The sequence below is a fragment of the Trachurus japonicus genome, chromosome 9, assembly GCF_045865225.1.
Source record: "Trachurus japonicus isolate A0001 chromosome 9, Traja_1.0".
NCBI lineage: Eukaryota > Metazoa > Chordata > Actinopteri > Carangiformes > Carangidae > Trachurus > Trachurus japonicus.
Window position 1 is genome coordinate 37,104,921 of NC_140915.1, and position 72,089 is coordinate 37,177,009.

The 72,089-nt window shown below is 40.8% G+C and overlaps 4 protein-coding genes across 5 annotated transcripts in view; all 4 read left to right on the top strand.

The window, feature by feature from the left end:
• Nucleotides 1-36,776: 36,776 nt before the first annotated feature.
• Nucleotides 36,777-49,130, top strand: ncaph (non-SMC condensin I complex, subunit H). 2 transcript variants are annotated; one of them, XM_085787671.1, is made up of 18 exons: nucleotides 36,777-36,910; nucleotides 37,769-37,988; nucleotides 38,202-38,292; nucleotides 38,506-38,598; nucleotides 38,925-39,042; nucleotides 39,486-39,634; nucleotides 40,686-40,875; nucleotides 41,026-41,108; nucleotides 42,229-42,416; nucleotides 42,797-42,942; nucleotides 44,186-44,292; nucleotides 45,141-45,257; nucleotides 45,502-45,609; nucleotides 46,816-46,950; nucleotides 47,666-47,776; nucleotides 47,951-48,027; nucleotides 48,521-48,596; nucleotides 48,815-49,130. In XM_085787671.1, exons 2-18 carry the CDS (start codon nucleotides 37,774-37,776, stop codon nucleotides 48,881-48,883), a joined length of 2,073 nt encoding a protein of 690 aa, XP_085643797.1. In that variant the 5' UTR covers nucleotides 36,777-36,910; nucleotides 37,769-37,773; the 3' UTR covers nucleotides 48,884-49,130. The 2 variants fall into 2 exon arrangements, with proteins under 2 accessions (XP_085643797.1, XP_085643796.1); XM_085787670.1 differs by having other exon boundaries at nucleotides 36,809-36,967.
• Nucleotides 49,131-50,919: 1,789 nt separating this feature from the next.
• Nucleotides 50,920-55,742, top strand: vamp8 (vesicle-associated membrane protein 8 (endobrevin)). The gene is made up of 3 exons (XM_085787672.1): nucleotides 50,920-51,092; nucleotides 54,853-55,020; nucleotides 55,487-55,742. Exons 1-3 carry the CDS (start codon nucleotides 51,078-51,080, stop codon nucleotides 55,670-55,672), a joined length of 369 nt encoding a protein of 122 aa, XP_085643798.1. The 5' UTR covers nucleotides 50,920-51,077; the 3' UTR covers nucleotides 55,673-55,742.
• Nucleotides 55,743-58,638: 2,896 nt separating this feature from the next.
• Nucleotides 58,639-63,778, top strand: LOC146982144 (vesicle-associated membrane protein 8-like). The gene is made up of 3 exons (XM_085787673.1): nucleotides 58,639-58,663; nucleotides 60,992-61,147; nucleotides 62,010-63,778. The coding sequence occupies exons 1-3, from the start codon at nucleotides 58,652-58,654 to the stop codon at nucleotides 62,175-62,177; spliced, it is 336 nt and encodes a 111-aa protein (XP_085643799.1). The 5' UTR covers nucleotides 58,639-58,651; the 3' UTR covers nucleotides 62,178-63,778.
• A 7,443-nt stretch (nucleotides 63,779-71,221) lies between these two features.
• vamp5 (vesicle-associated membrane protein 5) overlaps nucleotides 71,222-72,089 on the top strand; it is a 6,170-nt gene continuing 5,302 nt past the window's right edge. The window contains exon 1 of the mRNA XM_085787674.1: nucleotides 71,222-71,423. Within this exon, the coding sequence (XP_085643800.1) occupies nucleotides 71,421-71,423 (3 nt within the window). The 5' untranslated portion in view covers nucleotides 71,222-71,420. The remainder of the gene's footprint in view (nucleotides 71,424-72,089) is intronic.

Sequence of the window (72,089 nt, forward strand, 5' to 3'; positions counted from 1 at the left end):
CCTCAGTAACTTGTTTTCTCTTTTTGATTTGATTGACTTTATCATCCCGGTCAGTGGGAATTTGTATGCAAAACATCTGCATTAGGCAAGGCAAGGCAATTTTATTTGTATACCCCGTTTTTACAACAACAACAAAAAAGAAAAACTCTCTCAAAGATCTTCAACATCCTCTGCCCTTAGAGCCTCACATCAACTGAGGAAAAACTCCATAGAAAACCCATTTGACAGGGAAATAGTTGGAGAAACCTCAGGGTGAGCAACAGAGAAGGGATCCCTCACCCAGGATAGAAATGCTATAGATGTTGTATACAGACAGGAAAACAGTTTACAACACGGAACACATCATTAAAAACATACAACATGTATGACATACTGTACATTAGTGTAAATTGGCAGTTAAATAAACACCAAACAGTTCCAACTCTAGTGGGTGTGTTGTATCTGCAATGATCTTCCTGTGAATACAACTGTCAGATTTAAAGCTGTGTTTTTGGTGATTTACCAGTCAGTTTTGCTCCTCACAAGTTTCCATACCCAGCTGTTACATTAAATATTAAGATGCTGTCCTGGTATTCTTTCTTAAAAATGCTCTCTGAGTTTGCATTCAAAGTCTGGGTCTGTGACTTCTTGTTCTGCAGCCTGTGTGTTACATATGACTGGGTGGGTGGTTCTTCTAGGTGTTGTTTATGTTGGAAACTCTTGTTTTGACCGCGTTCAATTCCTGACACCAGTCCTGTGGGAAGACACTGTCCTGCTTCTATAATTAATGTCCTACCCTGTTGCACAACTGAGGTGCAACAAAAATATAACACCTTATACAAATCAAAACTGAGAACATCTGTTCATCTATCACAACAGAGCACTCTGTAACTGTGTTTTGAAAGGTGCTATAGGCCTACAAATAAAGATTATTATTATTATTATTATTATTATCACTTACTTTCTTTTCGTCAATCTACCCAAAAAATCACTGCAGAACTCCTGATAAGTAATACATTGTGTTATTTACTGCATAATTACATTCATAATTGTATTTTCCACAAATTATACTGCAGCATAGTGAGGCTGATTGCTTTGTGAAATGAATTTAGTTCAAGCTGTCTAAAATCAAGATGAATGATCTGGTTGCTAACCGAGTGATTCTTCTCTTTGCATTGCAGAAGTAAAAATGAGACAATCGCATCCGGAGATGGATGTTCTTTCCATAAAGGAGTTTTCCCAAGTCATTGGCACTTTTTAATCAAAACTTGAAAGGGCTGTTTTTGCAGAGGAGCAACACAAAATCTATTCAGTGTTAGGATTTGTGTTAATTTATGGATTTAACCAGCCCCGCTGCCCTCTGCTCCGTATGAGAACGTGCTCTCCTCAACCTGCAAAATCAAATGAGTGTTAATAGTCTTGGAGTCACTGAAATGCCTTTTGTCTGTTTGCCCATTATTAGCATTTTATCATACGCGTATTAAGTGCTGATTTGCTTCAGCACTCACATGTCATCTAATCAGGAAGGGAGCTCAGGGTTTTGTGCATCTCTTAACCCTCAAATGCATGAGTGAGATGGATTAAATGAAAGGGCTGGGATTAATTACATTGATTAAGCATCATAGAAAGGGAGAGGTCGTTCCCCGGTTGTCGATGTTCATTTTACACAGATTAGATATAAACAAAGATAATTCATCATACTTTCCACTTATTGATCACTAAACTCACAATAGGATAACACACCTATGGTATAAAGCCTTCGTCATGTCTCCTTCACACTTTAGATTTGCTCCCAAAAATCTATTCAAATGAGTTGAGAAAGGCAATTACTATTTCAGTGGCTGTTCAGCTGCAATTCATTAAGACGGTAGGTGTTTGTGTGTAAAAATGAGGAGGACCTAGTGGATCAGAATCATAGATGGTAATTGCAATATCATGATAATGAGAAAGTTAGTCATGGTAACTTTTACTGTTTCAAATAAGTGGCAAGAAAACCCCCAAAATGTATCAACACATTAGATTGGACCGTCTGGTTACACTGGCTAAAGGAGTTTGAGTTGGTCCATTGATTCAGTCTGCACACACACAGTGTGAAAGTCATTTTCTGGCTGCAGTGATACATGGACAATTTCAGGGGAGGCTTCTCTGACCTTCTTCTCTGAGACTGAGAGAAGCTTGAAAGCAGCAGTGGTGTCATTAGTCTGGGATCAACAAACTCAAAAGTGCATGAGCAGCGCTGGAATCCAAATGGTATTTTAATGAAGGAAAATATTTACCAAGGTTGCAATGAACAGACTTTTGATAAAAATGGAAATTATATTACATTGAAAATAGGGGGGAAATTGCTCCTGTATCATTAAAGAAAATATACAGCACACCGTCCTTGTAATGAAACAGATGCTATTGTCCTCAGGCTGCTCAGTCAACAAGTTCAAGTTAAATGGCCACACAGCTTTTCTTTGGACCTGCAAACTTTTAATTTCTCTTCATAAAGTACTGAGAGCTCTATTTTCTTTTTCTGTAGAATTTATTTTCACATTTTGCGAACAACTCATTAATGAATGCAGTCTGTAACGTTTTGCCTTCACCATGCTCCTGCTTTACCTTCAGTAATCACCTGCTGCTATTTTTCATCAATCTTACCACTGCATATTGTGTGAACCTCTATTCATAACAGGTGAAATATTCAGTCAAGCACTAATGTCCTCTCTCATCCCGGAACTCATTGATCGTCCCTTTACTAGGCTGAATGTTTTTCGTGGAGCAGAGAGCTGCTCATTACAGCTGAAATCTGGCCCCAAAAAATCTAACCTCTCATGTACATCAGTGGGAAAAACTCTGGGCCTGGTATTGTGATTTACCTCAGTAATGAGTGAGTAAAACCCTGCTTAAGGTTTATATCAATTAGACTAATTATACTATTACTGTAAACCATTAAAAGCTTATTGTTTCCTGATCCATAGGGCACATAATAGAAGCCACCAGCAGCTGAGATTAGTGTTAAACACCAACACTTCTGAAATAACTCTTGATAACAAAGCTACAGTAATTGATTTAGTGGTCAGATGGCAGCAGTGTAATTAAAAAATAACAATGAAATATTGATAGTTAAAAAGTTGTTGAGAGAAATCTTTGTTTGGTGTTTGTGGTGCAGTGAGCACTCCTCTTTCATCTCTGCTCCCCAACAACTGCTACGGAAAACATTTCAATCCATAGGCTTTCATATTGTTCTGTAAAACATTACTTAACTCTATTAAAAACCAATTCACAGTTTTACAATAGATTTAGTATTTCTTTGCTTCACTTTCAATGGTTTTTGGACTTTGAAACCCAACTAGAGCCATTTAATCACATTAACTGCTGGCCACAGACCAGCTGCACTGGATGAGTCAGGGAGGTTGAGCACCAAGCTCAAGGACACATTCACATCATTTCATTCAGTCTTTTTTTTCTTAATCTCTCTCTGGCATATCTACTTTGTCTCCTTCTATTAACTGTGCCTCTAAAATCTACTTTGCATTGGCTTTTACACACCTTCAGATTTTGCCTGACACCTGACATTTGTCTCCTGTCAGACTTCATTAGTTTCTGTCAGTGTCTGGACATAGAAAGTCATCCATGCTTAGTATGTAGTAGTTCACAACCAAAGAACACAAACCCTCCACCTGCTCACCAACCCATTCAACTCAACATTTCAACCTTTCAATCCTCAAAGGCAGTACAATGGCTACGTATTCCAAAAATATGCATATGATATCTTACCCTAGTATTAACAGTATGGAAACAAACATCTGCAGCCAGATTAAACACAGTCTGCTATCAGCATCCTATAATAAGCCCCCATGGTTTAACGCCCTAGCCTATAGTTATTTCTGTTAGCTACTATTTATAATCAAGAACTACGGTCAATTATCCACCCACACATTCATCTCTGTCACTCGGTTGGCATCCAACCAGGGTGTATTAGTATTGAGCCCTGTGTTTTATAGTCATTTCCCTCAATATGAATAATGTTTTTCTTAAATAAAATGCTGTGGGGCAGCCAACTTCAACAGGCTGTCCCCACCAGCACTTTAAGACCACTTATATTATGAATTATAGTGGTGAGAAAAACAATACATATATTTGAGATCTAATCCATAGCATAACAAAATCTTTATTTCACTGCAGTATATAGGCAATAGATCAGTATTACTGGATCACCCAAATAATCCAAATGACTGAAAATAAGGATGAACATCAGATATGTATGAGATCAAATGTGATTATTACCACCTAAAACAAAAAAAGAAAAGAGATATCACATGATCCTCCCCCCTTTTCTGGCCCTCATCCCACCCTACTCATCTTTAAAGATTTCATACTGCATGTGTGTGGTCTACTCTCTGGCAGTAAGACAACCCAGGTGCCATGATATCATCATTAGTGACATTTTTGCATTGTTCGCCAAAAATACCAGAGGATTGTTGTACGTAAATGGGATGGCTGCAATGTCTCATTGATTTATGGGGAGTGGACGCGGTGCCAACCTTATTTCCTGGCAGTAGAGGCCAACAGCTGCACTCTGATGATGAAATTCATGCAAATGTACCGCAGAGCATTTTAACGGCACTCTCATGTTCAACGCAAACACATATGGAAGAGAAGTAGCTGTGTGAGGGATATGGGTCAATCAAACTTGGACTGACCTTGAAAAAAATTAATGAGTGGGCAAAAAGTAAATACAATTCATTTATTGTATTACTCAAATTGGGATTTGGTGTTTTTATTGCATGTGCAGCTGAATAGTTTTTAACCATTTTAAGTGCATGTGATTTTCCTCCCATTACTGGAACACATTTTAAATTGAGCTTGGCTTGTTGCATAAGTACGTAAGCAAGTAAGTATTTACAATACCTTTACTGTAATTCCATGTACCATTACTGCAATTTAGCTTACAGTAACAGTACTGTAATTTAATGCACTATTACTGTAATTTAGTTTACATTTCTAGTAGCTACTGTAATTTAATTTATTGTATTTTAACTGTAAATGTATTTCCAGTACCATCACGAATTTGTTGGACTTGTTCTTCCGTGTTTACATCATACATCCAAAGCTTTACAACAACAACGAACATCTTGCAGCAAATCTCACACATGTGCATCAACAGAGCCACTGGGAGCTGCTGCTACAACAAGGCTAAAAACAGAACAGAACACAAATCAATTTAATTTTTTCCCAACAACTTTTTCATGTCGTGGCTCCAGGACACTTGGGTCAGTACAGACGAGCAGTATGGAGGTATTTGGATGTTTCATAGTGTGTGTGTATGTGTGTGTTTTTTGGATGATTCAAAAGTGAACTCTATCCACCGCCATTATATGAAAATCCGTTGCCAGCCGGACCCCCCCTGGAACTCCAAAAGTGTTTTGATAACTCCCAAAGTTCTCCAAACCCTTCCTTGGCATGACGGTGAGTAGAAAATTGGTGAATTATTGATTTTGGGTGAAGTATCCCTTTAAAATATTATTCAAACCTGTGGATGTTGCTCACACAATGTTTCAACCACTTTTCCATGGGCGTCCTGGCTCTTGTGTTTTTGAGCCCATAGATCATGTGCATTAGTGTCCCTCTCCAGGGCCGTAGCCAGGATTTTTGAAATACCGAGGTCATAGTCGTGGTGCGCGGGGGGGTGGCGTCAGAAATTTGGGGCAATTTTATATTAAAAGGCTTCAATCTGGTGCACTTTGACAGATAAAAACTACACACATCATATTAGATTAATGCCATTTTTTATGATATTATCATCACTAGTGATCATCCAGAGAAGACCCAACTTCACTGAATTCTGATGAGAACACACCACCTATTACAAACAGTAGACTAGCTCCTCACATTCGTAGCAGCCACAGAGTAGCAAAAATATTATATTATAAAGTTTAATTCCAGCTCGAAAAAAAAAAGTCTGAAATGCAATGTGAAGGTCCTGGTTGTTAACATAAAGATGAACAGGTTTCTAGGGTGAAGTATGCACTCTTTTTTTACCATAGCTATAGCCTACTATCTTTGGGTGACTTCCTTCTGGAGCGTCAGCTGTGTTCCTCACTTTGAAACAGGCCCAGGAAGTTTGTTTGCTTTTCCTTATAGTTACCACAAACATACATCTGACTGCTCCTTGTTGCAGCAAATTTTGGTTTGTGTTATAATTGGTTATTCACGTTGTTTAGCTATGTAGTATTTCACATTTCTATGCATATTTTTTATTAGTAAAATATTGGTGTCAAACTTCATTTCGGTTGTATGGTCTTCTTTGAATGGGAAAATATGAAGAGGTCTAGGTGAAATCAAAATGAGCCAAAAACAGTTGTATTTGGATGGAGTGAATATTATGACACAGGCTATTAGTGAAATATAGCCTAATTAGTTTTCCAAAGGTCAAATTCCACCTGGACATACGTATCTCTGATAATAAAACAGCTGCAAAATTGCTCAGGTTCATTTTTTTAGCATCTACTTTTACACAGTTAGCCTACACATTACTTATTCATTTGCCTGATATTCCATGATTTAAAGGTAGATTTTACTCTAATGTGATTTTTGTTAGTATTCTTACTAGGCAGAGATGAAAAATTTACATTTTCTACTGTAGCCTACTCCAGACATGTCTGTAGTAATCTCACCGGTCTTAGCTTTCTTTAAATAAATAAATAAATAAAAAAGACTGAAATAAAACTAATGGTTGCCTAAACTTTACACCGTATGCTCTTTGTTAAATCTGTCCAAAATTTTTTAGAAACAATTTCAGTCTTTGTTTGTGAAATATTTGTGCTCGTGCACCACATATGCTCACATCTTGTGCATCTCCTGGGGGCTAAGCCCCCCCTGTCCTTAAAACTTAGTGACGCCCCTGTCTGTAAACATAACATTTATCATGTCACTGTGCTTTTCACATAAAGTTGATGGAAGAATGGACAGTGCAGTAGATGCCCCCTCAGTATAGTATCTGCAGGAAAGAGGTCTCTGCTCTCCCCCACTTAGCTCAACTAGTGCATAGTGCAGGACACAGACAGTAAACGGTGCTGAATTGACCATATTAAACAGCTGTTTTCTCCGCATACATGAGGTTCCGTCCCGAAATAATACAGCGCTTCAAGTGCACGTATGTACAAAACGTTTACAGTGTAACAACTGGTTGGAAAGAGCAGTTTATCTAGAGCCAACTCACTCAGTAGCCTTCTCCTCCATGCACGCAGGCTCCGCGACGCGCTGTATCACTCGCTTTTTCCGAATGAATCGCCTTTTTTCCCGCGACCAGTAAACAAACACCAGCGTACGTGAGGGCGTCAATAAACAAGAGCATTATAGGCCTACCGGAATTGTTTGGACAAGAGAGGAGTCACTCAGTCACCTTCCATCTGTCCTCCCTAATACTTTGCACTTTTTTTTTTTTTTCCATTCATTAGGCCGAAAAAAATACCGAGGTCATGACCTCGGTGTCCTCAATGGTAGCTACGGCCTTGTCCCTCTCCAGTCAGCTGAGAGCTTCCAACACTGTTGTTAGCCAAACTGGCTGACTTCCTGTTGGCTCACTGTACAAATTAATGGGATAAAATCATTTAATCCTATGGCTTCTCTGGACTTTCTAAATGTTGTTGGGCTGGATAGCTCACATTGTAATAATGAATTAGATATTTCAGGCAGTTGGTGACACAAAGAAAAATGTAATTACCGTTTTACACCCAGTCCTTTTCCAATGATTGTGTAGCCGATGTGAAAAATGCCTTTAGGGCCATTTCATCACATGATGGATGCGAAACTACCGTAAACCAGTTTGGACTCTACATTAGAATTGTTTCATAGCCCAGCTCTGTCAGTGTGGGCTTGGCACAATGAGGATGTTTGGCTGCCAATCTGCTGCAGCAGCCACTAGCTCTACTGCAGCAAAAACCTCTTGTGACCAAAAATCATATAAAAGTCCATCATTATAAACTGCAAAGACTGCAAAAAATATCATCACTGTCTGCATCATCATTTTTCAGACTACAATGGTTGGAGGTGTGTAAGACTTCACAACTTTGTTTATGTGACCATCTCCATGTAAAGACTCAGACGTACTTTTCATTTCCGAAAAATCTGCAGCTGCACATATGGTTTCATTCATACACAACTGAGCAGATCCACATTCTACATGTTATGTGGTAACATCTTATTTACTGACTGCTAAAACTCAACAAGAACAAGAGCAATTGAAAAGATATAACATGTGTAAAACATTAGTGGAAAAACATTTAGTAGAGAATTTGGGGACATCAAGGTTAAGAGTTAACAAAACAGTTAAGATCTGTTGAATATACAGCAGGGAAATAAGTATTGGATGTGTCAATATTTTTCTCAGTGTCATTGTCATTCCACTATATTACACTTAACTAAATTTACAGACTAATGTGTTTGTATGTGTGGATGACCTGTTTTGTAAGTGTGGATTACCTGAGTTTTTACCAACATTTAGTGAAAATGTAATGTCAATAGCCACATTAGAAATATATTTACTGAGAATGAAATGTTGATTAGTTCAATACTTATCTTCCCCTCTGTACAACTTGGCGTTACTAGTGTAAAAGAAAAAAAAGCATGATTCATTTAATCTGGCAGCATGAAAACTGATAAGAGAAGGGAGCTGAGGATAGACCCTTGAGGAACACCCCATCATACCATCAACTAAAGCCACTGAAAAAAATAAGACATGATCCAGGGTTACAGAAGTTCTGTTTGAGCAGTAGTGTAATAGACCAATGATATACGTGCTTCACGCCCACTTGTTAGTCAGTGTATGATATGGTAGATTGGGTCAAATATGGTGCTTCAGGAGTAAGGGATGAACAACAGCAGCATGTGGAGATAAAACTGCTGCAGTAACATTGATAACAATGGGAAGCAGTGTGGTGGCGATGGTCTTTAACAAGCAGGAGGTTGAGATCATAAGAAGGACCATAATAGATGGCTCAAACTGAGTAAAGAGGGAAAATGGACTGCAGAAGTCCAGCTGGATGGTGATGTTGACCTTACTGACAAAATGATGAAGACATTTTATGACTTCCCAACAACACATTTAAGACAAGAAGAGGGAGGGGCGCCAATTATACAATTAATTACCCCGAGCAGAGGGTATGGCACTGTGGTTGTTACTGGAAATCAATGTAAATAAGTAGATCAATCTTTGACAGCAATTCTGATTATACATGTATGTGTTTGTGTTCATGTCATGTAATACAGACCTTTAACAACATCCCATTTTATCTGCAGTTTATTTTCATTTCTAGTTTTATAAGAAGCATTTTGGTAAAAGATGGAGGGTTATAAGATTAAAGATTTATTCAATTTGGGTAAAGTATATGGGAGTCAGTGTGTTGTAGGTATGCACACTTTAACCTTCAACCAACAGCTTTATGATCGATTACAGACAAATCTACCTGGTTAGGACATTCTGATACCAGATGAAAGCCCCAGATCTAAAGCATGGCCTTCAGAGTGTCAGACACCTGTGAGATCTAAGAAGGGACTGTGGAGGAAAGGGCAACATGCATGATTATTAAAATCCCCAAACAGAACCCCCCCCCATAGTCATATCTAGGATGATAAAAACAAATGTGAGACTTGAAAGGAAATGCCAAAAATAACAAAACAACACCTAAAGTCAGATGCATATAAAGAGACTTCTTCTGGTGACCCTGTGAGCATTAGAAATAAAATATGTGGACTTCAATCAAGGCAAAAGCTCCCCTGGGGACAAACTGTAAACTTTCCTTCCATATTTTCAGTTTTGTTGTCACCAATTTTTGATAAGCAGCTTGGATGAGAGGTTCTGTGACTAATAATAGTCTGTGTTCAGAATAACTCTGTAGGATGGTAATAGATGCTGATGGGGAGAGTCAACAGGGGGGCAGTGAGCAGAGATGGAGCGATAGATGATTAAAGGGATAGTTCAACATTTTGGCAAATTGGCCCATTGCCATAATCGCTATAGTCATAGCAGTAGGTTCATTACCTTTAATTGTAGGTGTAAGCTATTTTCAGTACGGCGGAGCGCAGCAGCTGGCTGCTCAGAGCTACGCTATGGAGGCTAACGGAATTTCTTGGTTTCCCTCATTAAACTCATCAAATTCAACATCCCAAAACTCCACAGCGCTTTTGTAGACAAGTTGTGACCTGCACAACCACCACGCTATGAGATAATGACGGAACGATACGAAACGGAGCCGTTTTCGAGGTAAATTCATACAAAACCGCTGATGCGCGTTGCGTTCAGGGACAGTTTTTCAGCAAGCAGTCTCCTTATTTACCCTGTATTTACCTCGAAAACGGCTCCGTTTCGTATCGTTCCGTCATTATCTCATAGCGTGGTGGTTGTGCAGGTCACAACTTGTCTACAAAAGCGCTGTGGAGTTTTGGGATGTTGAATTTGATGAGTTTAATGAGGGAAACCAAGAAATTCCGTTAGCCTCCATAGCGTAGCTCTGAGCAGCCAGCTGCTGCGCTCCGCCGTACTGAAAATAGCTTACACCTACAATTAAAGGTAATGAACCTACTGCTATGACTATAGGGATTATGGCAATGGGCCAATTTGCCAAAATGTTGAACTATCCCTTTAAATGATTTTTAAATCATTCTTGGTCCGCTCAGAGTTTTGATGTGTTGTGTTGTTTGGCTCCAAAAGTAAAACTTCTAGTTTCACAGAGGACAACAGGGAATGCACTGCAGTGTCGCGGAGGAAAATCACCGTAGTTTACAGCAAGATGTCTGATGACTAAGATTCTTTATCAAATGAGCAGATGCAGTTGAAAGCACCCGTGATCTAAAAATGTAATGTCAAAATATAAAACTAGTTAAAAATCAATTTAAAACAACATCTGACATCTACTCTAATGACAGTTTCATGCAAAACAGCTGATTCATCTGTTGGGTGGATGGGTGGATGTTAACATTACATTAAATAAATGAAAGCAGATTTTGTACCAACACTTAAAAACCAATCAGCCACAACCTTGTATATCATTGTGTAAATGTTCAGGTGGATGCATAATTTGACCAAAGCAAACCATGACGGCCCAACTTTTATCGTCTCATATTGTGGATAAGTAACTTTGATTTCAATGAGTACTCATCATCTTGGAGTCCACAGTCCAGATTTCATAATGCATTCATGGTTATGAACAACTTTTGTTATGTGGCAGTGACATGGAACCATGGGTTTTGTTACTGAGAACCATGGGAGATGTTTTATTATCCTTCTGAATTAATAATCTCCGGTTACCGTGTTTCAGCTTTTCAGAAAAACAAATGAAAAAGCTGCGACAGCGCATTGTACCACTGGATCATAAGGTTGTCTGGCACAAGTGTGGCCAACTGGAAAAGGAGATGATGCACTCTCTGTATTGTATCTGTCCACCTCCTGTCCTGACATATGCTGAGCAGGTGGCCCTAACTCCATAAATGAAATGTGAATCTGTGTGTGTTTGCTTTGTAATGACAATAATTGAAATTTGAAAGTGCGCTGGGTCACTGCAGAAGTCCAAATTGCTTGAACGCCTAAAACAGGTCTAGAGCCATTGTTCCCTTGATTTCTCATTAGTGCTGAATGGAAAGCACCAGCAGCAGCATCACCTGCAGTAAGATTATCATGTTTACTCTTCGTGGCATTGACTGCACCAGTGATTCTCTCTATAAGGGTTATTACAAAGAGCATTTCACAGTGAGCACCTCCGCACACACAGCCCCCTCACCCCTAACCCCCTCCCGACTCGCGACGACACCAAAGCACTGCCAGTCATTATCATCAGCAATCTTGAGTTAATTGACACAGCTCTGCAGGCCGGCGCCTAATGAGAAGAGGTTCCCCGGGCCCGTGTGGAGCGTCAGGTCAGCTGACCAGGTGGAGGTATACAGCCTATTAAACACTAATGGAGGAAGCAGGGTGGAGGTTCATGCATTTTTAACAGACACGCTGTAAAAGTGTCAGGACATGGCTGTGATGTGTGTTGCGTGTGTATGGGGGGGAGAGGTGCAACACGAGCTGCACACAGGGAAACAGTCTATGCAGATCCCACAGGAGCAGCTCATTCAAAAATCTATGTTTCTGAATTAGCTGGATCTCTCGAGATTTACAGGAAGGCTCCTGAGGCTCCTCTCCCATCAGTTATGATCACATTACATGACTACCAAGTAATTCAAAGACCTCTGGGAATGAGACAAAGTTGTTAACAAAGTCCCTGTCTACCCATATTATCTTAACCCTTTTTAGTGGGCACATGCCTATGTAGCGAACATATAGAGGAGTGAGTAAGAATGTATCATACCCTCACAATTTCAGTAGTTAGAAAGGTCTGTATGATGGAGCCTCTCTGCATGTTTACAAAATCATTTTCTGTCTCCATTGACATTCTGATTGACATTTCTTCTAGTCTCAGGAGTTAAGCTGATGCTCCACTCCAGCTCATAGAAATTAATCAGAGGAATATGAAGAAAATGCAAAAGAGCCTGTCCTACAGATCAAACTCTGTTTAGCATTAAATGCACATGTAAAGAAATGAATATATCCACCACTTCAGTCCAAACTGCAATATCTCAACTACTGGATGGTTTGCTATAAAATTCATTTCAGACATTCATGTTTGCCTCCGGAAAAAATGTAATAACTTTCATGATCTATTTACTTTACTGCTAGACAGCACACAGTGTGGCTCACTCTGGGTCTTGTTATTATCTGATGTGGTTCCTACAGTTTTTGCAATAATATTTTAGATATATGCATCTAGTGTTCCCAAAAAGATTTTTGGGAGTAAAAAAAAAATTTCAACTTCCAAATAGCTGCCAAAATGATGCAAATTGTGACGTTCAAGAAAGATCTGGGTTTTACCTAAGAGCCAGACATTAAAGCATTTCCAGCCGGCCCCTCTCCCTCCCTCCCTCCACACATCCTCTGTCTGTCAGAGAAACTGTCTGTCTATTTGAAACTGGGTTTGACATTTTTTTGAGGGTGTTCTTTCAGTTCTGTTTGTTTTTTTATTTTTAAGAAGAGGCTGTCTCTACGGATCAGTTCTTTTTTAAAAAATCTCATATATTCCACCAACTTCATCTACTCTGAAGAATCTTTCTGCTGTGTGTGTGTGTGTGTGTGTGTGTGTGTGTGTGTGTGTGTGTGTGTGTGTGTGTGTGTGTGTGTGTGTGTGTGTGTGTGTGTGTGAGAGAGAGAGAGAGAGAGAGAGAGAGAGAGAGAGAGAGAGAGGAGGAAGGATCTGACAGTGATAGTGTCAACTATATGATTTCATTTATTGATATTTTACATTTGTTTATTTGGAAAAAAGGTGAAAATGTACATCGAATTACTTGTGCACTGTGCATTATTTATTTTGCTTGTCTATAATTTAGCGTAATCCATGAAAATTTTAAACAAAAAGACCCACAGAGGTCTGCTGCTGCTTCTTCCCTCTCACTGCAGGTACAAATTAATTCTGTCATTCCATAGAAGCTTGACCAACTTTGTCCTGAATAAAATGAAACATGATAATAATATATATGAATTATATAGTGAAAACAGTATATGTGATAGATACACTGCACTGCACAGTATCAAAGTTTGGTGCTTTGAAGATAGATTTAACATAATTTAAATAAAAATTAAATATGTAATGTAAATCCATTACATGTGCTCATCTAGAAACAATAATTATTCAAAAAGGGAAAACAAGCAAATAAAAAAAAACAAATTCCATTAGAAACCATGTCCACTTCTGGTTTCTGGTTGTACATATGACATTTGAGTTAAACATATGGGTCTATGTGCACCTCTAATGGTCAGTTGGAGACTCTAGTACACACAAAGAAATGATGGGTTGTTTTTTCAACCCAACTGCTAGGTTGAGCCTGTTGGTTAATTTAATTGGGTTATTTTCATTGAATTGGGTATTCTGAGAACACAATTCCAGGTTATTTCTGTTGGGAATGGAGTTATTAGCTGTTGAGTTGTAATTTCTATAATGTTGTGTTGGTTTGTTTTGGACTACCCAACACATTGGGTTGACGTTCGGTGGGGGGAGTTTCCTAGCAGTGAGTTTGTGAATATAAGTTTAGGTTATTTCTGTTAAATATATAATAATTGTTGTATAATATAATTTGTTGGGTTAAATTAACCCAGTGTGTGTTCTGTCCAATATTTAAAGCTATGGTCTACGATTTGGAGCATTGGTAATTATTATTAACATCGTTTATACAGCGATTATGGTCCTGTGGTCCGATATACACAATATAAATAGCAAAAAGAACCAAAAAAATCCATTCAGTCTATCAGCCGTGGGCCTGCATAGAAATTGACCAATGGGCGCCGCGCGCCCCGTCCGGCTCCCACTGGCTCGTACCCTCCATCCTATCCCCTCGTCTCTCCTGCTCCTCCTCGACCCGCCTCGTCCCCACCCCCTCCGCTTAGAAACTACAAGTAGTTGTAACCGCTCTGAGCTGCTCAGCCACAGACACATGAACCCACCAATTCAGCACCTGCTGCCCTCCACCCCCGGTCGGTCTGCCGAAAAAAAGCCCCACTAGGATTCAGAGAAGAACAGTACAGAAGCACAGAATGTGTTGCTGCCCTTATTACTAGTACCGGTGCCGCGTCGAGTCTCCCTGATCCTCTCCCCGACACACAGCCGCTTCCAGCCGCAGCCTGACCGGGGTGCTCTGCCCCCTGCACACCGCGGCCCTGCTGAGCTCCTGGTCTTCCTCCTCTCCCCGCCACACAGCCGCTTCCAGCCGCAGCCTGAGCGGTCTCTCTGCACCGCGGTGCTGCGGAGCTCCAGGCCCCGGTCTTCCTGCTCCTCTCCCCCAGACACAGCACCCTGTGGCCGGTCACCCAGCGCGAGGAGTCTCCCTGTAGCATGAGGCTGTGCTAATGGTTGCTAATGGCGGCGCTGCTCGTACCAGCGGTCGCCGCGGTCCCGTTGCCGGGGACGACGACGACGGTACTGGCACCGCCTCGTTACCGGCAGCTGGTGCACAGCGGCGGCGCCAGCCCCGATGCCGCCGCTGTGCACCAGCTGCGGTAACGAGGCGGTATTAGTGGGCTAGCGCCGAGCACAGCCTCATGCTACAGGGAGACTCTTCGCGCTGGGTGACCCAGGACAGGGTGCTGTGTCTGGGGAAGAGGAGCAGGAAGAGTCGGGGCCTGGAGCTCCGCGGCGCCGCGGTGCAGAGAGACCTCGGTCAGGCTGCTGCAGCGGCGGTGCTGAGTTTATGTTGAACAGGTAATCTTTGGTTTTATTGTGGAAGTTGTGACTGTGAATATGACATTTTACTCTGCATTCAAAGCCTGTTTGGTTTCTGCAGGCAGCAGCAGGCTTGTTGCTTGCTCCGCTCTGCTCTGTGAGGGGAGGGGGGGGAGGCGTGTCGCGAGGAGGTCCCGAGGGGCGGGCCATACGAGCTCAGAGGGGAGGGGCGGGGGTGTGTGAGAGGTGCTTTTTTCAAATTTTTCTCATCCTCTTTCAAAACGTAGACCATAGCTTTAACCAGTGCTGGGTTGGGAAACTACCCAAATTGGGTTGTTTTTAACCCAACATTTTTAAGAGTGTATGTGCAGGGTTTGGGAAAAACTGGACCCAAATGCAGACAGCATCAAAGGGAGCAGGGTATGAAAATAATTAATTTACAGAGGGCAAAAAAAAATCATAAAGCAAAGTCCAAACAGAAAAAATTCAACTAAAGATCACGGGTGTAAAAGAAGACATAAGAAGGAAAAAACAAATAGAATCTCCAACCAAAGTATCAGCAGCAGCTCCCTGCCTCATCATGCAGGGGGGGGCCAGGTGGACGACAAAGAAGACGAAACAGACTTGCAGAGGAAGGAAGGGGAGAACGGCTTATAGAGGAGAACAAGACACACAGGTGGGAAACGTGACATGAAGACAGGGGTAAGCAAGCATAGATATACTGTCTATGAAGACTAGATGACTCACCCAACTCTGCTGCCCAATGACATGGCGTCACCATACAGCCACCTTCTTACATGGTCCGCTCACTCACTCAGAGTATTATGTCTATGGTGCATGTTCTACTGAAATAACCAGACCTTGCTCAGTTTTTGAACAATTTTCAAACAGTTTGGTTTGTTATAAATGTCAGAAATTCAGTTACTTAATCATGTACTTTTCTATGAAAGTAACAATATGCAAATAGTTAAAGTAATAGCTACATATGGTCAAGATTTCACCCAGTAGTTTTTTAATGCAGATGACTGGATCACCCATCTCACTGCGGCCAGAGTCAGACAGAGTGGATTGACCCAAGATGGCCGCCTGTGAGTTATGTCTGCATGTAGTCTGATCCATCCCCTTGGGCAAGAGATGTGGACTTAAACAATAAAACAGGAAGTGACAGGAGAAAGACAGAAAACTGAACTAAAATCTGACAACAGACAACATTACTGATTGGTCCTGACAGTAAATGTGAATGTGTGAGTGTGTGAGATAGAACGGTAACCTGTTCAGGCCTTCACCCTATGTTTAGGCTACTTGGATTGGTTCCAGCCCTCTTGTGACATTGAAAAAATAATCAGTAAAATCAATGGATGAACTGAAAAAGATGTGTCCTTATGTCTCAGTAAATGTCCCATAGGCGCTGTCATGAACAAGGAGTCAAGTCAAGACCCTATTGTTTGAGCTGTTTTCACATCATAATACTCGTTGTCCATGGCAACCTTTATGATTAAAGGTCAGGAAGGGGCTTGGTTGGTAAAACTGACTGCCTGAATCCTGTGTGCCAATGACAGTGACAATGCGCCTTTCCTCTTTCCCCTGGTTTCCACCGTTTTGGTTAATTTGTTGGGTTGACTAAATAAATACTTTTCCATTTCAAATGAAACGTTCACAGATATGTGAGCTTTTAATGCGAGTTGTCACATATCTCTTTGAAAACAGAGGGTTGTCAAATTGTGCAAATCCTTGCAGTGCACTTCTCAAGAGTAGGTCACATGAACCATGAAATGAGGTGCCCGTTAATTACATCTGCACTCACCCAAGGCAGTGCTGAAGCACACAGAGCACAGGAAAATGTCAATGCAATTGACTTGAGGTCTGGGGGCTAACGTGAGCTGAGTGATGGAGAGTCACAGCCACAGTTATCCAAATCCAGGCCCCACAGAAATGCAACAGAACAAAGCTTAACAACACTTTGCCTAGGCAAGACCAGAAGACGGCCTTGGTAGTTGAGTCTGTGGGTGGACACACAGCATTATCCAGCCCTGCAAGTTATTTAGTGTAGTAGTTCAAAGGGAAATGGGAACAAGAGTGTTTCAGCTGGGTGTCTGTATGTGGAGTGTTTTTCTCTGTTGGTATTTGCACTGTTGGTTCTTTCTTTAAAGGACATCAAACTCATTAAATACACAATCCAACCAATCCAAAGCGCTCAAGTTGTGACCTGCATATTCACCACACTATGAGATAATGACGGAACGTTACGAGACAGAGTTGTTTTAGAGGTAAATTCAGAGACTACTTGCCGAAAAAGGACGGGAACAGCGGTTTTGCATGAATTTATCTCGAAAACAACTCTGTCTCGTAACTGTTCTGTTATTATCTCATAGTGTGGTGAATGTGCAGGTCACAACTTGTCCACCAGAGCGTTTTGGAGTTGTTGGATTGTGTATATTAATGAGTTTGATGAGGGAAACCAAGAAATCCTATTAGCCTCCGTAGTGTAGCTCTGAGCAGCTCACAGCTCTGCTCCGCCACTCTAAAAATAGCTTGCACCGGCAATTAAAGGTAATGAACCTACTCCTAAAACTATAGGGATTATGGCAGTGGGCCAATTTGCCAAAATGTTGAACTATCCCTTTAAGCAAAAGTTATAGGAAAAAGAAACATCTTGTAAGGATTAATAACACATTTCAAGCTCTAATAGAGAGGCCATAATCTGAAAAATAAAAATAAAAAATCCTTTTCTTCGTCATACAGAGCTAAAATAAAACTGACAATTGGCTGTTTATGTCCCATGATGTGACTGAAAGATGGATGGATGGATGGATGGATGGATGGATGGATGGATGGATGGATGGATGGATGGATGGATGGATGGATGGATGGATGGATGGATGGATGATGGATGGATGGATGGATGGATGGATGGATGGATGGATGGATGCAGCTGATCTGGACTGATTCAAGCACTACACTCTATGACTGACTGATTCACAGTACAGTGAGGAGCACAACACTTTACTGTCTTGGACAGATTTACTACAGTTCAATGAAAGCACATGTACAGCTGACTGTTGAACCTTCAGCATGTATATGTAACCAGAGACCTGGAGGTGAACACCTAAATGGAATGGAGCCATCGTTAGTGCTTATCCCATGTTCAATCAGAATGTAACAACATAAAAAAAACACAATACTGGTCTTATTTAACCTCATAAAGTTGATGTAGTGAATGCGTAATGTAGTGAACTATGCTGTTTTGGCATTTGCCATGAAATCAGGTAAGCTTATAGGTTTATTTTTGCTATATATGTGTAAGATAAACCTCTCAAACCAGGACCTTTAAGGTATTACACATTTGACTACATACTGTGAACAGGCCTTACACAGGAGTTTTCATCAGGGTGGGGAAGTTATTTCAGCACTCAGCATATCCTACCTGTCAATATAATGGACACCATGAAGGCAGCATTTCCTCTGTTTTTTCTCTCTTTTTTGACGGCATACAAAGGAAAGAGTATACTTCCTGAAGCTCTTTGGAAAAGGCTGACTGTCTCTACATGACAGCTAATCATTACCATACTGACGGGCCTCCAGCAGCTTAGCCAGTGACACTTGCCTATGATTCACAGCCTCCAGCTATGGATCAACAGCTTCAACGGCTTTGACAATGATACATTGATGGACTGACACACGTACAGACCAGTCAGAGTTGAAATTGGACACACTGTGCATTGTTTGTTTTTGCACGTCTTAACATTCAGCATTCAATTTCTATCATGCTTCTGACAAACCAAAATCCAATGTGTTTCTCTCTTTTCAGCCCTGCTCTAGTCTTTACAGTTTCTTGAGATATACAGTATCTATTTCTTAAGATGCTAGATGCTCCACTAAATTCACCATAGCTACTGGATGCAGGTATGCATTTATCATAGTTTCATTACAAATTCCTGCCTACTGTAAGTTGCTGCACTAAAAGCAGTCTGCTGGTAATCTGCAGTCATAATATTAGACAAGAACTCTCATATTATGCAGTTGTTTTCATTCATCATTCAATATTCCATCAATATTAAAATGCAGCTTTGAATTTACTAAAATGCTTCCCCTGCACACACTTTTAAGAGAATAATAGATAACATGTAATGACTTGCAGAGATGAAGATACAGAATGCAACTGTGTCGATCTTTTGACTGTGCCATCACATCTAAAGCTCTGGTCACTGGCTGGGCTGAGAAGAGGAGTTAGGTGATAATTGGACTGGAGGCCTGGAGATGAGTTTTGTCGGATTGAATTGACAGCCAGCCTTAAAATCTATCTTTATTAGCTTCGGCTGCATCCTCTGCTAAATGCTTGTCCATCTCATCAGAGCTGAGATTGATTTCTCCGACATTCATCTCACCAAAGTTAGTCATGATATAGAGGAAAGAGACAAACACATAAAGCGGGTTGACTTAATGTGAGTGGTTTTTGGAACAAGTTTGTGTCAAAATTAAGGGAAAGATTTGATCGAGTAATCATGAAACTTCACTGACAACAATGAAATGAGCAGGTCTTTGGGTTCATTTGAAGAACTTTTCAATAAAATATCATTCATCATCATCAAAACTCATACACATTTAATTCAATCTGATCCCCAGTGCAATTTAATTCAATATTATCAGTTACATCTTCAGTTTAGCTTGGATAAGAATGAGAAAGAGAGATAATGCTAAGTTGTATCTCTTGCCTGGTGCATTACTACGTTAAAGGGGAACTATGCAAGTCTGGTGTTTTTCCACCCTCCTCCCGGCCATGTGCATTTGTTTTCAACAAGAGCCTCATTCTCCCTCTAACAAGTTACAAGTCATTTATTCAACCATCACAATTACTCCGAAGCTGTTTAATTAAGGTAAAAATGTAGCATAGTTAAGCTACAAATCTAGATAGTTTCTCTTTAAGAATGAGCTGTTTCCATTATGCACTTTTATTCAACATGACACGTGTTAATTTCTGCACTTTGGTTCAACATTCTAACATGAGAGTCTACAGACAGTTTTGGCATTTACGTGTTGGCTTAATTTTTCAACCTTGGAGGGTACAATTTAAGCTTCAAAACATTGACAGAAGACTGGAAGAGTATTTTTTAATTGATATGGTTGCGTCACAATTCATTTTTTCACCCTAGCCAGATGTAAATCCTTTTGGAAACATCAATGAACAGGTGTTGAGATGCTCCATCATGCCATAAAAAAGTGGGATACTTCATTTCATGATGGGAGGTCAAACTCTGTCCTATAACTGAGTCAAATAATCCGATTGGACTGTTTGAATGAAGACAATAAAAAAACTTTTAACAGAGTTGAAGATGGGATGGGAGACAAGGAAGTTAAGTTGATGGATAATGATTCAGCTTTCAAAACGTCTGCTTAAATGTCAAGGAGGAGGGGCACAATACACTCAAATTAATAACAGGAGCACAATGCACAACCACAAAACACTGTGATAAATGAATGGTAGAGGCAGCGAGAGGCACTTACATACAAGAAGGATTAGTTGAAGAAAAAGGTCATCAGAACATCTGACCAAGAGGAAATTTATGGTAATAACGTTATCATAGTAATAGGTTATCAAAGCATTGCTGCTGGAACAAAAAAGATTAGGCTTCAGTTTTTTCCATGGTTTACTCTCAGCCTACAGGGAGTACAAATACTCAGGACTCCACGCCAAAGCATGTCATCTCATATACTAACTTTACTGCCTGTGTTTAAAAGGGATAGTTCGACATTTTGGCAAATTCGCCCATTGCCATAATCCCTATAGTTTTAGGAGTAGGTTCATGACATTTAATTGTTGGTGCAAGCTATTTTTAGAATGGCAGAGCAGAGCCGTGAGCTGCTCAGAGCTGCACTACGGAAGCTCGTGGAATTTCTTGGTTTCCATCATCAAACTCATCAAATACACAATCCAACAACTCCAAAACGTTCTTGTGGACAAATTGTGACCTGCACATTCACCACGCTATGAGATAATAACACAACGTTACGAGACAGAGTTGTTTTCAAGGTAAATTCATGCAAAAGTTTTTCGGCAAGCAGTCTCTGAATTTACCTCGTTTTGGAGTTGTTGGATTGTGTATTTGATTAGTTTGATGAGGGAAACCAAGAAATCCCATAAGCTTCCGTAGCGTAGCTCTGAGCAGCTCACGGCTCTGCTCCACCGTTCTAAAAATAGCTTGCACCGACAATTAAAGATAACAAACCTACTCCTAAGAATATAGGGATCATGGCAATGGGCCAATTTGCCAAAATGTTGAACTATCCCTGGAGTAGTCAAACAACATATTCATTATTCATTACTAATTTGTTGTTTTTAGTTCTTTTCCCTCATTTGAGGAAATGTTTTAAAAAATACAATAAATTAGTTATCAAGTATTCACATCCCCAATTCCCAAAGCAGAGATTCCTAACACCCTCTACCGCTGACCAAAATCATCTAAAACCTGAATGTCTGCTTGGGTTAAACTGTCAGTGTTTTCAGATTTACACAGCCGGGGGACATTTTGGAAGAGCTCAGAGAAAAAGCCATTTAGTCTGATCAGAGGGCAGAGGGAGGAAGACTGAGAGAGAAATGTTCCAGGCACTGGCAAAAAAATTCATTTTACTATCTGAGGTGTGTGTGGGGGGGGCGGGGGGGCTGTTCAGACCAGAAGCACATCTACCCCACTGTCTGCAGCTGATTTCTGCTTCTCTGTTCTGTTTTAATCTCAGGTAGAGCTGATCTTTATTAGAACTTCATAAAAATGAATCGTCTTTTATGTGGTACATCTTCTGCAACAATGACATTATAAGGACCACTGCTTTATGTGATGATCCGCCACAGGGCCGGCTCTCCTCACTGTGTGTGTGTGTGTGTGTGTGTGTGTGTGTGTGTGTGTGTGTGTGTGTGTGTGTGTGTGTGTGTGTCCGCCCATCACTTCCTAGACAATCCGATTTATTTGCTTATTGACCAAAGGTGCTGGAATGTGAGCTGGATCGCTTCAGCCCATTTTAACCCCTTATGTGCTTGTATCAAATGTGTACAGAGGAAACCTGAATCATACTGACACATTAATAAATAAAAGAACAACAAACTCTTCCTCAGACTCCAGACTGTCTGATTGTCTCTGCTCCCATCCCGGTCTGGTTCGCTCCGTCTCCTCTGCTTAATGACACCATTATGTTAATACTGTATTTCCAGCACTTCATTTCTTCTCTGTGAGGATTTCAGTAAATTGTCTTTGCCTATTACTGGGTGTCTACTTGGCTTTGAGTGAAAAATTATCATATGTCCATTTTCCTTTTGTCTGCCATTTTCACTGGCTGGAAAAATACATTATAGAGGTTATTTACAGTAGAAGGAGAGAGGCAACACCCATTAACTCTTCTGAAGCCAATATGGTAAAAGATGAATCTCTCATGTTTCACTGTTAATGTGTAAACCAGGAACTGACGTAGTTTGCTCAGAATACAGATACGAAGTGGTGAACTGATCAACTCACAGCGTTATTGATTCTCTCTCTCTCTCTAATCATCAATTTTATTTCTAATGCACTTTTCATAAAATAAATCTCACAGTGCTACAGGGTAAAATCTGCGCATATGGTATATAAAACTCAGCAGTAATATGCTCTTTTCTCTCTCACACTCTCTCTCTCTCTGTGGCCAATCACAGCTTCAAGTGTATGTGTCAAACTGGGAGTTTTAGTAACATAAATAGTTGGAAGCAGCCTCCAACCCAGTGTCACGAGAGATGTAGGGAGAATTTCTCATCTGTCAAACACTGACAACCTTAATAGGGACTCTGGCACTTTCCCTAAATCCTTAACCTGTGTAAGATATCTAAGACAATCATTTAAAAACCTTAATTCCATTAGAGCGCTGACATAAATCTTTAAGATCCCTATCTTACTGCCATCAAACTGATGTGCACTGATAGATACCCTGAAGCTTAAATAAAAGTCAAGCTAGGAATAGCTATGTCTGGACCCAAGTGATTAGAATGAAAGTTAAAGCAGATATCAGTGGCACGGCCGTTTCGGCTAATGCTGTGTTCAAGGCAGGCTTTTGAAACCGTAAGTTACAGCTTCAAGTCACAACTACGACTTGGTAGCGTTCCAGGTAACCCATAGCTCGTGTTTTTACCGTCCTGTTGTCTGTGAAAGTTCCCTATAACGGCCACTCGTAACTTCCGACCCGTGAACTCGTACCAGATCGAACTGGTATGACTTCACAGGAAGGAAAAACACAAAGTACGAGTTTCTTTGAACGCACCATGAGTTAGCAGCCCCCGCCCTTGTCAGGCATCAATTGGTCCTCGTGCTACGTCACCACATTCACGCGCATCCCTTGGCTGCACACACAGCCCTTCATGCCGTTCTCTCTCCTCATTGGATAACACTTGTATCCCACAAGGAAAATTTTCTCCTCGGGTTACAGCAGAGTAGAGTGACGGAGAGACTCGTGTTTAGGCTGAAATACTTCATGTAAGTGATTGCTGACGGAAAATAGGACTATTTAGGACTTATATTAAAAAACATTCCACTTATATCTGCTTTAAAGTTAACTTTATCAGACCAAACAAAGCATGAGAAGTCTCACTAGTATTGATCAGGTATCCAAAGTGAAAACAATCCAAATGTCAGAAACTAACATGAGAGCTCAGGGAGATAATGGAGAACGAAAACAGACAAGCTGACAAGTGCAACAGGGCACAAAGACTGGATATACAAGGACAGGTAACACGACAAATTAAACAAAAACCCACATCAAGTCCACGAGGAAGAGTGTCTTGAGGGCAGACCATGACAGCTTTAGCCTTTCACTTCAGTCTTTGCAGATATTTTAACCAAACTGACGGAGAGTAAATCTGCTACATCGCCTGGAGGACTCATATCATCATTTGCCCTCATCCCCCTGGTGATCCACTGACAGACCTGATACGGAGAGTTATGCTCTGATATAGAAACACATGAAGAAGGTCACGCAATTGCACATTCACTCACTTGAAGCTGTAATCGCTCCACTCGTCTCAGGGCAGGGCCACTCTTGATTTTTTCGTGGCAGCCGCTGCCCGTGGCCTGAGATTGGGAATGTCAGCTTTGACGGGGACACAATTATTGTTCACACTTGATTTGCAACATCGTGAAGACGTCAAACAGTGCAGATCTGCAAACTGTCTTCATCGCTACTGGGCCTCACAATCAATGGGGAATGAGTGATTGACACAAATTATACACCCTGCTTGTACCATAGAGAACAAGAGATGCATAATATTTTTTTCCCCTCTTGCTGTCCATACCCCGAACGCCTCAATTAATCCTGCATGTAGCCGAGCATAATTATCAACATTTGAGCAATTTAAACACAGAGCACATTCGACGTAGGACACGTGGGCTGTGTTTTTCATGAAGAGAGATAAGCAAGCCATTCATCAGAGGATTTAGATTTAAAAAGAAAGCAGTAGGAATAATTAAGCTAAGCAGGATGACACATTACACATACAAATATCTGACCTCTGACTCCATGTTTAATTCAAACTGAGCCAGTGAAAAGTTTAGATAATGATCATAATGGCTCAAAATCACCTGTAAACAACAGAGACCAGCATCGCACTGGAATACTGGATGTAGCCACACAGCATATATTCTATTTTTATATCTTCATCCTGTGGTTTGTAGACGAGATCAGACCGGGTCACATTAACCTTTGTTAACGACGACTTCTCTTTCTCTGTCTCCCTCTCTACACAGTCTTTTCTTCTTTCGTTCTAGTGATAATGATAGGTATAATTGAGGTTAATTTGTTTGCCAAACTAGAGACCAGGCTCAGTATACTGGAAGGACTTCTCCAATTCCCTGACATTCCTGAACAAAGTGGCTCTGTAGACTGCAGCGCAACACTTTGTTGACTAATAATAATAACAATACATTTTTAATTTGTTGTCACCTTTCAAAGCACCCAAGGTCATTTTATAGATTAAAAGCAATTGCAAAGGAAAGCAACATAAATGATCAAAAATACAAATGTGGCTGAATAAAGCATACAAACATAAGGTAACACTTTATTTTAAGGGGTCCTTGTTCCTGTGTATCTACAGTGTAATTACTTATGTAACCGTATGTAATAACATGTACTTACATTGTAAATACATAGTGTATTTTGGTGTACTTACAGGTCCTTGTTACACTTGTAATAAGAAATGCTTGTGCAAAGAGAGAGGCCACTTTGGCATTTCTTATTACAAGTGTAACAAGGACCTGTAAGTACACCAAAATACACTATGTATTTACAATGTAAGTACATGTTATTACATACGGTTACATAAGTAATTACACTGTAATTAATTAGGTAGATACACAGGAACAAGGACCCCTTAAAATAAAGTGTTACCAAACATAAAACAGTTGGGATACATGGTATAACAGCAAATAAGAAACTCTGAAGAGGTGAGGCTTGAAAATATCAATTGAGTCCATAGATGTGTAGTGGGACTGAGTTCCAGTGATGCTCAGCAGTTGAAAGCCCAAGCAACCATTGTACTGACTTCAAATGGAGTGTCGGGAAAGAAAGGAGCAGCAGGTCCCAGGTCATCACTGCAAATGAGAACTGGTTATTAACTGACTTACCTGGTTAAATAAAGTTTAGATGATAAAGATGGGGAACAGAGTGAACAGGACACGGTATATGGTTGAAACATATTAGAGAGATATGGGGGAGCCAGGTTACGGAGAGCTTTGAATGTTGTTTTACTAGTGATGGACTAAGTTTACCAATCAATCCGCCAGTCAGTCAGTCAGTGACGTTCAAGATGATAGGGCTGGCCTGACTGGCAGTAAAAACACAGAAAAGCAACAATCAGAAAGCTATAATTTCCTACGCCCAGCACCTGCTACCCAGAAACCCCATGGCCATTATATATGTGAACCAACATTCAAACCCAAAAGAAAATTGAAAATTATGGTAATTTTCCTCCATCGTGCACAATGGTCTTTGCAGCTGAGAAAAGTGTACCGTATGCTTTCATATGAAATAACCAAAGTATATGATAAAAATGTACAAATGTAAAATGTAATTGCATACATTGTGTGAGCAAACACATACATGAAAACACGGCAGTGAATTAGATTTTATCTTTGGTATAATAATGTAATCGAGCTGTGGAAAGCTCCAGCTGCTCTGTTTTTAGGAGAAGCCCATTTCCTCACCAGCAGCATACATGATGGTTTCCAGTGACGAGCTACCAAGCTTTTAGCAGCTGTGAGACCAGATCACAAGAGAACCCCATCATTAAGTAATAGCAAACACTGCGAGCGAGGAATGGCTCCTCCAATCATACTGCACATAATACTTGAGACATTTTTACAAAACATATCAAACATGCCCAGCCACGTGAAGACAAGTGCACCATGGAGAGCTGTTTAATGTGTGAACAGTTGACACAATAAAGACTTTCTGATAATTTATGGTTATTACTCAGGGGTTTTTTTCATGCTCCACAGAAAAGTGCTGCTGGCGGAGTGCTACTTCTTCCAGTAGCCATCCAGTGAAGCTGAATGCATCAACAAGCTGATAAAGATTGATGCGAAGCTTTACAGTCATCTTATTGGAACTACTGGAAGTGTAGACTGAAAGCAGGAGAGTGTGGTGTAGGGTGGGGGGTGGAGGGGTACCTTTTGTCTTTGCATCTATATTGTGTAGGACTTAATTATAGTTGTTTGGGCTAAGATGTGAAAGGAAGTTTAGATAAAGACTGTTTAAATGCAGGGTTGGACTGGCCATAGGGCAATATGGGCAAATGCCACAACGGCCGGGTAATGATGCGGCCGTGGCGAGGCGGTCAGGTGAAGATGCAGCCAAGCTGAAGTGGCTGCATTAAAAGAAAAAAAGTCAGTCAGGGCTGGTGTTTGTGTAATGTTTAATGTGTGGCCTCTCTGTCAAAAATGCCAGGTCATCTCTTTTGTTGCCAGTCCGTCACTGTTTAAATGGCAACAGTCTTTTACCCAAAATGCAGACTCACAAAAAAAAAAGATCAATGGAGCAAAAAATATTCATTTAACTTACAAAAAAGAAGCAGGAACACAGAGGGAAAATACTGGAACCCAGGGGATAGAGAGGACACTGAACTTAAAATAAAACACTTGAAAAGGACTTTTTCTTTGGTGCAGACCTTTTGGGTAGGTAGGTGTGAATACAAACCACAAGTGAACCGAGACCACCTCTTCAGCTGGGACTCAGTTCACTTGTTTGGTCCAAAACAAACCCTTGTGGTGTGAATGCAATCCGAACCTTTTCCAAACCAAATGCAAAATCCATTGTCCTTGTTAGTGTCTGCGTGACACCCTTTCACTTTTCCTCCATTTCCTTCAGCTTGTCTTCAGGAAACTCGCCCATTGAAATAAAACCAGTCGTCAAAATGCATAAACTCAGCAGTGTTGTCCCCTCTGTGATGTCTGCTTGTTACTGCCATGGTTACAGGTAGTCAGCTGGCGTGGAGGCGATTATGCAGTGCAGTCAAAGTTCCTATGTATCTTGCCTATGCCATGGCCGCTGAAACTGAATGTTTGTACTGCCAGTCGGACTCAGACGTGTTTTGTCATTGGACTCTGTGCTGGACACGGAAAGTTGCTGCATAACGTATAACCGGAGGAGAGTGGGTGAGTTGTTTTTGTCTCTTTTCAATAGAAAACAGGCCAAGCTAACAGATGTTTGATGCCTTGTATTATGTGCTGGGACCCTGTTTGTACTGTTGATGACATTTTGTATTTTTCTGAGCATTATTTGTGGCTATGCGTGGCTTTTTGATCGCGGCATGGAGAAATAGACAGCGCTGTTTGTTATGGTGCAGTCTTTGCTAAGTTGCTACAACTGGAGAAGCTAGTGGTTAGCAGACTTCATCTCTCGAGGGGGGGTCTAACTCGGTGTCACGGTGCGTTGGACCATGGGTTAAATTTACGCCGGAATATCCCTTTAAAGGGATAGTTCACCCAAAATTCAAATGTCACTCATTTTCTACTTACCCTCATTTGTGCCTTTTTGAAGTTACAGGGGGGCTCCGCGCAGCACTGCATGTCCATATGATGGTCGTAAACGCGGCTCACTTTTCCTCATCCAAAAAGACACACCAAAAACCATCCAAATACCTCCATACTGCTCGTCTGTAATGTCCCTCTTGTATTGAAGCCCCAACATGAGAAATTGTTCCAAAAAAAAAAAAGTCTATATTTTAAGCTTATTTGTAGCGGAAGCTCCCAGTGTCTCAGTTCACCACTCTGCCGGTGTCCGTGCAAATCACACAAGATCTCTCTAGAAGAACTCTAGAACTCTAGAAGCAGCTGTCTGCCAACTTAATTCCCACAATGAATTTTAATCAGAGATGTTACAAATAAAAGGAGATGTGAGAATGATATTGTATGTATTTACTTCTTACTTCATAATATGCCACATTTTTGCAGTGAGAGATTGTTTAGGTTTTTTTTTTTGCAGGCCTCTTGCTGTCTTCTTGAAGCAGTGAAAGTACAAACACCAGATCCCATCATGAATTGCAATGCATTGTCATAGGCTTTTTTTTTTCTTCTTTCAATCCAACATATGGCCTGTGTATCAAAGTCTTCACGCATGTGGAAACAAACTCTATCGTTTCCCTCGATGAAGCCTAGCATGACTAACAAGGATGCTGCTGGAGATTTTTCACACCAGCTGAAACTCCAGTGTCACCATAGCGGTGACCTCCACTGCAGAGTGTGGCCAAATGGCTTCAAAACCGCAAACACCCAATGTTCTCTTGAACATATTACCCTCTCACTGAACACTGTCATTTAATCTATTTCAGTTTTTTTTCCCTCATGGTTGCTGCCATAATGTTCCTTCCCCCACTTCGTTTCGTCTGTCCTCTCTCTCCACAGTCCCATTTGCCATGAAATGCCAAAGCCTGCTCCCCACTGAGGCCATGACAATTAGCCCGCCACATGCATGTGAGAGAGCCTGCTGGAGGATGTAGTTACATCTGAGCAAGTATGTTTGTGTTAATCAGAAGATGGAACAGTTCTGGTCTCGTACTTTAACTAAAATGACTGCTCTCAGAGCTGCCTCGTTCCTCGGAGACAACCCGTACAGCGGGAGATGAATAACATAAAGGTCCTGAGCAGCTTCCTGTGGTGAGAGGCTGCTCACAAACCTGTTGCCCTCTCTCTCACACTCTGTTTCTCTGCATCATTACAGCCCAGACTATAGCAGCTATAGGGCTTCTCTTCCTGACAGAAATTGAAGATGGTCCATTACTAGCTTATCCCACTTGCTCAAGAAAATGGCAATGGCCTTTATTCATCTGGCTGTGTTACTAGGTACTGGAACTTCTTTATACACACACACACACACACACACACACACACACACACACATAATAAACTCACCCACTGTTTATACATGCACATGGATATACAAGAGAAAAAAGAAAAGAATTATAATACAAATACACTTAAAAATACACACAAAAAAACAACAACATAATGTTACTAGGACGGCATCAATCTATCCATCTGTCCTCCTCCGCTTCATCTGGGGTCGGGTCGGGGTGGCAGCAGTCTAAGCAGTGATGCCCAGACTTCCCTCTCCCCGGACACTTCCTCCCAAGGCGTTCCCAGGCCAGCTGAGCGACATATTCCCTCCAGCGTGTCCTGGGTCTTCCCTGCAGCCTCCTCCTGGTGGGACGTGCCCCAATCACCTCTCCAGGGAGGCGTCCAGGAGGCATCCGAAACAGATGTCCGAGCTCCTTTCGACAGCATCAACCACATCTTAATTCACTTAATTCATTCCGGTAGGTAGAATAATCGCTTGACCATTTGAACCATCTTTTTTCAAATAATTTCAAGTTGCCCCTCATTTTGTATGTTAAATATTCCTTCCTTATCTGCAGCTCAGGAGGTAGAGCGGGTCATCCACTAACCGGAAGGTCAGTGGTTTGATTCCCGGCCCCTCCAGTCCGCATGCCAAAGTGTCCTTGGTCAAGACAATGAACCCACACCTCCGATATTGGATGTGTGAATGTGTGTTAATGATTAGCCCCCAGAGCTGTATGAATGTGTGTGTGTGTGAAAGGGCAAATGTGATGAAACAGTGTAAAGCACTTTGAGTGGTCTGAGCGACTTGAAAAGCGCTATAGAAGTCCAAGTCCATTTTACCATCCATTTTCTGTTGAACTGTGTCTTTCCATTGTTGGAGAAGTTTTTTGAAGCCAGGTACGAAAACTTCTCTTATTCTGTTAACAACCTGGATTTAGTGAGGTCCTCTGCAGGAGATGTGGGCTAATTTACATTTATGCTTGAGGCAATTTTCCATATCTCCAGTTCAGAGAGTCCATAAGTAACAGAGACAATGAAACAAGTATGGTTCTCTGGGGAATAATAAAGACCAGTGAACATTTCCTAAGCCAGCCAGGATGGAGATGCTTCTAATTCCCTTATAATAGCATCATGGCCAGATAGCTCAGGTGAAAAGTCAAACGACACAACACTCACAGATGCTGGATGTCATAAAAAAAATCGACAATGCTGAGGCACAGACAGTAAATGAGCTCACGTCAAACTTGCTAATCCCAAGTTTTACCTCTAATCAGCAGATGAAGAAATGAAATCAATGTTTCGACTGTGGCCACCTGCTTTCCTGATATGAGCCATCAGTATTCATGGAATCACTTGAGGGTTATTCAGATGTAGGAGATGGGACCACACTGTGCCATCACAGTGCAGCTTCAACTTCCCCTCAATATACAGCTAAATATTTGAAAGAATTTCATGAATTCGGGAGAAGTCATTTAATTTTTATGAATTGAAGCTTTCTTCCAAGTAAACAGTGTATAAATACTAAAGTGAAAATATTGTGCACATTCTGTGTGAATGCGTCTGCTCCCATCTGAGCCCTTGAGTGTATATGTCATGTATCACTGCACATCTGTGGGTCTCTGTCTGAATGTATGTGTACTTGTGTATGTGTTTGAGAGGAAGATGCATGGAGACAGAGAGACAGACATGTGGTGTCAAAAAATACATCTTTTCTGCTACATGGTTCATCTCTCCAGGTCTACCGACCCTCTTCAGCTGGCTGTGTGACAGTCCCAGGCCTCAGCTGTTTCAGATCAGATGCTGACAAAAATGTTAAACAGAAACACAGCAGAGGCCAGAGAATCCAGCAGCTCTCCCAGATCTCCACTGTATCTACTCGACACCTCAAAATGTGGAAAAGAAGGCGGCAGTATGCTTCAAAGAAACCGTTTAAAACCCTCTGAGTTAAGTCTGATAAAAGTGGACTATGCTGGGCGGTGCGTGGCGCAGTGGTTAAAGCGGTCGCCCCATGTAGAGGCTACAGTCCTCAACGCAGGCGTCCCCGATTCGAATCCTGCATCGGGCAGACCGTTCCTGCATGTCATTCCCCCTCTCTCTGCCTCCCCCTTTCCTGTCTATCTCACTATGTGCTATCAAAAAAAGGCAAAAAAATAAACTTTAAAAAAAAAAGAAAAAAAAGTGGACTATGCTGGTTTCATGTAATCACACACAGTTATGTCTGTATCCCCATAAAGGAAATGTTGTATGAGGTCATTGTGAAATAGTTAAAGGGACAACGAGGAGTTTTGGAAAGCGAAGTGTTTTCACACTACATTTCCCATGAGCCTCCGCACGCACGGTGAAATTCTTGGACCGGTGCAAGACGGACGAAAGCGAAAACATTTGCCAAGAATGTTTTCAAATCAAGAACGAAAGTCGGAGGTTCGAAGACGATCAGATACCGTCGTAGTTCCGACCATAAATGGCGATTTATTTCCAGGACCCGACGGGCAGCGTCCGCGAAACCGAAAGTAGGAAATGCTGGGCGAGTCGACCACTAATAATAACAAAATAACGATGAAGACAAAATGAAATATTTATCGAAAATGGACCCATTAACAATTGTGGGTAACATAGAGACTTTTTTATAACCAAAAGCAAACTCCTCGTTGTGCCTTTAATGATATTTGATGCATTATTAACCTCAACAAACAGTCATGTTTAAACTGAATAATACAGTTGTTTTTTTTTGTTGGGGGAAGCACATGTCTTTTTCATTGAGAAATCTGGATTAGGCCTCTTTTTTTTTTGCAGCTACTGCAAAGTAAGTGACATGTTTGCGAGGGCAGATACATCAAGAACACCAGAGTTTGGTAATAAATAGTAAAACTGGTCTATTTGTTTTCTCTCCCTCTTCCTCTCTGATTCATCACTCCTTATTTTTCTGACCTTCCATTTCTTGCGAATTGCTTGTAAACACATGGCTCAAGATTGCTGTGCATCAGCAAGAAACGTGATTAAGTTGGTTAGCAGATAAGTGGATTTGATTGGTCCATGCTAGCTACATCCTGGTGAAGGTGACTGATCAAGGCTGACCTGGTATCAGGGCACCAGGAAATATACCAGTGCTGCTGATGTGCAGTTTGCTGATGGGTACAGACAGGAGGTCACCAGTCAGTCAGAAGGCAGACAGGTTAAAACAGACAGTGTTCACATTCACTCACTTGCATTTAACTCACTATGCTGTCTGTTCAATTTCTAGGCCTGGCCCTGCAATGTAGTGTTGTGGTCAAGACCACCTCATACGAGGACCAAGTCAAGACCAACACAAGACCAAGACCTTGAGGGGGTTAAGATTGAGTCAAGACCAAGATTTTTTGTATACTTTTGTAGTTATTTGCAGTTAAGAAAAAAAAACATGTCACTGTCTTGACTGGTCTTGAGAAAAAATCCAGAGTCCAGTTCGACCGAGACTGAGACTAGACCAAGACCATGAAAAGAAAAGACAACCTTGAAAAGACCGATCTCAAGTACCACAACAATACTGCAATGACAGCGTGGCACAGTAACATCACCACTGAAACACAATCGCATGTTTCAGGGGAACTAGGCCGGTGCAACGTAGTGAATTCCTGGTTACAGTTACACACATACTGATTAGATTTAATATCATTTGTGCTTAGACATCAAGCTGTCCATTTAGAGGCGCTTGAGGCTGTTACTGTGACAAAGCCAAGGACATTTGACACAGCTACCTGGGGGAAGGGAAGGGTGCTGTAAAATGTCAATATATTTTGAATTTCCATTTGATTTTGATCATCTTATTTATTATTACACACCTCCTTCCTGCCCCTCGGCCCATCTGGCACAACAAATGGCCAACACTCTACTGTATTTGTCTTCTGCGTCAGTCTGGTCGTGTCTTAACAACCCTGTCTGCCCATTCGCAGCACGCCCCGGCTTTGTAATTTCATTAAAAGCATTGGACCAGTTCAGTAGGCTATATAGCCTACACTATATCTCTCTCATTGACTTGTCTTGCTTTCATTGCCAAGCTTATTTAAGTCGACAAAACATTCTAGTCTTTCCTTGCGCCACATAACAGTTTAAAGTGGCTAAAGTTTAGAGCCCTGTTAACCCTGAGCTAAACAGAGCATAATAGTCAACCACTACGTCCTTAGTGTGTATGCATGTGTAACAGATAAACAGGACCCGACTGAGGTGCATATCTAAAAAGAACACCAAGAAATGTTTGCTGTTTGACAACGACTCAATAAAATGAATTGAGATCACTGTGAAGCACAGAGGGCAGAGAAAAATGGAGTTATGTGATAAACCACATCATCTCTCATCAACAAGCAGACAGGAAAAATCAATCAAATGGGCTTGGCTAGTTAAACCAGGCTTCTGCAGGAGAGATAAATGCCTTTCATTTGTTAGGGGCTGAGTGTGTGCGTGCGTGTGTGTGTTACTGTGCCATTATGTATATGTGGTTTAAAAATAGTTCATGCACGGTCATTTCAATGTTAATGCCATAACCATATATCACATTGGAGTGCTTCTCTTCAGTAGAGCAGATTTCACAACATACACAAACACATGTACACTGGGGTTTGTCTCTGATACTTGAGGTTATGGTATTTTCCACAAGAGGATTAGTGGGGGTTTTTTTTTTTTTTTTTCTAAAGAAATCTCATGTTAACTATGAGAGAGACATACAGAGAATAGTTTAGACAAGTGTGTGAGGACAGATGATGTTAGGGTTTTTCATATACATTTACACATAAGTCTCACAGAGTGGAGTCAAAGTGCTCACATGAATCTCTTACACTGTGGCATGCTGCATACTGTATTTTTTGTTTGTATTTGACTTGGTCATAATTTCCACTGTGGATGGAAGCAGAAATGCCTCCCTCTCACTTTTCACAGTTTATACACATATTTTTGCCTCTGTCACTTTTGCAGTTTCCATTGTGTGTATCTTCTCTTCTGGTTGGAAGCTGTTGCCTAATGGAAGACACGACTCAGGGTTGGAAAACACTTAAAACTTGTCTGGATTAAGGGTTAGAAAAAAGTAAATAGTATTTTTACAATAACTAAAGCTTGCTGCACTAATTTGATGATGCACATATTATGTGGTCAACAAAAACAAAATGTCTTGACAAGAATAAAGAAATAGCTGGAAATAGAATTTAGCTGTTTTTTCTTTAAACTTAAATGAATTACTTTCTGCAAAATTAAGAATAGTTCTGAAAACTTGTGCATCAAGGAGGATGACTGGGACTCGTCATCCTAAAGAAGCATACCCAAAAAGTTCCAAGGCCTATCCTATGAAAAGTTCATAGATACTGTACCTTTGAAAACACATGGTGGAAAAAAAATTATAATCAAAAGTTTGGCAGGCTACATCTGGGTTTATTGACCGAATCCTATCGGTCTCTGCTCTGTCTCATCTGAAACAAAGGTGATCACAACTCAGAGACAGTAATAAGCCACAGAGCCAGGAGGCAAAGTCAAATGTATAATCCAAAGTGGAGGCAATATATAAAAAAAAAAAATTCAGATTAAAAAAGAAACAGACAGACAGACGTATGTGCAGCCCACTGCAATGGAGCCTTATTTTTTACTGCCATCTGGTGAGCAACTGTTTTTATTGTGGTCCTGTTGTTCTTTCAACTCATACTCAAGTTCCCTCTAGTTCCCTGTAAAACAGAACAAACAGGAGCAGTCACACACATTCAGTCACAGACCTCCATTTAATCAGATCCCATCCCTAATTAGCAAGACAAACGAGGCTGTCACACTGTCTTATAGAACTGTTAGGAAACTTTATGTAATAGGCCTTAAAGAGATATATCATAAGCCCATTGATGGATATCAGATATTCATTGGTGATATATGAATTGATTTTGTTAGAAATGTAAGATAAAAGGCAGGGTATTTAAACAATCATGTTGAATGCTGGTTAAGGTAAAAGTAAAAAGACTTTTATCTGCAACATCATGTGCTCAATTCTGACATTCAGAGTTACACATCGTCTGTCTGTCTTGACTTGTTCTTAGGGGCAAATTTGATGAAACAAAGGGGAAGGAGGCGGACATATGTTCTGTTGTGAATTACATTACATTTGTTTTGTTTTCAGTCATAGATGAGTTCCCTCCAACCTCAGGCCTGTGCCTGATCTGGTGGGATAACAAAAACACTGTTTCAGCATGTGCACATAACGAGTCTCTAGCCTCTTCATTGCCTCTAGTTATTGTCCCAGTAATTGTTTTGTAAATCACATTATCACTCGCTACTATTAATGATGATAACAATAGCTTAGGGTTGCAATTAATATGAAAACAAAAATAGTAGTAAACAGGTTTCTATGGTGTTGTGCATGCCTCCAGGCCACAAACACTGTTTCAGCTTTTTTTAATTACAATGAGGCGCCCGTTTAATTGGTCAGTGTATTTGAGGGGAGGAGAGCTCAAATACTAACCAAGGAAATGCAAAAGCGTAGTCACATGACCCATAGGGAGGATTACTTCCTCTTTCAGTCAATGTCATACAGCCTCATAGTTTCTCTAATGAAAAGGGCATTTTCACATTTCACACAGTGTAAAAAAGTGAAACTTGGAACAGACCTGCTTAGGATGTTGGAGCAAGTTTCACTAGTTATAGATCAGATACCAGACACACCTACACTCAGGTACAGTATAGTACAGTATAGATGTACTCATCATCTAATCGTGTCAGCTGATGGCAAGTGATAGACATGATGCCTGTCATGAGGAATGTTTCAGTGTTCAACTTATAATTATAAAATGATAATCAGCAACATTTCCTACACTAGTACACACACTGTATCAAGGTAGGTTGCTGGTGGGACTTCAGTGTATGATAGATAACGTATAGACAGGTGAGACAAAAGAAATGGGGGGACTTAAAATTCAAACACAGAAAAACAACAGGAAAACATGACATAGTTGTGTTCCAAAATGGTTCAACGTTGCCAGTGAGGTTATTAGGCTAAATATGACATTTGTTAGATATTAGGTTATTTTGTTCAAGTATTTGGTTAAATTAATTTATTTTTCCAATATTAATATTTTCTTTTTTCTTTTTTTGGTATGAAAAATCAAATGTTTTCAGTAATTTAACTTAAGACTTTTTTGATTGATACTGCAAAAACACAGTCACAGTGGTTCCATGCAAAACACAGGCCAGTTTTTGGCTCGGCTCGAATCTACTAGTGGGCGGGGTTTGACGTCATGACGTACGGCCACGTAAACCGCTCGGCGCAAAAATTCAAACACTGAACAGGAAGGTAAACGACGGCCTGCTCCGGTCTCTCCACATCGCTAAAAAGCCGTATCGGATAGCAGACTTTCAGAGGTACGTTTAGACTCGTGGTGAACAAAGCAGGTCGCGAGGTAATGCCGCTGTGTCCCGGTAAGACAGTTAGACCAACACTTTTTGTGTGAATACGTTAATAATTGCTCATGTTAGCACAGGCTATGCTAGCCTATCGCTGATCTTAACGTTAGCTGTAAACGCAGCGTAGGAAGCGTTAGCTGCTCATTGTGCTTGTGCAACTAAGTTATGTTATTCTGGTTGTTTATCAAAGTTTAACTCAAAACCAACGAATTAAATTAACTTCGTAAATAGATTATGTTTAGGTAACTTTGTTTTCATAAGCTTCGATACACTTTATAGCTAAGCTAGCTTCAATGTTTTTCCAACCGTAGTCCTTTTGTTTATAACTTAACGTACATCGTTTAGCCGAGGTCACGGCTAACTTAAAATACAAATACAACTCATGCCATGGTCACGGAGCCGTTACCAGACAGTGCCTGTGTAAAGTTAGATGTTAGCGTTAGGGTAGATATGTTTACTGTGGTGTTAACGCTTTACTTGGTGGCATAAACACGTAACGTTAATCAGGAAGTTATTTCTGTAATTCTGCGAGATTCTCTTGTAACTTCCACCTTTTTATTGTTATTTTGCATGAGACCAAATACTGTAAATCGTGTTATTGTAGAAGAGTAAAGACTCTTCAAAACATGCACTGGACAGTCAAAACAATGCATGTTTCTCCAGGTGCATCCTTTCTTTTCCAAGTCTCACAACCATTAGTGTAAATTCAGAAATTATCAGCAATATGTTTATTAAAAACAGTATCATTTAGCATGATTAATGAAATATGACCACAGTCTTTTTGTCTTTAACGTGAAAATGTATTTTTCTCTCTAGTCACGATGAGTGCAGCCTCCACACCCTTGTCAAGGGTGCATCCAGGATGGCCATCATCCTCCATGAAGAGCAAGGGTCTGTCCCCTGCAACCAGCTCCCCGCTGCTGGCTGCCTTCCCCGGCAACGATGATGAACAGGAACGTCGTCAGCGGCGAAGGTCCAAAATCATTGGCCTTCAAACTACCACCGACTCTCCCTTCAATGACTCTGCAACTCACAGGTAATTATGGAGATCGAGGTTGAGCAAACCGTGCTTGTGACTGCGTTTTCAGCAGCGTAACTTGACAGTGGAAGTCATGCAGTGCTTATTGTATAAATCTGAACTGGCCATGATTGAACAGTACACTTTAAATCATGGCTTTAACAGCCTTGTCTGTCTGTCCTGCTAATATTTATCTTGAGATCTTGAGAATAATCTTACACTTCTATGCAGTACCACAGGTACTCCTGCTGCCATGCCCAAGTTGTCAAATGCACAGATCTCGGAGCACTACTCTACCTGCATAAAGCTCTCCACTGAGAATGTAAGTATGTGTGCAGTGTGCATGCACATAGAGCATGTTACCCACACTGTGTTTCATAGTCTGCATTTGAAGCGCTACAGTGATTATTCTGAAAATTAATTTGTCTTCCTCTTGCCTTTTTGAGTGTGTTTAAGATGAATAACTCAGGGGTAATGAGTCTTAAAAGCTACAAGCAAAGATTTAAGCTCTTTTCTTCTTCTTTTTCCTTTGCAGAAAATCACCACCAAAAATGCCTTTGGTTTGCATCTGATCGATTACATGGCTGACATCCTCAAACAGAAGGATTCTGAGATCACAAACTTCAAGGTATACATTTTTTTCCACTGTATGAGTCTTTGATAATTTACTTCATTAAACATAAACTTATGGGCTTTTTTTTTTTCTTAAAATCCGAGAGGTGATAATAAAATTGTTTAGATACAGCGATGAACATCTCCACAATTAGCTGGCTGGATACAGAGCTACAGTGAAGTAGAGCAAGTAAATTCAGAGGCACAGAGATGTAACTGATAGAAAACATCCACCCACTTCGGTCACCTAAGAAACCTAAGCACAACCTTGCGAAAATTGCAAATGCATGGTTTACCTGGATTGTTATAATTATTAAAATGTGTGTGTGTGTCCTTCCTAAGGTTGCAGCTGGCACTTTGGACGCTAGTACAAAAATCTACGCTGTGAGGGTGGATGCTGTTCACGCAGATGCCTACAGGGTGCTGGGGGGCCTGGGGGCCGAGACCAAACCTGGAGAGGGTGAGAGCCTGTGCACTGTGTTATTGGCAAGGTGGACAACAATACGTAATGAGTACATGTACTGTACTTACAAGTGTATTTGTCCACAATCTGTACTTTACTTAGAGTGTTATAATGAATACTGTACCTTTCATTTCTATAATGTAGTCTTACCTTGAAGTAGAGCTGTCAGCCAGTAAATTAATTTTCTTATTTTGAAAAATGTGATAGATAACAGAGGGAAACCCAATCACACAATTGGATACACTTGTTTTTTTATGGTTATATCAGTCAACTCTGTATAATATACAGCAGCCAGTGCACTGACAACTAAATCAGTCCAATACAGTCATTAGATTCTGTAAATGTGAGCAATGCAACAATGTTGTTGACATAAATAAAATATTTTATGACTACATTATTTTCATTTCTCGTTAATGTTGTGTTTTTATGTGTATAAACAGACCATGGTCAAAAAGAGGAGCAGGGCAGAGATGATGAAGGGGCGGAAGGAGAAGTGACCGTGAAGCCGAGGAAAAAGAGACCTCCTAAAAAGACGGTGGAGCAGAACCTGAGCAACATCAACAGCACCGAGTCTGAGAGGAAGTGTCTGGTAAGAAGATGAAGGCTGCTCTGTTCACATACTGAGCAGGCTCTTAATATGATAAATTATAATTACCAAGGTATTTGAACTGAAAGAACAATTCCAGATGATCAAATACCTTCTGAGGAACAAGGCAATTAATCTTGTGTTTAATAAGAGTGAGGGACAACTTATGAGAGACAGAGTGCACAATAAAAGAGGGGAGATCGTTATGAATTCATGAGACAAATAAAACTTTATATGATAGTGTCATCGTTATGTTTTTAAAACTAAAACCATCAGACACTCAGCCTCCACATGTCTACTGTGGAGACAGTCAGTCTCTGTTTTCCCTCCATTTATTCAACACACACATCAGAGTCACAACAGGGGACAAACAAACAAGTATTTTAAAAATCAATCTTTAAAGACAACCAGCCGATCGACTGATGACATCACCGGCCTTATCTTCACCTTTCTTCTTCAGATGCAATTTTGCCATTGATTGAAAATTCATAATCGGCTTACATTCACAGTCTGACTGGTGACTGATAAATTCATCTTTGAGGATTAAGAAGTCATTAGATGTGGGTCACTAACCTGTCATCTTTTCTGCAGGTGTTTGTTGTGACAGCATCAGCTTTCAGTGCACAAACTGAGCCGAACATTAATGAAAACAATAAGACAAAACTTTATTTGAGAGAATGTTTTATACAAGAGAATGTAGCTGGAAGACAAAGTGCTTTACAGTAAAAATGAAGAGACATTAAATAAGGGTGGACAGGGAAACAACATAAAGACAGTGGATGACAAAATATGTGAAATTAAAGTAAAAATAGAAGACTATATGAATGTATAATCTTTTAAATGCAATAATTTCAAAATAAAAGCACCAGCATGTGCTTCTGTCATGTGGTAGGAACAGCTGTATTCTGGTAATATTTTCTAAATGATAAAAAATCTGATTTGGATGCCTTCTTTCATGTGTGCAGTAAATTCAAAGTCATGGAGGATATTTTCATGTGCTGCATAAGTTATATAATGTGGCTGATCACCTGTCCCTCCCTCATGTCCTGCCCAGGTTGACCCCATGTTTCAGAGGATGGCTTCATCCTTCGACGAGAGCAGCACGGCCGGCGTCTTCCTGCCGGTCCTCTTCTGTGAGAACAGCCGCTGCGAGCTCCTCTTCCCCTCTCACATGACCCTCCTCCAGTCCAGACCCTCCTATTCCCCTCCACCTCCACAGAGAGTCCCCACCTCCCCGTTCATGGGTAAATATCATCTGCCAGGTCACAACGATGTGTTTTAGCCATGAAGCACCATCCCATTTTTCACCAGTCTGGATCTTACTGTGTCTCATCTTGTGAGCTGTTCCTCAGTAGAAATGCTGAACTCATATTTCTGTGCTGTGTCTGTGCCAGGCGGGCTCCAGCGTGCCCAGGAGAAAAGCTCCATCTGCCCCTCGCTGCAGGACTTCTCCTTCACAAGCTGGAACCCTGAGCAGGTGAGAGAATCATCTGATCATAGATAGTAATAGCAAAACATGATTGAGATGAAACCCTTTCATATTTTACAAATCACCTGGTAGTAGAAGCACCGATTGATCTTAACCTCGCTTGGAGTGACAAATGATGAAGGTATATACTACATAATGGCAACATTCATCATTCAGCTGTACCCGGGGGACACTTGAATATGTCATACCCACCTCTCTCTCTCTCTCTCTGTGTTTCCTGTCTGTATCAGCACTATTGCTTCAAAAGAAGCTGAAGAAAAATCTGAGTTTGCCACCCGAGTGCTTCTATTACAGTCAGTGCTGATATGAGGTTATATTGTGATAAATGTCACTGTGATGATCAGGGTTTCCACATGTCCTGGAAAACCTGAAAAATGGTTGACCAATTTTTTCAGTCATGGAAAACGCATAGAAAATGAGGAAATGTCCTGGAAAAGCTTTAGTTGTCCTGGAAACATTTTTTATCACATCGTAACATCAGCTACCAGAGTCTTTTTCAGACTTGTTAAGGATTTCTTTTCCAAACAAGTGCCAGTGGTGATGAAACTAGGGACTTGAGTTGATGAGTGTTTCCAGTGTCGGCCCATGAGCATGAGGGTTTTCTCTCCTTTGCTGAGTGATGTATAGAGGAGCAGCTGAGAGCTGTAATAGGCATGGTTTAAAAAAACAACATGTTTGCATTGTTCTATGAAAAATTTGTCATAATTTCAAAGCATGTAAGAGATTATTTCTGAGATAAATTAGAGACACAGGCTGCACATCTTTAAGACTCCTGGGGGGTGAGAGAGGAATAAACATAGAAACAAATAGGTTAAAAAAGAACACTCCTCTAAAGCCTGAATTTGGAGGGGGGGGGTATTATTGAATGGGGTAATAACATGTCTGTCAAAATGTAGCAGCTGAAAATGTCCTGGAAAATTGTTTTAAGAAAAGAGTGGAAACCCTGGATGATGGAGCCTTCAAACCAGCCAGGAGTCTTATCTCAGACCGCTGTTCAGGACTCACTACTTTACACACATCTGATCCTGAACCAGCTGTGAGTCTGGTTTGCAGAGTCCGTCAGAGCCCAGTGTGACATCAGCCCGTCTGGTTGTGCATCTCCTTTCAGACCATGAATCAGCTCCTGGAGAAGATGAAGGAGGGCGAGCACGCGTTTGACGTCAACGCAGAGCCCGAGCCTGAGGAAGACGACGGCCCCGACTTTGATGCCGACTACGAGGAGGGAGGTGGCGACTATGAGGAGGGAGGGGACGAACACAAAGAAGGCTGCGAGGCCTCTGGCTCGGGCAAAGGAAGGTGAGATCGTGGATCGCAGGACGTTTGATTTATTCAGTCTCAGGCTAAACGGGCAAAAGTTTCTGGTGATGGCTCTTTGCTCTTTTCTGCACTTTCTCATTTGAACCTTGTTTTGGATGGAAGAATGGCCTCCATTAAGGTCTTAACAGAAAAAGAGCCTCTTCTCCTTAATGCCTGTTTAAACTTGCGGCTTTAAAATGCATTACTTAGTCATGGGGGAAAGTAATTGCATCACCCATTATCACCAGGACTGTGGCAACTCAATTCATTACAACACAATGAACAGGACAAAATGTTACTCTGTCACCCTCCATTAATTGAAGGTGTGTATCTGTGTGTGTGTGTAATGGTTTGAATTGTTTTTTGTGATGTTGCTGCAGGGACGTCATTTCCATAGGGGAGGGAGACATAGCCACCATGTGTCTGCACCTGTCCTCTCAGCCCAGGGAGTATTCCTACTTCAGCCCCAAGACCATGGCCACATGGGCCGGACCAGGATATTGGCAGTTCAAGCCCAAGCACAAGTGTGAGTGAAATTCATGGTCTGGAAACATGATTAATCTTAGGTCACTTTCACACCAGAGCTGTTTGGTCCGCTTTAAATGGACCAGGGTTCGTTACCTGGGATAGTCCGCTTCCTTTGGGCAGGTGTGAAAGCTCATCCGAACTCTGGACCAAACAAGCGAACCCTGGTCCACGTCCGCCTGTAAACGTGGGTCGCGGTTCGTACCAAATGTAGAAAGTGTCGCACTACACATTGCATCTACACACAGTGCGTCTGTAACGTTAGCAACACAAACACCTTGTCGTCCGTCATTAATCGTATTTTCCTCCGGTGCCATTTTCCTTTCATTTTCTCATTATAAGAGTGAAATGCTCTCTGCCTCGCTGCCTAACCTAATGGTCATATTAAACGGCTTGCTGACCTACGATTATTTGATAAGTATTAAAAAAAACAATTATGGAGGTAACTGTGGTCCTATGAATGACGGCCAACTGGCCACATACGATGGCATGTGGTGTATATGAAATAAAATGGCTAATTTAACATGGTGATCCATGTTTGCTGTTTGTTTTTGCGGGTCAGGGGGGAGGAATTTCCCCTGCAAATTTCGCTTCAGAATTGGCAGTGTGAAAGCAGAACGAGACAAGTGATAAATGCAACAATGTTACAACTTTCAGTTCCCCAATCAAACCGAGTCCTCTTGGTCATGTGGAAAATGACCATAGCGGTGTAGACGGGATGAACAACCACAAATTAAGTTCCGTTATTATTCATCCATGTATTTAGAAGAATCTGGCAATATGAAACGTATCACGATGCAGGGGCAACGGTATAATATAATGCGATAGAATAAGTAAGACAATACATTGTGATTGTTTTTCTTTACTTTAATGCTTTACCTGTAAATGTTTGCATGTAAATTGTTTATTAAAAAATCGATACAGTGCTTTTGAATATTGATACAGTATTGCGAAACAAAATGCCGCGATATTTCAGCATATCAATATATCTTCTTATACCCCGAGTATTTTAATGTTACCATACTCTGTTAGCATCATCCTAGGCAGAGTTTACAGAGCATGCAGCATGTCATGTTCAACAGATGTGTATACAAATATTCAACATCAATTAGTTATTACTCAAAAAATAGAGACAAAATAAAGGGCTGTCTGATTTCCCAATGGTTGTCTTCCCATACTATTATGTGCACAATAATAATAATCAGTTTTGTTTGTCTGTCTCTCATCTGCTTTATCTCCTACAGTGGATCATTTGCCTGACAAGGAGACTCGTAAAAGGAAACCGAAGAAGACCTTCGAAATAGATTTTGACAACGACATTGACATTGACAACCACTTCCGCACCACAAGGGTAAAACCTCTGCTCCTAATTCATACACGATGATAGGAAAGTGCGAATTTATAAATTACCTCAGCGATTAATTTTATTTTTTCTGTTTCATATTGTAAAAGCTGAATCTTCAGCGATGAAGAGGGGAAAAATAGACTCATTAGTGCTGAAAGGGGCTCAGATAGAAGCAGCTTTTCAAATGACCTCAGGACATTTGAAAACGGTCTGAGATGAAGTGAAGTTATGAATGGCGATGCTGATTTCCTATACTTCTACCTGCGTCGTCTGGATAATGGGGTTGTGATAATGGAGTGAAACTCAAGGATCATTTATGTGGACGGCTCTTGGAGCTGTGGCTCCTATCAGCTGAGTCAGAGGTGGTCTGTCTCGATGCGTTTCAGCCATCGAAATGTGAAGGCATTAAGGCTGTAACGTGGACAGTTTTTGGCGACGTAGTCATAGCAACAGAGCATTCAGCACTTTGTGAATTATTTTCGATGCAGTCGGTGTCACAGTTTTCAGCTCTGGGAGCCGTTTTCATGTCTCAGCTCTGTAGCTGGAGGTTGACCAGTGTGGATACTGAGTAAAGTTCAGCTCAATTAGACATTATTAACACCTATGTTAAAGCAGTATGCATCTGTGTGTCTAATTAATGGTGCTTTGACCTTGTTCAGACAGATGTAGACACAGCATAGTGGTAGATACAGCTCATAAACCAGTTACCAGTCAATTGAGTCCTGGTATTGACATCCATCTCTATATGCACTGTTGTCTTTAACTAATTACACCATTATTTTTTAAATCAATGAAACATCATGAGCTTTTTATTTTAAAATAAACTTTGTGAACCTGACGTCGTCCCCCTGCAGGCTGCCACCACCAACAGCAAGTCGGCCCTCAGCCGTAATGTGAAGACGACTCTACCTGCAGACTTCCAGTTTCCCCCAGAGACGCTGTCCCAGCTCGGCCTCAAACCCTCCAGCTCGGTGAGTCCTCACTCCTCCTGACTTTAGTCTTGATGTCCTATGAGACATTTGCTGAAATTCAATCAAGAACATGTTGAGCATATAGTTTTCATGGTCGTCAGTTTGTTTGTTTTTTAATACAAAATGTGTCTTTTCACTAATGAAGACAAGCTTTCACCATATAATCTAACCCTGAGCATTCACGACTAAATCATTATTATTTGTGTCCTAATCTGAATGATATATTTGGTTGTGTTTAACCCAGCTGACGCAGGAGGGCCAGAGGAGGTTGTCTGGAGAGCGTGGGGAGGGCATCGGAGACTACAACTACGACAATGCAAACGACACAGCCAACTTCTGTCCAGGTCTTCAGGTCCGAAACCCGCCTTTTAATTTGACTTTGGATTTATCATCCTTGTTTGGATTTTCCAGTATTTTAATACACAATTTATCTATAAAGTAGGGGTGGGTTATAAAGCCTGATATTTACCTTATACACTGTTCACCGACTATTTTAAAAGAGCGGCTCGGGGAGAGCTGTGATTGCGATTTTTGCTCCAATCAGCACTGATGTAAATATAAGATCCACTTTCACCTGCTCAGCACATCCATTACACTAGAAGGTGTAATAGAGAGCTGCAGCTACAGTGTACAGTAGTCACTATGTAATGTTCATCCAGGCAATGAGATAATAACAGAACTTTATGAGACAGAGTTTGTTTGTTTTTTTAAGGTAAATTCACACAAAACCACTGGTGCGCGTTCTGTCGGGGGCAGTTTTTCAGCAAGCAGTTTCTGCATTTACCTCTAAAACAACTCTGTCTCGTAACGTTGTGTTATTATCTCATAGCGTGGTGAATGTGCAGGTCACAACTTGTCCACCAGAGCGTTTTGGAGTTGTTGGATTGTGTATTTGATGAGTTTGATGAGGGAAACCAAGAAATCCCATTAGCCTCCATAGCGTAGCTCTGAGCAGCTCACGGCTCTGCTCCGCCGTTCTAAAACTAGCTTGCACCGACAATTAAAGGTAACAAACCTACTCCTAAAACTATAGGGATTATGACAATGGGCCAATTTGCCAAAATGTTGAACTATCCCCTTAACATTTTATACCATATTGGACCAGATGTGTGTGAATGGTGATTATCAATCTGCTCAGTGGTGCTTTTTCTAACACATTACTCTGAGTGTAATTAATTGAGCCCAACTCAGAGAGAAACTCTAGAGACTTATTTATTACCTGACTGCTCTAAATTGAACAAACGGCAAAGTGATCGATCAGTCACTGCTGCCTCAGCTGAATCAGATCCTTTTATCACCTATAAGATGATATGTGTGACGTTTGTTGCACGAGGTTGCATCTCTTGCTCTCTTTCTATAAAGCATGTGTTGCTGCTGTACAGTCATGACGTGGTATTTGCCGTATATGATATTTACAGTGGTCAGTCCTATAATCTTTAGACCCTGTCCACTCAACAATACTGGACTGAATATGCGGACATAACCAGGGGAATGAGAGATGTCCCACAGCAAACAGAAGATGCTTAGTAATGTCTTTGTCTCTCCTCCTCTTCCTCAGGGAGGTGACAGCGACGATGATGCCGAACCGTTCGCTGGTTCAGATGACACACAGGCCTGTATACCTCCGCCTTCTCAAGATCTAGAGGGCATCTCCACCTACGGGGAGGACAATCTGGTACCTGAACCACACAGGGTGAGTAAAGCAAGAGTTCAGTGTAGGGTGAAGTGTATGTGGATCTCTACAGGTCACGGCACTGTGCTCAAAAGCCTCTGTAATGATATTCCATCCAGACACATGAGACAACTTTGTAATTACTGATGGAACTAAAGCTCCAGCTATTGTCAGGGTCCCTACACAAGTCTGGAAAGTATGGAATATGATTTTATACATTTTATACATTTCCAGGTCTGGAAACGTGTGGAAAATGGAAACTATTGAATGGAAATATGTATCTTAATACTTATCTGGGTTTGGTCTTACTTTAAGTTATTTGGGTTGATTATTTTATATGCACTGTTGTACCTAGCTACAATCTCCTGGAAATTATTTAGTGACATAATGGCATACAAATTCAGAATAATGAAAACAATCAATGAATTGCTTAATTAATGTACATGATACACATCTAATTACTCAAATGTTACAAGTTATTTGAATTTTTTTAACGAGAGGTCTGTCTGTAGGAACCCTGTGTTGTACAGTCAGTAACTCGACATAACATTTAATTAATGTACATGATACACATCTAATTACTCAAATGTTACAAGTTATTTGAATTTTTTTAACGAGAGGTCTGTCTGTAGGAACCCTGTGTTGTACAGTCAGTAACTCGACATAACATTTAAGCCTAATTTTTAACCTAAAACCTACAGTAGTTTTATACCTATGTTACTGTTTGGTCCTGTAGGTCAACAAGATTGAGATCAACTACGCCAAGACCGCAAAGAAAATGGACATGAAGAGGCTCAAGACCAACATGTGGACAGTCCTCTCGGAGAGCCCAGAAAAACCAGCAGAGGTGAGTCACACTGGCTCAGTGGACATGTGTTGCTTTCTTTGAAGGTCTATAAGATGTAGTATGTAAGAAATGCAACGGTCTCCGGGTCTGAGACTGTGTTGTTTCTTTTGCTTTGTACCGATACTGTGTGTACACGGTCTATTTTATTAAGTTCTGCCTTTACATTCCCTGCAGGTGGTGGAGACGGTGGAGCAAACGACAGTGTGCGGGCAGAAACTCTTCAGTGAAACCACAAAGACGCTGCTTCAAAGGTACCAACAGACCACCTACCATGCCCGCCGCGGCACAGCAGTAATGAGCAATAACTACTGAGTAACGCTCACTAAAACGGTGCATGTTGGTATGCTGTGTTACCGCCTGGTTTGTTTTTTTATCACTGTTGCTGGAGTCGAGAATGGGACGTGGAGGTGTTGAACAGTGGCTTGTTGGACATTAATATCAAGCAGCCACAATGAGCTCACTCTTTCATGTTTTACACTGGCCTCAGCCTTCAAACACTGGTTTGGGGGGGGGGGGGTTGTTAGTTTGAGCTTGTGCGGGAAACCCTGCAGTCTGTGGCCAGTGAAACAACACTTGTGTGGGTGGACGTGTTTTGTATGTGTTAGCGTAGCAGATCATCGTTTAAACCCTGCTGTGAACAGCTGGCAGCCCAAGTTAAAGACTGCAATTTCCTTATAGGCGCTAGGTATGAAACAGCATGATTGGACCGGTGTAAAAACTGATTCTGTCTTTGTGTCTGTCCAGGTTGCCGAACACGATGGCACAGAACCTGTCGGTGCCGCTGGCTTTTGTTGCTCTGCTTCATCTCGCCAATGAAAAGGTGAGTGTCGTTTATTTTAAGGTGGGAAGAGAAATACTTTCTCACATGTACTGTGTATTTGGGTAACTGAAACAAATTTCTATCCAAACTGCTGGAAAAGTCGAGAAAAATTTTAGTTCCACTCATATTTACCAATATTTCTCTTGGAATTAGACTTGGAGGAGAAGATCGATGCCACTTTTATAACAAGTCAACACATTTTTGTCTGCTTTTTACAGGATTTGAAGTTGGAGGAGGTTGGCGACATGTCGGATATCGTCATTAAACAAGGCCAAGAAACTGAATGAGAGACTCTCCCCTGATAAGATATTATGTTTTTATCCATTTTTAAAAAAAAATATAAAATAAGGAACTGTGCAGACGATACATCTACCTTTATTCCTTGAATAGTGGTTTCAACATTTGTCTTTCCTTTTATTCTGTACTTTTCCCTTCTTCCTGTCTTCCTTCCTCTCTGTGTAGATAATATACCTACTCAGCCACTGCACAAAAAAAATTGTATATTGTCAAAAGAAATAAAAGCATTCTAAAATGCACAGTAGAGGTTTATTTCAAAACATTATGCCTTTTTTTCTGTACAATTCATATTTCCAGGAATGTGATGACCAGTATTTTTAGCACACGTGTTAATATAATGCCCAACAGGCAAAAGTGTTTTTTCAAATGGACATAATGGGCTACAGTATTTTTAGCTGCTTGTGATTCAGAGCGCCCTGCAGCAGTTGACAGGAAGGCAGGTAGTCGGTATTTAAGCCACGCCACCACCTCCACAGGTAGAGGTGAAACCGGTTGGTCGGGCCTGGAGCTGCTGGTTGGGTGGGACTCGGTGTGACATCATTACGTCAAGGAGCTGTGGGACAGGGAGTGATCACTCGGATGAGAAAGACGCTGACGTCCCAGGATTCATGTGGCCGTCATCAGAGGCAGCTGTTTAATTTTACTCTTTACTGATTCAAATAGAAAAGTCCAAGGAATGACTGATAGTAATCCTACGGTTTCTCATGGATCAATCCACTGAAACATCTTTATCTCTCTATCTACCGTAATCACATTACATCTATGACATAGGACAGGCTGCTGATTTAAAGATACACCGCTATTGTGCTGAGGAATGAGCTGCAGAGGACTGATGAGGCCTACGTTTCATATTGCTCATATTGGCACACTGAAAAGTGATTAATATGGAAATTAGAGAGTAATTAGTGTTATTTTCCTGAAATGAAAGTCTTCAGCCGAAGAGTGTATGATTAACCAAGTGGAACCAAATGAATGGCCATGGCCCTCAAAAACTGATCAAATTATCATCCACAAAATTATGTGCTTACCATATGATTTCTGACAGCTTGGTCAGACACACTGAAACAAGATCAGGAAGTGTAGAAAATGGTTATTGTTCCATGGCATGGTATGTCCTGTGTTTAAAGCAGGCCTTATCATGCCATGCTGTGATGGCATCAGAGATGGATGCGGGACATTCCTACGGAGAGTTTATCTAGGCACACTGACAGTTTTTGGTTTGGATGTTTTTCAATAAACTGCATTTACACTGTATTTATAGACCATACCAAACATGAGACGAGATATATTGAATTGTATACAAAAAAACTGAATATTATGGCCTCATCACCTCCGAATTTACTTCTGCTGGAAACATATGATATAAAACATGTCTAAAAATGCAAAAGTCAGTTTGATAATAAATCTTTTTCTGTTGGAAATTTAGCTATTTCAACTTTTGGGGAACTGTTGGTTTTTAGTTTTTGGTTCTAACTTTGTGCTTGCTGTAAAGTCCTGGTAAATTAGTCAGGCTTTCTTGGCACACTGTCACACCTTTGGTTTGTTTGATCATAAACACAATATATGACATAAGACTGAGTTTAGTCAAGAAGCATACAACGCATTATGAAACAGTCTGATAACTTTATCACAGTGATTCAGTCAGTAAGCATACAGCAGCATAGTAGTGAGAGCACCTTGCCATGACACCATCCCCAGGATACAATGTAGAGCCACAATAAGTTGTTGCATTCAACTAAATCAAAGGAAGTGAAGATGACTGCCTTCAAAATAAAAATCGTGAACGTCTGAAGGTCCGGACATATTGGATATTCTTTAATTGAATGTAATGACAATATGAAAATATACGGACGAGTGTTTAATATTCACTAAATCGTTGAGCCTTTTGAATAATTTTGCTTACATGCTCGTCAAGAAGCACGGGCAGCTGTTTTATTTTGAAAATATAAACCGGAAGCGGTGGTTGTTGTGGTCACCTTGACGCACGTACCGACAGAATCCAGTTCGAAGGGGGGAAAAAAAACTCAACCAGGAAGTTAAACAGAGGAGGAAACATATCTGCCTCGGCGGAGCATCAAACTTTCAAGTCGTTAAAAGACTTTTTTAAAGGTTTTAAATAATTGCATCAACTTTAAACTAACTTTATCCACTGGGTTCCGGTCCGAGTTCATTGTTTCCAACAAGATGGACATCGATCCGGTAAGTTAGGTGATAACTAACTGTTACTGGTTGGAGCTGCTGTGTTTGTTGTGTAGGAAGCCTCTTCGTCGTCACCATGTTTAACGTCAGACACCCGACATGCAACAGGTGTTTTCCTCATTAAAAACATTAGTTTGGACGTGAAACAGTTCAAACAGGTGTAAACATCAGAAAAAATAACGAATTAACTTTTTTTTTTCATAGTTGAGAAAGGAAGTGCCAGAACGAGCCTGAAAAATGGCCTAATGAACACGGTCTAACGTTACTGCTGCGACCAGACAGTCTACGTTCAAACTAATGTCTCTTCTCACTTTCTGGCTAATTCATTCAACTTTAGTCACATCTGACAAGACACATGTAGGCTACACGTTTTTATCCCGTTTACTAAGTGATAAAACATCTGTTTCCAGCATGTATTTGTGAAGTGCGACTCGCTGCTTCACTGTGGGTTGAGCCTGGTGCCTGGAGCCAAACTCAGCTTTATAATGTGTTGGTTTAATGCTAACTGAACCGGCCTGAAGAGATAACGCCCAGGCATCACATCACTGCTTCATGTGTCTGTAAAAAGCCCTTCCTGTGATAAAACCGCCTGTACAACACTTAAAAAGTAAAACTCCTGCCTTCACAGCCTGAGCCCTGGGCTGCTGAGGCTCCTGTTACATTAGCCCCAGCCCCAGCTAGTCATAACACTTGATATGTGATGAAGAAGTCTTCTTTTGCTCATGTGATCTAAATAGTTTGTGAACACAATAGTGGGATAGAGCACGCACATCCAAAGTATTACAGGTGCAGGACTAACACACAAATAGACTTCTTGAAAAGGGTGAAGTCCGCACACTGTTGTAGCTCCTCTAATGTTTACTGTAGCCTATCTAAATAGTTTGTACCTAATGTTAAACCTTAAACTCTGCTCTACAGCAGGTTTGAATACATATTTGACTCATTTTCACCTGTCAGGACTCAAGATCCCTGAAAGTCTTCCATGATAAATAGAATTAAGTTACTAATGTTAGTTTAACACAGTCTTTCTTTCCGTCATTGCTCCTTTCTCTCTCTATGAACAGCTATGTGTTCAGATTATCTGGCCCAGATCTCCTCAGACAGCCATCAGTAACAAAGGCTTGTCCACTGTCCACGTAGTCTAATGAGTATCTGTTGGAGGCCATCGGTGTGTGAAACTGTTGCTTCCTCTGCCAAACGTCTAAACACTGTGACTTTTGTGGTTTCGAAACTTCGCGTTTCTTCTCTCTGAAAGTCCGAGCTAAACCTTTCAGCTCCGGCTGAATTGTACTGCGAAAGCTAAACCAACAAACAGTGTTTTCCTGTAGCCTGCAGCATCTATCAGAGTAACTGGGCGGTTGAAACCTCAGTGTGTGCTTTCGCAGACTAGGGAAATGTCACATTTGAATAGATACGGGATGTGAGCAGTTAGGATTTCTTGTAGCCTATCAATTGAAATGAAATCTTTTTTTCTTTGCATGGCGGTCAGACATTCCCACAAGAAAGATTTGATTCAGCACACTCATGTCTGAGAGAACACTTCCTTGTGTATTATCCTTTCTCCTCATGCATCGTCTACATATTTGCGTTGTGCCTCATCTGTCAACCTTTTGTTTGAGTTGTCAAGCTTTTACTCATAGGCCAGTGAATGGTTTTGCTGGATGAATTCCACCTCAAGTCTTAACAACAGTTGAAGCAGTTGGAAAAGTGTGAATGTCTTGTATCGGTCATGTTTCTGACTCCCTCTGTCTCTGAATGGTGACACTTGATAGCTCTCAGCCATTCATCAGGCCTCGCTGAACTAGCACTGGCAAAAGAGACAGGAAAAAAGGAGGAAAGCCCCGTTTATACAGCTGGCTGGTGATTTAAAGGGTAATGACACAAATTGCTGTTTCGAGATGTGAAGTAGATGACCCCTGACAGATGGCTTTAAAGGGAAATAAAGAAAAAGAGTCATTAATGAACAGAATAAGAAGGAAAACAATGAAGGAAAAGAGATAAACAAGCAATAAAAGACAGAAACATAAGAAAGAAAGAAGGGAGGGTAACAGGAGATGACGCAGCAGAACCTGCTCCGTTTCCTAGAGACTGCTTTGTTTACGGTCTGCTGCTGGCTTGAGGAACTGTGGAGCGACTGTGTGTGTGCTGCTGACTAACACACACTCCCACTACACCGTGTGTGTAGTGTACAATATTTCTGCTCTAACGTTACACCTGTGGCTGTGTGAAATCACAGCTTATCTTCACGTCGAATGCGGACGAGCTGGAGCAGGCGTTCCCGCAAATGTAAAAACAGTGGTTTGATAAGCAGCAGTAGGCCGGCCGGCAGCGCGTCACCTGCTCCAGCCTCAGGGACTGAAGAGACTCTCAAAGCCACCAGCAGCTGTCTGGAAACCCTGGTGTGAGACAGATGAGGCCATCAACAGACACAAGAAACAGGAAATAAAAGACTGTGACAGAGGAAGACATGTAACAGACGATACCGCTGATAATATGGACATTTTTAAATTCCTTGCCAGTCGTCTCAAAGTACCTCGACAGCAGGAATATTACCTCTGCTCACATTCATCATCAAGTCTAAATTCAAACACAGCGTTGAACCTGGAGGGGGTTCTCCAGTGACTCAGTACCGAACCTCCATGTTCAGGACTTTCAAGGGACAGATGCTTTTTATTTTTGATAGACAAACTTTATCCATCCAGTATCCAATTTAACTTAACACACACCTCCAGTTTGTAACCCAGGCAACCAACCTGATGCCGTCATCAGGGTTACTTTTAGTGGACCAAACCAAGCTGCTAAAATGAAGTTTACAAGGTCCTGTCTGTGTGTGATTCTTCTAAAGCTTTTAGCCACTTCATTCTGAACAAACTGGAAGCTTGAAGAGATTCAATACAACAATCCTACAGTCAGTCCTTCATGTCCTGTTTACACCACTGTTGACCTGAGTTTCATTATACTTTTGATTGATTGATTGATATCTTTATTTCAATCATGTAAACGACAATGTAAAAAATAATAAAAATACAGGTGGTTTATATATACTGTTATACGTATACTTAACTTATCTAATCCTACCCCTTTACATTTGACTATACTTTCTAATTGAAATCATCACACAAAACATACAATAATTGTTTTTTTTACATTCAACATACCTCCTTGAGTACCATTTCCTGCAACATTTTAATCCAATTACCAAGCAAGTACCTTGTGGGAATTATTTATCTGGAGAATCATTTCTTTATGTCTCTTTTTAAACAGAATTACACTCAAAATGTTTTAAATTTCAGTACTCAGTCCACAAGTTTTACTCCACAAATGGTAATAGAGAAACTTTTCTTTTTTGTGCAAACTTTTAGATTTGACTTATCCTCAAAGTATAACCTTGCTCTCTTTCGTGAAACATTCTCTGAATATTTTTTGGTAGTCGATAGTTCCTTACTCGAGCTGTTTTATGCTCCACCAAATCAAACAGTTTTAGAGTTTTACGGACAGGTGTTCCTATTAATCTGTTCACACCATTTTTATTTTATTTATTTTTTATAATACTTTAATATTATATCAGTGAAACCAGACTGAACCTATGACAAATAGAGAGCTCAACAGTTTTGTTACAAACACGTCCAAAATTCCAATTGATGGTTATTTTGTCAGCTAAATAACACTGACTATTCATAATCTCGTGCTAAGATTAGGTTTTGACATGTCATCTATTTTGCTCCATGACTCATTTTCTGAAATGACTTGTCTGTCCCAGGAGCGAGGTGAAGGAGCAGAAGCACCAGAGTCCAAGGACAAGGTGCAGGCCCTGAAGGACCAGGTGGACGGAGTGAAAAACATCATGACACAGAATGTGGACCGCATCCTGGCCCGAGGAGAGAGACTGGACGACCTCATGGGCAAATCGGAGGACCTGCAAGCAGGGGTCAGTCTAACCACTGGAGTGTAGTCTTTTACTCTGAGCTTGCTTTATAATATGTCAAACTGTCTATCATGTATAAGGACTATTATCTGTGTGCTGCCTTCAGTCCATTCATTCTGTGTCTGTGTCCGAAATCACTCACTACTCGCCATATAATGGAATATATAATGATTTGCCACTTTGTAGGGCTGTCTGAGTGTATAGTGAGAATTAATATGCCCTATAGTGGGCTCATAGTATCCCACAATGCAACGGGAAAAGTAGCATACAATGGATGGTCACTAACCAATCGATATATACCATAATGCATTGCCGCCGCGCATCGCAGTCATGATCATGGTCGACATTGATCTGGAATTCCCTACATAGTGAGTAGTGAGTAGTGAATGAGTGAGTGGTTTCAGACACAGCCTGTCATTCCTCATATTAACACCCCCCTCACCCCCCTTTACTCCCCGTCCTGTCTCAGGCTCAGAACTTCAAACAGACGTCTCAGAAAGTGGCTCGTACCTACTGGTGGAAGAACGTGAAGCTGGTGGTGGTCATCGTGGTGGTGGTCCTCATCATCATCCTCATCATCATCCTGCTGGCCACAGGAGTCATCCCCACCAGCTCTCCCATACCTCCTTTAGTCCCTCCCACCTCCAAACCATAAAGACACATGCACACACATGCACATACATAAAGAAGGAAATCATAAACAAACGCACCCCTATTGCACAATATACAAAGTAATATATAGACTGGAGTAAATCGCTGCTGTCTGGTGAAACCTCTCTCTACTTACCGGTAACTTTCCTGCTGATGTTGCAATTGAAGGAGTTGATTCTTTGGTTTTAGGAACTTCAATGACACATAGAGCCACACTGAAGAGAGTTGTCTGTAAGGTCTGAGGTCTTCACCCGACAGCAGGAGAAACACTCGTCACCGTTCTGAAAGGACGCTCCATAACACCACCGTCGGCACTTTGTCCGACTGGTTCGCCACCAACTGTTGTTTCATCCCGGGAAAGAGGAAGTCACTTTAATATGCGTGGGTGGAAAGTTTGAATAACGCGGATTCCTCCCGTCTCTGTCTAGATATCCTGATTGAGGCTTGTGTGCACTACAAAGGACGGTTGGTGTAGTTTAATAGATGAAAACAATGGAGTGAAATTGTTGACAAATGGAGAAATCCACCAAGCACAAATCTGTAACATTTTTTAGGTCATGATATATTTAAAAAGTCTGAGCTTTAGGCCATGGATATGTGTATGTTACCATTTGGGGACTCTTTACTTTTAAAGTGCTTCCAGCTTCTTTGTATTCGCACATCTAGAAAAAAGATAGTTTATTAAATGTATACAAGCTGCACTGCTTTAAGTTCTACTGCATCGTAACTCATGTTTGAGATGTTTCTATTCTGTCCTTAGTCCACTGTTGAAGTTACAGAACAGTTCTGATGCACAAAGGAGAAATCATCATCATTTAACTGTGAAATATTTAGAAATGTGTTCGGATACAGAATAGCAGCAGTGTCAGAGTTTAATTTGAACATGAAGACGAGGCTGTGAGTTGAAAGCAGTGCAGTGTGTGTGCTCCTGATTGTAGATTTGTACATTAGTGCTGTGCAGTATCATCAGCCTTTTATTACTGGCCAGGTTAGTTGTTTTCCTCTCCCTCCACGTCTGGACTCTAGAGATTCTGCAGTTTAAAGTGGTACTAAAGAGAAAGCTCCAGGGTGAGCTGGTGACGGCCTGCTCAAGTGTTGGAGGATCAGGCTCCTCCAGCCGGCCAGCTGAGAGACAATTTACAGCCCCTCCATTGGCTCCCCCTGCTGGGCCCATCTCACAGCTGCCCACAATATGATCTAAAAAAAAACAAAAAAACATTTTTCACATCAAAACTCTCATGTGTCACACCTCTGCTCTGCTTCTACTGCTACAGTAGCAGTTCAGCTCCAAAGGGGTCAAAATGTTCCCATTATCAGCTGTATATAGTCAACATCTTCTAACCTCTGTATATTTGCAACAGCCTGTATCTGTCTATCATTAGAGGGTATTTATTTAATGCTTTATGTTACTCATTCTTTTCTTTCTTTTTTTTAATCTAAAATGGGCCAATGAAAGCTCTATGTGATTTCTGTATAAACAAATACTCCGGACTAATTATTAATCATAATGTAACTGATGTGATACAGTTCTATTGCTCTACAATCATTTTCTAGAGATAGGAAAAAGGGAGGCTGTGTAGGAACAAGTTCTTCCATGTTGTTGTTTTTTCTGTGCTTGGGGACACGGCAGTCTTCCTCTGACTGACACGGGCCTGATAGATGCTGTGTGAGACCACCATCATGTCTCCTCACAGAGACTCCAGCTGCAGCAGGTCTCTCACCAGTCAAGGCTTTTTACAGTGTCATTAACTGAAGGTCTGGGACTGATGACGTGCAGCATTGAAAGGTTTTAGTGTACTGATATGAAATAAATAAATAGTATTTACTCCGGCTCCTGTGTCATGATTTCTCCTCCAGTGCTGTTTTAAGATTTGCCACAAGGTGGCGCAGACGGTCTGACTTTTATTTTTTACAGGTCTGATGAGTACACACACACACACACAGCTGAGCAGTGGACAAACTACTTCTTCTGACTCTGAAAAATATCAGCTCCCACCTCTTCAGAAGGACGCCCAGCACTGAGGCAGGGGCGTGTCTACATGTGGACCAGGGTGGCCATTGACCATCCGAAAATAAGCCTTGCCCACCCAGAAGAATCATCCACCCATCCAACAGAAACTCTAAAAAAGCCACTTTAAAGCAAATTCTTTAGCATAGCCTATTGAAGATCGAGAATTTGCTGCCAAGTTTTCCTCTTTAGTTCATCACACAAATGTTCCTCATAAAATCTAAGATTTCAAATAATCCCAAGTATGGCCCATTATCCAAAAACAGTGCATCCTAATCTTCAATCAAAGCAGACCTGCCTTTTAGAAGACTCATTATTCCTCTGCTTCCCAGGAAGTACGCTGGTACACATGGAAATAAACAATATGACAATAAAACATGAGAAATGAAAAGGTGCAGAGAATGTCTGCAGACAGTCATACTGACATGAGTAAAAGGAAACCCAGTGGGAAAACACCCATTCTGTTTCCTACCTGTAATTCTGAGTCATATTTTTCAGGAGTTTTGGGTGCTGACCAAATCTCCCAGCCACACTGAATAAACACTAAGACGACTGGTTCAACTTATTCTGTAGATGCTCTGAATATTGTGGTGAAAGAAGCTTATTTAGGTCATGCATGTAGAGTGACACGAGGTTAGCACTGTGGCTAACCCCAGTGGAGTAATAGACACGTATGAACATGAACACTCCCATTATGAAAAATTGTTTTTTTCCGCTCTTCATGAGAACAGGTTCATAAGGTGCATAGGTTTTCCTGCTTTTGAAGTTGACTTTGGCCAAGTTCCTGTTTAAACAGGTCAGTCAGCTTTCAGGCCAATGGACTGTCAGTTATGAAGATAGAGGCAGTTGATTGGATGAGTTAGAAAATCAAATCTGCTGACTAACCCAGTAAGTTTCACCCACTAATGTGCATCACCAGTAACTACTGTATGCTTCTGTTCTTCCAGTAACTACTGTTTAAACACAAGAGGAGACATGGCAGACATGGTAAGATATCAGCCTCACTTTCATAATGACTAATGATTTACTATAGAAGCTGGAGAGATAAAGATAAATATTTTTTTACTGTGATGTAGGCTACTGTCTGTTTTATTATATCACAATCCAGATAAACAAAAGACGGGTCGTCAGTAAATGTATTTACTTAAGATTGGGTTGAGTAAAACTGAGACTTGGGAGTGGCAGTCATTTTCAAAAACAATGCAGACATGATGAATATTTGTGTAGCGCTGATACAGAGTCATTCAGTCTAATGACGTCAGTTTAACAAGACTCAAAACTAAACCTGGGTGGCAGTGGAAGCAGAAGAAGAGAAGATCATTATGATAAAGATCATATCATATTTTAAAATAAGAACCCACTGTGGCCTCTCTTTCTACAACTATTACTGAACCAAGTCAAGATGCTCAGTGCTTCTTTTGCGCCATCGGCCTGTTTCCTGTTCTTGAGATGCCGGCTTCCTCTTGCAGCTCACAGGGCAACGGTCAAGTGCGAACCCTGTCAGGATATGAATTATTCTGAGGTCACTCTCTAGATGTCCTGCTCCAGGGTTGTTACCAGTCTGTGGTTACTTACGCTGTTTAGACCATTTTCCCTCAGAGAAAACAGATGTTACTGTGAAGTTCGCTGGACGCCACACTGTTTATGTCTTACATCCTTCTTCTGCTCGGTTTGTCTTCATCTAAGCCCTATAACTTTCATTCAGTTCCATTATGAGTTAAATAGATCAATAAAATAAAAAAAACTTTTTTTTTTCAAAGTCTAGGTATAAAGATCGATCAGATATAAGATTGATAATGTATAACTATGTAATGTATTGCCTTTGCCATACCCAGAGACATGCAGCTGCCATGGATACAGTTCAGGCTTTGTATGTACTGATATTTATAAAGAATTAAAAGTAACCATGCTCAAGTTTAAAGTTTGAATCAGTGATGAGTTTCTATGAGTTTGTAACTTGTGTAGGACGGATGCAAGTGGTGGAACAATTATTAAGTTAACATCATTTTTTCTTTACTTAGCACGGCACACATTTTCATTCAAAAATGTAATTACACATACATTTCTTTTGTTATATTTTATTATAGTTTTTCAATGTATAGACAGGTCAACAGGTAGCAAGTAGTACAACAAGAGAAAAATAAAAAATTAAACGTTATAGCAACATAATTACACATAGGTTTTATCAGCAAAATGTTCTGAAAGTGTGTCATCACTTCCTCCTCAACTGATATGTCAGAGTTTTCAGCTGCCTCACTCCTCTTTTCTCTCTTCACCTCTTTTCAACTCTCCGGCAGGTACTTCTATCACCTGTGGTGTTTACATACAAACTGACAGTTCCTCTGCCTGCAGGGCCGAGACCTGAGCTTTCATCTTCAAACATATTCAGTGCTTCAACTTCACATGACACGTTATTAAATTAATTAGTGTCTCAATACAAACTAATCAAGAAAACATTTAACACCTCAGGATGTTTATTAATGACGACTGTTTACAAAATGAATACTAAGGACAAAATAATGTAGAAGACTGTAAATGTGAAGTGATACAAAATGTAAATACTGCAGTATGATAAAAGCATAAACCTTTGTAAATGCACTTACAGCTAACGTAACACAACAAAAAGGGTCCCTTAAACGTTAGTTAGTACATTGTTAAGCATTAATATATAAACTAATGTGTTAATTAATGCTGAGTAATGCATACATAATGATAACTAATTACATTATCCAACTTTTATTATTACTTAATAATTTATTAACTAACTTTGAGTAGTAAACATTAATTAACTGCTTACTAATAGGCTATACATTAATTAATGTGTTTCCTAATCATAAGTAATACATAATAGTGATTGTTAATATATGTGTAAACAGTAAATTAATGCTTAATAATGTACTAATTAACATTAATTAAAGCAGAAGTAAGTGGAATATTTGTGTTAATATAAGTCTTAATAGTTGTATCTTCCGACAGCAATCACTTCTATAGAGTGTTTGGTCAGAAACACGGGTCTGTCAGTCACTCTGCTCTGCTGTAAGCCGAGGAGAAAACTTTCCTTGTATCCTACAACCTTTATCCAATGAGGAGAGAGAACGGCATAAAGGGGCAGTCCTCTCTGTGTGTGCAGCCAAGGGATGCGTGTGAATGTGGTGACGCAGGGACGAGGACCAATAGATCCATGACGAGGGCGGGGGCTGCTAACTCCATCTGCTGACAAGAAGTTAGCCAAAACGACCAGATCGCTTACTTCTGCTTTAAGGGACCCTCAATGTGAAGTGTTGCCCAGCTAACATATAATAACACTGTTACCAGGAGGCAGCAGAGCCGGCACCACAGAGCAGGACACGGGACCTGAAGGATGAGATAGAAGGAATCACAGAGGTGATGAAGGTGAATGTTGACAAAATACTTCAACGTGAGGAAGGATTGGACAAGCTCTCCGACAGGGCACGGGAAATGACAGATGAGGCAAGTCCCCAGCAGTTTGTGCTTTTACTATAGTAAAATACATACCTACATGGTTTTTGAAAAAGTGGGTTGTTGCATGTACATGTATGAATGTTGGTTGTACTGTGCAGTTTCACTGAGATGACTTTGGTGTCCATGTTCCTCAAGTAAACCAGCAGAAAAGACCAGTAGAAGCAGAGCAGCACAGAACTGTAGAACAGACATGGGCAAACCATTCCTCAAAGGGCCGTGTGTGGCTGCAGGTTCTTGTTCAACTAAGAGCACAGTTTGACCAATCAACTGTCTGCAGACTGAGATAATAATAATAATAATCATAATAATAATAATAATAACTTTATTTATAACGCTGTTCATAAAACAACATCAAACAATTAAAAACAATATTAATCAAGAACGATCAAAAGGCAATAGAACAGTGTGATAAGCAATAAAACAATAGCAATCATACAAGTAAAAGTTAGCCTGAGTTAATGCCAAGTTCAATTGTGTTTTAAAAAACATTAAGAGAAGTTGCATTCTCAGATCACTAATTATATGCTTTATCAAAAGGAAAGTTTTAAGTCTACTCTTGATGATCAGTTCATTGTAAATGAGTCAGATCTGTTGTGCAGCCACACCAGACCTTTGTGGAATAAGTTGCCCTGACATAGAAGAATCTGCAGTTCCTTCGGTGAATCATCATAACAACCTTGTGAGTTTCAGATGCGTATCCATGGGCTGTGATGCTCGGCGTCAGTGACACGCACTACCTGTTATTCTTGTTTGTTCATTCCGGGAAATGTTTCTCTTTCGTGAGATGGAGATCTCAGAAAAAGCTGTCAGGAATATAAAAAGTTATTGTCTCATATCTCTTCCCGCTCAGGCTCAACGCTTCAAGCACACGTCTCGAAATGTGAGTCGGACCTACTGGTGGAAAAACGTCAAACTGATTGTGGTCATTGTGGTGGTCGTCCTCATCGTCATCCTCATCATCATCCTGCTGGCCACCGGAGTCATTCCTATTCAAGCCGCTGAGACTCCCAAGCCATAACTTGACAAAAAAAAGAACACACACAGTGGGTTAATATACACACAACTTTATGCATACTGGGCAGTAATACCTGGACAAATACATACAAGGGCAGAGGACAAGAGGGAATGATGGGGTATTGACTTAATCATGACTTGATAGCAAGTATTTTTAATTTATCTTAAATTTGATCATCATTGTTCATTCTTGTTATAGAGTACAAAGACAGGATATTTTTTGGGGAAAAAAGAATGCAACAATCTTGACAGTGTGTGTGTGTGATATCATCTGAAAAGATCCACAGAATCAAATATTTTCACCACAGGGTATATATTATTTAACAAACAGTGGAGATGGAAGTAAAACAGCAACCAAGCTCAAGATTATGCAAAGATGTCTCAAAACCTGGCCTGAGGCAGAAACAAATCAAACATGGCATCTGAAAAACATTTGGTATCACAAGTCTGTGTTGAAGTTGGTGTTAAATTAACTGTAAAGAACACAGCACAAAACCACGAGCCACTGACCAATATAGCAGAGGGGCTGATTTTAAACCATTTGTACAGAGCACTCAGCATCTATTTAAATCTATTTTTATATCAAATGGTTTAAAGGGGACATATTATGGAAATATCACTTTTTGAAGGCTCTTTAACATATATTTGGGTGTTCGTCTTGCCTTCTGGCCCACAAAATGTGAGAATTGACGAAAAAAAATCTGTAATTTTCAGGCTCCCTAAATTGAAATCCACCTTTTTTTACGAGCTGTTCCCTCAGTTGTCTTGCATATACCACCCCGACCTGGTACCGGTAGAAGGGGCGGGGCAAGCAGTGGCTCATTTGCATTTAAAGGGACAGGCACTGAAACCAGCCGTTCTGAACAGGGCTGTTTAGAGAGGATGAAAAGAGCTGTGACGTTTGATCCTTGGGGTATTTTGACCAAAGCATGTCACAGACATGTCTTTAAGACACCTGGGAACCTTTTTAATTTGTGGAAAGGGGGCTTAATATGTCTCCTTTAATGGTTAAATTTCCACGCTGCTTGTTTTTTTAATACTGTAATCAGCTGTCAGTGTAATGGGATGTTCACACTCATACATTCTCTTTAAATATACAAATGTAAATAAAACACACAGTCTGATTTGGGCCATATAACCACATAGCTATACTGGGGAAAAGACAGTGCTCCTGCTAATGTGAAACTGGATTTCACTGAGGAGCTGACTGACTGTCGGAAAACAGGAACGGCTGTTTGGGGGCTCGAGAGCCATCATGCCCAGGGTCAGAGTCAGCTGTGAAGAGTCTGTTCCCACACTTCTACTGTCAGAGGATCGGACTCCTCCAGCCGACCAGCTGAGAGGTATCAGTTACAGCCCCCATGGCCCCCCCCCCGCTGGGCCCATGTTAACCAATAGGTTTCCACATGCACGGCTCATAACTTGAGTGAATGTTATTTCTTTTCACTCCAAAATACTCAAATGAAAGCTGCATGTGATTTCTGTACATTTTTCCATGTGGATTTGGGGCCCACTGTACCACCAGCCCCACTGCCCATTCACACACTGAGCCGGAGCCACGGCTGCATCAGGTCTGTGTGCCTGTGTGGTTCAGAGGTGCCTTATTTTCAGTCTCATAGTTCTAATAGTCAGAACAAGCACGAGAGGTGAGATTAAAGGGATAGTTCACCCAAAATTCAAATTTCACTCATTATCTACTCACCCTCATGTCGACTAAGGGCTGTGAGAATTTTCAGAGTCCTCCGTGCCTTCTCTGAGTTACGGGGGGGTCCGTGCAGCAGTATTTGTCCATATAATGGTTGTCAATGGATACCAACTTTCTTCGTCCAAAAAGACACACCAAAAACATCCAAAAAGAGAAATTGTTCCTCCGGTCAGTGCAAATCACGCGAGATTTGCACTGACACAGGAAGAGCAGTGAACTGAGACACTGGGAGCTTCCACTACAAACAAGCTTAAAATATAGACTTATTTAATTTTTTTCGGAACAATTTCTCATGTCGGGGCTTCAATACAAGAGGGACATTACAGACGAGCACTATGGAGGTATTTGGATGTTTTTGGTGTGTCTTTTTGGACGAAGAAAGTTGGTATCCATTGACAACCATTATATGGACAAATACTGCTGCGCGGACCCCCCCGTAACTCAGAGAAGGCACGGAGGACTCTGAAAATTCTCACAGCTCTTAGTTGACATGAGGGTGAGTAGATAATGAGTGAAATTTTAATTTTGGGTGAACTATCACTTTAACTGGTGGTGTGCAAAGTGTGTAGACATTTACCCAAGAAGACTCAAAACTGTAACTGCTGTGAAAAGTAGCAGGTTATACTTTTGTAAAATGAAAACTTCAGTTGTTGATTTATAATGAATTTGCCATTCTCCTTTGTCATTATTGGTAATCGAGTGTGGATCAATGGGTTAACATGGATTTAATCATTTGAATCTGATCAATTAAACAATAGGTACAAACATGGAGGGGTTTGAATACATTTTGAAATCGATTGATAGTATTTTTTAAGCATTTGCTGTTTGTTCAGTTGCCACAAGATGGAGATAGAGAGGCTGACTGAGTTGTGAAATAGGTAAATAAGAAAGAGGGAATTCCCCAAAGCTTCCACACCCATTAACATCAGTGACTTTGATAAAGAGCTTCATTTCACACAGTCTCACAAAGTATCACTTTCTTTTTGTCTTTGGGTGTTTTTTTTACACAGGAAACCACAGCCGAGCAAGAGCAGAGGAAAAATTGACATTTTGAAATACTGCAATCACTTCAGACGAACGCATTTGACCGAGCAAACATCACAACAAAAGTGGGTCATAGTAGTTTGAATACTGTGGAGAATGTACTAAGACAAACAGAATCAACAACAAATCAAAGGCAGCTGGTGAGGCCGGCAGCCAGCGTCCCTTCACTCCAGAAAGATCAAAAATAACTTTGAATATGCCAACCAAAGCTCTCATACTGAAACTCAAACTGGATTCAGACCAAACATCCTGCAGAAGAGAAGAGTGGCAATACTAAACAAAACAGGAGAAGAACTAACATGCAGAGACTGTTGAACAGGTCACAACAGGCTCTCCTCCACTGTTGACTCAACTACAGCCAATCTCTATCCAATCAGTGTAAATGTGCTGTTTTGTCAACAAATGGAGACTTAACTATCAAGGTTTTTTCCTCCATGACAAAAGTCCACACACACAAGCACGCATACATACACACACACCAAAAGATAAATAAATAATCCACTGAAAGCCCATTTGTTACTGGTGGAATGATGGACAGTGTTGTAGTCATGCGGATGTGAGTCTGCCGTCCGTAGACTGCTAGACAATGATCCAAAGGGAGGCTGGTCAGAGGACTGAATATGGCCTTTGTGTCTGTGAAGCTTTTTCCCAGAAGACAGCCTTTGTTGACCAGGACTCTGACCTCAGCAGCTCTGACCTGGCAAAATCTTGTGCTGCCTCGGTACAATCATGATGATGTAATAATTGTCACAGGGCTTACAGGTGCATGGTGGAAGTGTCAAGTAAGTTTGGAGAGATGGAGCTAGAGAAATATGAACAGAGAGAGAGAGAGAAAATGAATAGTAAAATGAAGTTGCTGATGTTCCCAATTAAACTTTTTACAATGATTCCATTCATTGACTTATGCTGTAACATCCTATACTACAGTATTTTATGATAAAATGCAGTTTCTTCGAATAAAATACAACACCATACTGCTATATTGGGATGTACAACAATAAACACATTGTTATAACATTCTGTACAATGTACTGTATATTTTATTATTATATCCTATACTGTCATATCAAGCTATAGGCCTACTCATACATTCAGTGTCCTGTTGATGTGCCATGAAAGTAGACTGACATCACTCCAAACGAGAGAAGAAGCCTCCCTTTCATGCCACATTCTGGTTTATTGAGCTTTACAATTTCCACATTCTATAAAAGAAACATGAAGGAAATACATTAATTATCTATAAGGCCAGATTTTAGTGTAGACCTTACTCCCATTATCTTAACACAAACAGTTTTAGAAATGAATAATTAGCTAAACACATAGCTACAGTATGTCTTTGCAGATGGAAAATGTGAAATTGCAGCAGAACTCATCGCTCAATATCTGATCGACTCAATGATCATTGAATCAATATATCTATGTAGATCAATGTATTGTTACACACTTGGTTCCTTCAATCACATCTTTAGTTTGCATTTGGTAGTTAAGTGTAAAGAGTCAGTCACAGGAGCAGGCTGATACAGTGGATAATGATTGAAAGACTATGGCTGTATGTATTCATAGTATGAGTAAAGGAGTGTTGACATAAGGTCAGACTCTGGCTGCATGGTTCACATACAGTAGTTCACTTTCTCAACAGTTATTATTTATGAGTCATTTCACCACAATTTCCACATGTTGCAAACTGTCGTGTCATAATGGAGGTGAATGGTTGCAAAGAGCATCTGAGTCCCCTCAGCAAAGAATACAGACACAAAATGTCTTCTAGGTTGAGATTTTTTTTACGGTTTTGTATCAATTAAAGAATTCCAACTAAAGGCAATATGAAATTCAGCAGAAGTTTTCTCTAATAGCCTACTGCATTTACAAGTAACCTGTTCTGCTTTTTCATTTCTCCATTGTGCTCTATTCTCACTCTTCTTACTGCTCAGATCCTGTTTCATCAGAAGGGAATCTACAATATGGGTGCAGAATCGTTCAAAGAGAACTGATATGATACAAATTACTTTATTAATCCACAAAGGGAAATTCATTTGTCTGGTAGCTCATATGATTTGCAGAAGAATTAAAAAGCCCGATGGCTGAACAAAGGATCTTCTTGAAGAGAAAGAAGCCGTGTTGGTCCATCATGGTGTTATGAAGTGGAGTTGTTCAGGATGGCCTCAGTGATTCCATCAGGATTGAAGTCTCCTAATGCAGCAGTTTTAACCAGAACAAAGAGATCAGATCACATCACTCCAGGTCTTAAGACCTTACATCGGCTCCCAGTCAGCTACAGAATAGATTTTAAAGTTCTGCTACTGGTTTACAAATCACTGAATGGTTTAGGTCCAGAATACATGAATGACATGTTAGTAGAGTCTAAACTACATGTTAGTAGAGTCTAAACCCAGTAGAGCTCTGAGATCTACTGACTCAGGCCAGATAGTGGAGCTCAGAGTTCAGACCAGACATGGTGAAGCAGCATTTAGCTGTTATGCTGCACATAAGTGGAACAAAATACCAGCAGAACTGAAATCAGCCCCAACTGTATTAAAGCACTTTTAAATCCAGGTTAAAAACATTTCTCTTTTCACGTGCTTATAGCTGAGAACTTAAAACTTTATCTATTTTCTTTTATTTTACTTTTATTTGCTCTTGCTTTTAACTCTGTTTTTAGTGTTTTGTTTGTTTTTATTCTGTCTTATGCTTCTTTTTTTTTTAATGTTTTGTCTTTATGTAAAGCACATTGAGTTGCCTTGGTATGAAATGTGCTATATAAATAAAGATGCCTTGCCTTGCCTTGCCTTGCCTAATATCATTAAAACTGTGTCAGGATGTTTAGTCTGTATCCTATAGCAGCGATCTCATGGAGAACTTCACATGGAACTTCAGCAGCATGGCCATTGGGTTGGATGTGCACAAGTATTGTTATGATAAGAAAAGTGTCTTCACCAATTATCTCCAGCCCGTCACTCTTGTTGGGCAGAGAGTTGACATTTTGACTGACAGCAGAAAGGACACACAGTACATCTCCACTATAAGGACCCATCTCCACTAAGCCTTCACCTTTGCACCAGCAGCACAGCAACCACGAAAACACCTCTTCGTCTCAGCTGGAACTGGGTGGCGTCCTCCAGACCTGCTTCATTTTCAATGAAAGAAGCTCATCTCCTGAACAAACTCCTCTTCCCACAGAAGGATCCATCAGTAGTTGACAAAATGTGACAAAAACAAGACAAAAATAAAGCAAAGGTTGAGTAAAAACTCCGAGCGACCAGACTTTGCTGCTACCAGTTGAAGCGCATGTTCAGGCTTTTGAGAATGTAATGTAATTAAGCTCATGGGCCTCATATTGTACACTGATGTTTTCACGCAGCTTACTAAATGAAGCTGGGTAAATTTAGAAGTTTCACAAAATGCATGTGAGCGTGCTTGTTGAGGATGTAACACGTGAATTACCCTGCTTCCGCTTTCTGATACGTCTTCACTTTCAGACCTTTATTGACCTCTTAGATCCTTCTTTTGTTTACTTCCTCTTTTTTCGGCCTTTGATGGGGGAAACTTGTTATGTCTCAGTCTCTCAATTATGTTTGGACCTTTTCCATAAAAGGTCGGCGGCGCTGATGAGGTCTGTCTGAAGCTGTTTTGTTTGGCATATTAATTCACAGTGACTGAACTGAAGACGGATGGAAAGAATTTTAATTGCTCGTATGAGTGACGCAGTTGAGTTAGCTGACAATAGGGTTGTGTTGTCTGCCTGTCAGCTTCTTATGATAACTGTAGATGGAACAACACACAGCAGCTCTTCTGTTAAAGAGTGTGTGGAGTTTTCAATGCAGAACAGTTGGTTGTAGCAGCTTATGACCAACCGTCCACCTACAGAAACTCACAGAGACGCTTTGGTCACCATGTGACCCAACGCACGTCACAACTGTGACTTATACTGTATGTGTAACTATCCCAAAGGGCGGCAGCACAAGGGCCCCACTGTTTCAATCTCAGTGAAAAATAACTGGAGTTACAAAGGAAATAACAAAGGATATTATACAATTATAAAAACAATATCTCAAAAATTGTATGACAGGAAATAGGAAAGTGCCATAAAAGGTAGAAAGGTCAATATGGGTTTATCATTGAGGCACACTGGGTTCTTTTGGGGATATTATATGAACATTACACATATTTGTCACAAGGGTGGACCAGCTGTCACTTTCTTGAAACCTGTTTAGTACTGAAAGCAGTCAACACCCTTCGGTGGCCGCACAGCACACAATGTTCTACAGAGAGCTGGTGACAGACATATCATGAAGCGCACAGAGAGGAGGGGTCGGCTGCTGCTGCCGGACTCTCACTCAACAGCCAACGGACAAGGGCAAGACATGAGTATCTATCTGCTGGGCATGTTACAGTTTCCCTGTTGCATGACAGAGATAAGGAAAACACAGTGTGGACTAAGAGTGCTGCATTCAGGTGCCCCTGGTAATTTCCTAATAAATTCAGTCAGTAAAAAAAAATGGAAACGTGTGTATGGTAAATTCATATTAACATGAGAGCATATGATTAGATGCTCTCAGTGCTCATGCTTTCCAGGTGACAATAAGCAACATGAGAAATGACATGGTGCTTTTTACCCATTGAGTCCAATAAAAGCTAATTGTATGAACATCACAATGACTTATTCAATAGCTACAGTAATCTACCCTGTCATATACAGTAGGCTCTCATCTATTATCCATGATTGTTACATTGCTGACATCACATTAATTAAGAGGTGTTTTGTGAGTCTGATGTGGTTCATTAGAGTGGTGTGAGCCCTTTAGGAAAACTCCAGGGTGGGGCGTAACAGACTGCATTGGTTGGTAGCCAATAATCAGCCAGTGAGTGCAGATAAAACCTTGTCAGTTCATGTAATAACCAAGAAAATTCTGACTTTCTCCATTGTTTACCCCATAGTTTGGCCTACATTTTTGTTAGGTCTGTCCAGACTTGTTCAGACATCAATGGCAGAGGAATGTTTTCAGCTCCAGAAACAGTGGTAAAAAAAATCTTGTAGGACAAGAAAATATGTCTTGAGCCAGGTTATAGCAGCATTTGCTTATTTCCACCTGTAGACCCTGGGCAGGTACAGTATGAGCAGATAAAAAGATAACAATATTAAAATCGCTGACAATGAAATTAAATGATGACCATAGTATTTAAAAATGGACAAAAACAAACTGACAAAACAGGGAACAGGGGCACCACGTCGACAGCACATAGCCATACTAAGTCTCCCACAAAGATACTCTATATACCGTCTTTGCTCAAACCCAAACACACACATAGCTACTGTAGGTTACAGTCCAATCATCCCCATTCTCACCCTCCTCTATAGGCTACCAACCAATCTCAGCATGTGTGTGCAAGCTTGCTTACTCATTCACTATTTTACTTGGGAAAACAATGTCAATGTCAATTTTATATAGGCTACCACACCATAAAGTATAGCTACCTGCAGCTGTCCCAGCCAAAGCTCTCTCTGATCCTGTCACCTCACTAACCTCACTAATACCGTCTGTTACTGTGGTTGTTTTGTTACTGTCTCATTTATGGTTGTCTAGTAGGCTATCACTGTTTTTACGTTTAGTGTCTCTGTCCTTACATAACTTGTTGTATGTCACTGTACGTCAAACTAACTGTCATTTTGTGGTATGTCATTGCATTATGTTGGCTTATTGTCTTTCTTCTTTCTTCTTTTGTGTCACTGTTCTTGTATTTGCTTTTATTGTCTATATTTTAATGTTATACTCCCCCTCTCCCTTCCCCTTAGGAGGTATTTCACCTCCTACCAGGCCATTGCCTTAATAAGAATGTATTCTTAGCAATTCTTGCCTGGTAAAATAAAGGTTTACTACTACTACTACTAGGCTACTACCACATTTCATATGAGGAGCATGAACTCAATGTGCTAAAAAAAAAAAAAGAGTTAAATTAACCCTTTATATCCTGTAGCTATGTGTAGTGTTATTTTGTTTCACATTTCATAACCTTAAAGTGTCATAGAGATGAAAATAGGCTACATCAACTGCATTATAGTTGAAAAGGTCAATGAATTAAAGAAGGCTAGAGTTATTAGGCTATGTTAATATCATCATGGGACCCGGGAAGTCCGCACTGTATCGATTCACCGGCATTAGTCTGCATGAATGTGACATTAGTCACGTTATGCGCTCTCTCTCTCTCTCTCTCTCGTAATTGTAAATTTTCCGGGAAATTCCGTGAACGCGCTTTGTGTAAACCAGAGAGAAGTGCACGCGGCACGGATGAAGTGATAGGGGAACGGACGAATTGCCAGAGAGAGAGAGAGAGAGAGAGAGAGAGAGAGAGAGGGCTGTAAAAGCAGCAGAGCTGGTATGCTGCGCTTCCTGTTGCTAAAGTTGACTGGAGTCGCACTTTAAATGCTCTGGATCCGGTGACAGCTTCGACACAAACACACACACACACACACACACATACACAGCAAGATCCACGGCCGACATGGTGAGTCTGCTTCTTCTAGTCTCCTACGAGCTGGATCAGTTGTGTTTAGTGCACAGAAGAGTGTGAAAAGAGACAGAAAAGGAGAGACGGAGTAGTAATGACTCTTATCTGAGGGCAAAGTCCTCTAAAGGCAACATTATGCAGGGAAGTAGGGCACGAGAGCTGCGGCCAACTGGTTGTGTCGTCTGTTTTGAATGCAGATGAAGTGAAAGTGAACAAGTGAGATTTCTGAATATGTGTTTAACCTACTTGACAGGACGAAATGACCAGCAATCGGTTATGTTTTTGCTTTTTGATGATGTGTTTTGTCTGGTAAAGTTTCCTCAAATCCCATGAGATCTAAGTGCAAGAGGACTGGCTGTGAAGTGATGGATGACACGGATGTAAATGAAACTGAAAACATTTTCAATTCTAGCTCCTCTCTTGTGTTTGATAGCTTAAAATGAGATATTAAGAGATGAGGGCATCCCCATCAGCCTCTGTGCATGCTCTCTTCTTTGCTTTGAATGAAACCTGTTGCTGCTGAGTTACTACCAGGTAACAAAACAGCACGTGTTATCTGATGTGGAGATCTGATGGAGTAGTACCTCACTCCACTGTAATGAACGTGCTATCATAGCAGTAGGTGTGGTTTCCCTGGATAATGCCAGGTACATTAATGCAGGC

Excerpts from the sequence above, each read along its gene's own strand:
- ncaph (XM_085787670.1), top strand. Across the intron at positions 42,943-44,185 it reads GTTCAAGCCCAAGCACAAGT|TGGATCATTTGCCTGACAAG; the intron begins GTGAGTGAAATT and ends TATCTCCTACAG. Across the intron at positions 48,597-48,814 it reads TTCATCTCGCCAATGAAAAG|GATTTGAAGTTGGAGGAGGT; the intron begins GTGAGTGTCGTT and ends TGCTTTTTACAG.
- vamp8 (XM_085787672.1), top strand. Across the intron at positions 55,021-55,486 it reads CGGAGGACCTGCAAGCAGGG|GCTCAGAACTTCAAACAGAC; the intron begins GTCAGTCTAACC and ends GTCCTGTCTCAG.
- LOC146982144 (XM_085787673.1), top strand. Across the intron at positions 61,148-62,009 it reads CACGGGAAATGACAGATGAG|GCTCAACGCTTCAAGCACAC; the intron begins GCAAGTCCCCAG and ends CTTCCCGCTCAG.